This window comes from Musca vetustissima, unplaced genomic scaffold (genome assembly GCF_032173495.1).
Source record: "Musca vetustissima isolate MV318-11 ecotype Yass unplaced genomic scaffold, APGP_CSIRO_Mvet_v1 utg2693, whole genome shotgun sequence".
Lineage (NCBI taxonomy): Eukaryota > Metazoa > Arthropoda > Insecta > Diptera > Muscidae > Musca > Musca vetustissima.
This window is the reverse complement of record NW_026879596.1, coordinates 162,413-223,360: the sequence shown is the minus strand read 5'-3', so window position 1 is coordinate 223,360 and position 60,948 is coordinate 162,413. Positions and strand designations below refer to the sequence as shown.

Genomic DNA, 60,948 nt, shown 5'->3' with positions numbered 1-60,948 from the left:
AAAATAAACTACGACGCAAAAATGGCATTAGAATTGATTTATTACTTACCCCTACCCCTTCATTTCGCTCGACACTCACTCACACATGCAACCACCTCTAAGGGATGAATTCCAAAAAAAAAAAAAGAATTTTTCTACACATTTTTTTATTTTAACATCAAAACATATTTTTTATTATTATTATTTTTAGCATTTACTTACATTGCAAAAAAAAAAAGAAAAATAAAAATTAAAATTAAAACGCACACACACTCACATCATTATTATTGTATAAAAAAAAATGAAGGTAATTTTTAAAATTAATGGAAATTATTATTGGCAGTTAAATGGTTGATTGTTGTTGTTTCGTCTCGTCTATTTGTCACGAAATGTAAAAATGGCATCAAATCCGAACAGCACCCCATTCACAATGGCCAGTGAGGCTTTGATCAACGCTAAATCTCGTGTCCTCGTTCGGAAGGAATATTCCCATGCCTCAATGACGAAAACACCCGATGCTATGAACAGAGCACAGCCCATAATGCTAAAGAAAATATCAATGCGTCGATGAATGTGGGCACGCATCATGGCGCCTAAAAGTAGGCAATGCAATTTGAATTATTTTGATTAATAGATTTTCATTAAAGAAGAAATCAATAAATAATGAAAAAATTGAAAAGTGGATTTATATTAATTATTATTTAATGAATTAGCCAAAAATTTGGAATATTCCAAAAATTGTGCATTTGAATCTCATCATGTGACCTTTTTGGAAAAAAGTACTCACCTACAAATACACCAACTAAAACAATGATATAACCGCTAAAAGATCCTGTCGCCAATAGGGATGTGGCTATGTCACGATCATCGAAACTGTAGTAATGCAAAACTAAGCATGCTATGGCAAAGCCCTGGAAATACGGGACAACAAATAGACATATTAAAAATGTGAATTTTAAAAGAATATATTTTTCTGGGACCTGCAAATTTTGAAAGAATAAAGTGAAAACATGAGAGTTTTGTGTGGATCTATAAGAAGCCTGGATTTTTACATTTCCATGTGCATTTCCAAGGTGCAAAGTATATTAAATTTGGCGTTCAGTTTGCAACATCTCGAAATATTCACCGGAGACCCTCTTAATTTTTTATATAGTTTTGAACAGAATAAAATTATGTATAATCGAAATATTTAGGACAGACCTTTGAAAATGTTCACATAGCATATATTATATTGTAAGTTATATAGGTCCACTTTTTGGTATAGTCTATAAAGCGGTAACCTGTCCTCCTTTGGTATTTACACCCTTCATAAGTTTGTAACAGGCCAAAGGAAACGAAAGAGAGCCATGGCTCCTTTTGAGAATATGCACAGAATCAGTTTCCGAATTGATTTATGCATGTCGGTCCGCCCATCTCTCTGTCCATGTTAAATTTTAAACAAAGTACAGGTCGCATTTATGATCCGAATTGAATGAAATTTGGTATAGCTCATTTATTTGCCACAAGGACGAACCCTTTTGAAATTGGGAAAAATCGGTTCAGATTAAGATATAGCTCCCATATATATTTTCGTCCGATTTAAGGTAAATGGTGTAGCAAAGTCCCTATATATCTTTGGATTTGCACGAAATTTGGCATATCGTACTGAATTGAGTCTTGAATGACGTGTTATAAGTCTCGTGAAAATCAGCTCAGATTTAGATATATCTCTCATATATATATATTTTTGTCCGATTTTATGTAAATAGTTTACAGAAGTCCCTATATTTCTTTCGATTTGCACGAAATTTGGTATAGCATACTGAATTGAGTCTAGAATGATCTGTATTCAGTCTCGTAAAAATCAGCTCAGATTTTGATATAGCTTACATGTATATTTTCGTCCGCTTCTATGTTAATGGAGCATTAAAGTCCCTACAATTCATTCGATTTGCACGAAACTTGACATAGTGTACTGAATTGAGTCTAGAATGGTGTTTCCTAAGTCTCGTGAAAAGCCTCTGTATATCTTTCGATTTGCACGAAATTTGGTATAGAATACTGAATTAAGTATAGAATGATGTGTGTTAATTTTCATGCAAATCGGTTCAGATTTAGATATAGCTCCCATATATATTTTCATTCGAGTTTAAGCAAATGGTTCGCAAATGTCCCTATATATATTTTCGTTCGCAAATGTCCCTATATATATTTTCGATTTGCACGAAATTTGGCATAGTGTACTGAATTGAGATTAGAATTGTGTGGGTTAGGTTTCGTGAAAATCGGCACAGATTTAGATATAGCTCCCATAGTGTACCAAAGTTCCTATACATCTTTAGATTTGCACGAAATTTGACGCAGCGTACTGAATTAAGTCTAGAATGATGTCTGCTAAGTCTCATGAAAATCGGCTCAGATTTAAATATGTTAATGGTGCACCTATATTTAATTTAGTTCGATTGCATGTCGATGATCCTCTGAAGATAGTATGTCTGTTCTATGGGCAAGACATTTCATGCATGTGGTGAAGGATCGGCCCTGTCTGACTTTTAAACATTCCTTACTGGTTTTTAATTGATGCATTTTTTCACCGAAGTGTACTGTTTCGATTTCTTCAATCCTCGCTTCTGTATGTCACATTTTTACAGAAAATTTAAGAAATAGTTCCATGTTTTGAAATAGGCTCTATTGAAGGTATCACCCAAAATTTCCCAACGAAGTGGTTGAAATTAAGCCTTACGGATTCTTTGAGCGTAAAAACATTTTTACGTTTACATATTTTTTGACATAGCCGCCAAATAAAGGCCCAGCCTATTTTTGTTTTTTAAAAAAATTTAGGCGTATTTCCCGGCCGAATTGACGATATTCTTGGCTATTGGAATGTTAACAACATATTTACAACTTATTGTCTACATAGACAAGGTCAAGGTCTTGGATCCATTTTCGGTATTTTATTTTAAATATTTTTCTACAAAAATTGTTTCTCAGCCTCCAAGAACTCAGAATGTTGTTGTTTTTATAGGATTCTAAATCCCATATCTTTGTAGTCTATCATTTATGTTAGAACTTTTCAAAAAAAAATCGGGGTCCAAAACATACACCCATCAATGGATACACCCCATAATCTTTAAAATAATACCCACTGATCGAAAAAAAATCTGATCGTCACTAATGGCTATTGGGGTATGTATGATACGGTAAAAATGTGTCTTATCAAAATATTAGTTTTAGAACCCGTGTTTCATCGGACCAAATCTGTTTCAGACAATTTAGTGTCGATTAACAAATATCCGTCTATCTGTCTGGCTTATAAATCAAAAATTGAGCGAAATTAATGTCCGATTTGAGCCAAACTTTGTACAGCCTATTATCTTTACCAAGCCTAAATCAAGTTCGAAGGTGGGATCCATTAGTTCTCTACTTTTGGCAACTCCCGCAGAAATGGTCACTACTTCTGGTACCTCCCACACAAATGGTAAAAATTTTCAATAATCTGAAATCGCCAATATAAGGCGAATAAAATGTCAGTATGGGACTAAAATTTACAAAACATATTGCATCTGCCATAAATAGATTGAGTCAGAAGGTGGGACTCGTCGGAACAAACGGTCAATTCTTTTAAAATTTGCAAATAAAATTTTAAGCAAATTGAATAACCTAACATTAAATCCGAAACCTCTTTAATAAAAAAAAACTGTATATCATTCCGAAGATCTCTGCAAACCACAGGCTGAGGGTATACATCTGTCTGCAACACCGACAGACCCTTTTTTCCTTGTTTTTATATATTTTCTCAAGATATAATTAAAAAAACACACTTTAAAAAATATTAAAAAAAAAATCCGTAAAAAAAAGTTACCCCAGTTTTTCTTAAGAGTTTCTCGAGTTTTTAAGAAATCGCTGTTAAACCTAGAACATATACTCAGATCTCCAAAAAAAATTTTTTTTGGTCTCCAAAAATATACGTATTTTTGATTCGAACCTTCAGATAGTATGGTAAATATATATTTTACACGTTGTTTTTGGCCTCAACAATATTTTTTTTTTAAATTTCCACACCTATGGTGGTTTCTCAAAAAATATTCATAACCAGTGAGCGGAGCAGTATAGTCGGACGGGGCCGACCATATGATACCCTACACAACTTCCACGAAAATCTAACTTTCTGTGATACTAAATTCTGAGATTGGACAATATTTCGCGATATTTGCACCCTCTTGATCGACTAGAGGCCAACAAACACCTTTCACCAGGTGTTGTGTTGTGATGTTCGGCTTTCAATTATGGCCTATAGATCAACTCGAAAAAACAAAAAAATTAAGTTTTCGGTCCACTTCATCCCAAAATTATTATCTGATCATCACCGAAAATTATAGGCGTTGTATTTGCCCATAACTGGAACCTCATGGAACAATTCAAATCGATCAGCGCTATATTTCCGCCCTAATAATAATATATTAATACGTAAGCACCTGTAAATATTTACGTGTAACTCCCACATCCAGGTACATACAACAATATAATTGGTCTTAATTTAAAGGTCAACCACTCCTCGGGTATATGTTCTTCAGGGGTAAATATTTATGCCATAGAATACAAATTTTGTCATTTTTCACACAAAAGTCAGGGTCTATTTGACCCGCTAAAAATTGACCGATCTTTCTCCAAACAGGCATGCTTATTCTTTGGCCCGATCCGCTTCTCCATGCAAAATTTCACGATGTTCGGACCATTGTTGCGACCAGAAAAACCGACAAAAATTTAGTATTTGGTCCATTTCATCCCCTAAATATTAACCGATCTTTCCCAAAAACAATAGGGGTCTTCATTGGCCAGAACCCATCCTACATGCAAAATTTCGTGAAGATTGGTCCATAACTGTGGCCTGTATCGTGTTTACAAATTATAATGGACAAACGGACGGACGGACGGACACACATGTCTAGATCGACTCAGCTAGTCGAGATATGACGATCGGTATACTTAAAGGTGGGTCTAGGACCAATATTTCGCGGCGTTACAAACGTTTGGGGCTGCACAAAGCTATAATACTCTGACAACAAAGTTGTGTAGGGTATAAAAAAATTCACGCTTCTATTGGCGCCCAACATTTTTTTTTATTAAATCTTTGGTTGGTTCTTTAAAACACATGCCTTAATAAATCGACAATCCACGCTATCTCTAGTTCTCCAAAAATATTCTTTAAAAAATTAACGATTCCTCTAGCCCTCCAAAAAAAAATATTTATTAAAAAATCCTCTCTTCTCCTAGTCCTCCAAAAAATATTCTTTAATACATCCACACTTCGTCTAGTCCTTCATAAAAAAAAATCTTTACAAAATCTACGCTTCTACTGGTCCCTCAAAAATATTCCAAAAAAAAAAATCCACGCTTCTGCAGGTCTCTCTGAAAAATGTTCTTAAAAAATTCACATGTTTCTTCTAGTGCTCCAAAAACTATTATTGGAAAAATCCTCGCTTCTGTAGGTCATCCAAGAAATATTCTTTAAAAAATCCACGATTCTGCAGGTCCTTCTACAAATATTAAATAATACACGCTGACGATGGTCCTTCAAAAAATATTCTTTAAAATATTATTTTATAAATCCACGCTTGTGGGGCCTTAAAAACATTCTTTAAAAACTGCAGGCTTCTAAGGGACCCTCAAAATGCACTAAAACATCCTGTTGGTCTTTAAAAATCCACGCTTCTGTTGGTTCCACAAAATGCTTCTTTATGGTATATCTTGTAGTTTTTTTTTTATAAATTAACAAGTTTTTATTAAAAAAATTACCAATTCCAAAAATTTCACCACACCTATACGGCCACCGCGATCACCGTGTGACATTTTTTCAATAATGTTCTCAATTTGTTAATGTCCAATAAAAAATTATTAAAATTGATTTCAATTTTTTTAATTATTATTTTTATAAAATTTTTTATTGTTGAAATCACTTTATATCTTTAATATCCATATCCTTGTGTTTCCTGAATAAAGCTTCTCTTCATTATTATTTCACATTGTTTTTTTTCTATTATTTTTCGGTTATCCGGTTATTTCACTTTCACATTTACAACAAAAACTGAACTTCCGTTATCAACGTTTCGATCATCGTGATCGTTGAACCGTAACTGACAGCAGTCATTGAATTGCCGTGCGGAAAATGACCAAAATTATAATTTTGTTTTGTGTTTTGACATGAATTATGCAAATCTGTATGTAATTATGTATGTTATTTGTCCACAAAACAACAACAAGAACAACAACAACCAGATGCAATGACCACCGACCCACCCACCTATAATCGTTCTTGTCATATTATGAAATTATGAGAAGAGAAAAAAACAAAAAGCAATTAATTAATTACATGCAGAGCCAAAAGGAAATGATCGCTCATGACTGTGGCCAGGGGTCCGCAGACGACTTCTTGAGCCATGCTGTGTTTCAACTTGAATTTCAAATGAAAACCTATGCGGTTTGAAGATGAACTGATGGCCAGGCAGCATAAAATGTGCATATCAAAATATTGATCATACAAAAAAAAAAAACGGAGGAATGAAATGGAGAAAGAATGGGAAATATGATTTTTGCAGGGCCTTTCAGAGCTACTTGAAAAAAAAATATTCTTTAAAAAATCCACGCCTATGATGGTCATGGAAAAAATATTCTTTAAAAAATCCACGCCTATGATGGTCATGGAAAAAATATTCTTTAAAAAATCCACGCCTATGATGGTCATGGAAAAAATATTCTTTAAAAAATCCACGCATATGATGGTCATGGAAAAAATATTCTTTAAAAAATCCACGCCTATGATGGTCATGGAAAAACTATTCTTTAAAAAATCCACGCCTATGATGGTCATGGAAAAACTATTCTTTAAAAAATCCACGCCTATGATGGTCATGGAAAAAACATTCTTTAAAAAATCCACGCCTCTGTTGGTCGTTGCAAAAATATTCTTTAAAAAATCCACGCCTCTGTTGGTCGTTGCAAAAATATTCTTTAAAAAATCCACGCCTATGATGGTCATGGAAAAACTATTCTTTAAAAAATCCACGCCTATGATGGTCATGGAAAAAATATTCTTTAAAAAATCCACGCCTCTGTTGGTCGTAGCAAAAATATTCTTTAAAAAATCCACGCCTATAAATGGCCCTCAAAAAATATTCTTCTAAAAATTGTGTTCCTATTTTCGGCCCTTTTTATTGTTTTCGGAATATTTCTCTCTAAGTACAACCCTGCATTGTGTATCCCAACCTACACTAATGTAGATCAACAACCATAATAACAACAACTACAAAAAACATTATTAAAATTTTTACAAATTACGAACATAAATTCCATAATCCACTTTCCAGATGATTAAGTGGACAAAGGGAGGCCTTTTAAAGAGTTAATAGCAATAAGTGCTGCGCGATTACCCCTCCGCCCGCACTAGATTCCAAGAAAATTGTACAAAAAGTTGCCTACAGTTGGATGATAATCACTGCATAAATGCCAAAATATTATAATGAGATGATGATAATGGGGATGGGTATGGAAGCACATCGGACCCATTGACTCAGAAAAGTGTTGGGTGAGTAATGCAGTTTTAATTCATGGCGGGTAAAGGGTGTTGGGTGTTTGAGAATTTGTACTAAATTTCTAAGTAGATCTAGAGCACTAAAAAGGGGGGAAGAATAATTTGAAAATATTTGTTCTATTGTCAATTTCAGTGTGTTGGCATTCGTGTGTGTGACCGGCTTTTGAGTATCGACGTTGTAAACATAACCTAATTATTTTTGAAAATTATTAATAAACAAAACCACACGACAAGAAAACGATGTAAAAAACAATGATTTTTTTCGCAATTAAAGTGCGTTAGGAAAACTCATTGTCCAATTGTGGGTTTTAGGTCACGTTACAGTGGGTAGCATAGATTTAAAAATATGGACCAACAGAGCCGAGGATTTTTTGAAAAATATTTGTTGAGGGACCATCATATGCGTGGATTTATTAAAGAATATTTTTCGAAGGATCATCATATGCGTGGATTTCGTAAAGAAAAATTTTTGAGAGTCCGACAGAAGCGTGGATTTCGTAAAGAAAAATTTTTGAGGGTCCGACAGAAGCGTGGATTTCTTAAAGAATAATTTTTGAGGGTCCTACAGATGCGTGAATTACTTAATGAATATTTCTTGAGGGTCCCACAGAAGCGTGGATTTCTTAAAAAAATATTTTTTGAGGGACCATCATAGGCGTGGATTTCTGAAAAAATATTTCTTGAGCACCCACAGAAGCGTGGATTTCTTAAAGAATATTTTTTGAGGGTCCCAAAGAAGCGTGGAATTTTTAAGGAATATTTCTTGAGCACCGCACAGAAGTGTGGATTTCTAACAGAATATTTCTTAAGAACCCCACAGAAGTGTGGATTTCTAAAAGAATATTTCATGAGCACCTCACAGAAGCGTGGATCTCTTAAAGAATATTTCTTGAGCACCCCACAGAATATTTCTTGAGCACACCACAGGAGCGTGGATTTCTTAAAGAATATTTCTTGAGCACCCTACAGAAGCGTGGATTTCTTAAATAATATTTCTTGAGCACCCCCACAAAAGCGTGGATTTCTAGAAGTATATTTCATGAGCACCCCACAGAAGCGTGGATCTCTTAAAGAATATTTCTTGAGCACCCCACAGAAGCGTGGATCTCTTAAAGAATATTTCTTGAGCACCCCACAGAAGCGTGGATTTCTTAAAGAATATTTCTTGAGCACCCCACAGAAGCGTGGATTTCTTAAAGAATATTTCTTGAGCATCCCACGGAAGCGTGGATTTTTTAATCAATACTTCTTGAGCACTCCACAGAAGCGTTGATTTCTTAAAGAATATTTGAGGGTCCCGCAGAAGCGTGGATTTCTTAAAGAATATTTGAGGGTCCCGCAGAAGCGTAGATTTCTTAAAGAATATTTCTTGAGCATCCCACAGAGGCGTAGATTTCTTAAAGAATATTTCTTGAGGGTCCCACAGAAGTGTGGATTTCTTAAAGAATATTTCTTGAGCACCCCACAGAAGAGTGGATTTCTTAAAGAATATTTCTTGGGGGTCCCACAGAGGCGTAGATTTCCTAATGAATATTTCATGAGCACCCCACAGAAGCGTGGATTTCTTGAAGAATATTTCTTGAGTACCCCACAGAAGCGTGGATTTCTTAAAGAATATTTCTTGAGCATCCCACGGAAGCGTGGATTTTTTAATCAATACTTCTTGAGCACTCCACAGAAGCGTTGATTTCTTAAAGAATATTTGAGGGTCCCGCAGAAGCGTGGATTTCTTAAAGAATATTTGAGGGTCCCGCAGAAGCGTAGATTTCTTAAAGAATATTTCTTGAGCATCCCACAGAGGCGTAGATTTCTTAAAGAATATTTCTTGAGGGTCCCACAGAAGTGTGGATTTCTTAAAGAATATTTCTTGAGCACCCCACAGAAGCGTGGATTTCTTAAAGAATATTTCTTGAGTACCCCACAGAAGCGTGGATTTCTTAAAGAATAATTTTTCGAAGACCATCATAGGCGTGGATTTCTTAAAGAATATTTTTTCGAAGACCATCATAGGCGTGGATTTCTTAAAGAATATTTTTTCGAAGACCATCATAGGCGTGGATTTCTTAAATAATATTTTTTCGAAGACCATCATAGGCGTGGATTTCTTAAAGAATATTTTTTCGAAGACCATCATAGGCGTGGATTTCTTAAAGAATATTTTTTCGAAGACCATCATTGGCGTGGATTTCTTAAAGAATATTTTTTCGAAGACCATCATAGGCGTGGATTTCTTAAAGAATATTTTTTCGAAGACCATCATAGGCGTGGATTTCTTAAAGAATATTTTTCGAAGACCATCATAGGCGTGGATTTCTTAAAGAATATTTTTCGAAGACCATCATAGGCGTGGATTTCTTAAAGAATATTTTTTCGAAGACCATCATAGGCGTGGATTTCTTAAAGAATATTTTTTCGAAGACCATCATAGGCGTGGATTTCTTAAAGAATATTTTTTCGAAGACCATCATAGGCGTGGATTTCTTAAATAATATTTTTTCGAAGACCATCATAGGCGTGGATTTCTTAAAGAATATTTTTTCGAAGACCATCATAGGCGTGGATTTCTTAAAGAATATTTTTTCGAAGACCATCATTGGCGTGGATTTCTTAAAGAATATTTTTTCGAAGACCATCATAGGCGTGGATTTCTTAAAGAATATTTTTTCGAAGACCATCATAGGCGTGGATTTCTTAAAGAATATTTTTTCGAAGACCATCATAGGCGTGGATTTCTTAAATAATATTTTTTCGAAGACCATCATAGGCGTGGATTTCTTAAATAATATTTTTTAAAGAATATTTCTTAAAGAATATTTTTTGAGGGACCATCATAGGCGTGGATTTCTTAAAGAATATATTTTAAGGGACCATCATAGGCGTAGATTTCTTAAAGAATATATTTTGAGGGACCATCATAGGCGTGGATTTCTTAAAGAATATATTTTAAGGGACCGTAATAGGCGTGGATTTCTTAAAAAATATTTTTTGAGGGACCATCATAGGCGTGGATTTCTTAAAGAATATTTTTTGAGGGACCGTAATAGGCGTGGATTTCTTAAAGAATATTTTTTGAGGGACCGTAATAGGCGTGGATTTCTTAAAGAATATTTTTTGAGGGACCGTAATAGGCGTGGACTTCATAAAGAATATTTTTTGAGGGTTCCACAGAAGCGTGGATTTCTTAAAGAATATTTTTTTGAGGGACCATCATAGGCGTGGATTTCTTAAAGAATATTTTTTGAGGGACCGTAATATGCGTGGACTTCTTAAAGAATATTTTTTGAGAGACCATCATAGGCGTGGATTTCTTAAAGAATATTTTTTGAGGGTCCCACAGAATCATGGATTTCTTAAAAAATTTTTTTTAGGGTCCCACAGAATCATGGATTTCTTAAAAAAATTTTTTTAGGGTCCCACAGAAGCGTAGATTTTTTAAAGAATATTTCTTGAACACCCCACAGAAACGTGGATTTCTTGAAGAATATTTCTTGAGTACCCCACAGAAGCGTGGATTTCTTAAAGAATATTTCTTGAACACCCCACAGAGGCGTAGATTTCTTAAAGAATATTTCTTGGGCACCCCACAGAAGCGTGGATTTCTTAAAGAATATTTCTTGGACACAGAAGCGTGGATTTTTTAAAGAATATTTCTTGGACACAGAAGCGTGGATTTTTTAAAGAATATTTTCCTTTAGAATTCGCATATTCCCCTCGCTCTGTACCTTATGTCAATTGCCGATATTTATAGGAGATTGCTAATCCAATTTACCTGCTTACTTAATACTCTCTCTTAATTTTACATTGATCTATTCAGATTGTGAGCCAGACTTCCATTAATCTCTGACAATGGAATTTCTACAAATCAGAGAATCAAAAATATAATCAATTTCCGCAATGATGACTGTAACCAGTAGCAATTCACAAGTTCAATCGTTCGGATATACGCGTTAGCTAACATTTACAATATTCCACCCATAACGATGGCAAAAAATGCAACAGATTTATTGAATCTAGACAATGATGTGTTCCGGGCTTACATCTTTTGGTCGGGCATTTTGGTGTTGAAAATTTTGGCAATGGCCATATTGACCGGATTACAACGTTTCCGAACCGGGGTGAGTAAGGAAGGGAATTTTGAAAAAGAAAAATAAATAAATAAAAATTCTATATGGAGGACCTCAGATTTATAGAACCGAAAAATTATAAAATCGGAGTTAAAAAATGCCTGGATGTGAAGATGAATTTGTGTACTTCAAGTGTTTTCAAGAAATTTCGAATTTTATTCCTTCCTAACATTCCAAAGTTCAGATATAATAAATATGGATTGCATTGCAGGTTGCATTTCAATTAAATGATAGTTGTTTTTTATTTATTTTTTTCCATACTTCCTTGTCATTTAACTGCATCTAATTATTTTTAAACGCTCGATAATGATATGCATAAACTTATTGAATCACAACGTCATTTCAAGCTTGGCAGCAGGTATTTTCAGTTACTCTACGGAAAATGCATTCCAACCGGCATTATAACAAATTTACGCTCATAAAGAGAGAATCGAAGCTATAACAGTGGAACCTCAATTAAAAAAATATTTTCTTTTCTTTTTGGAAGGTCCAATGGTGATTTGGATTTTTAAGGTATATTTTTTGAGGAACCCATAGAGGCGTGAGAATATTTTTTGACCAACCCATAGAGGCGTGGATTTATAAAACGAACATTTTTTGACCAACCCATAGAGGCGTGGATTTATAAAACGAATATTTTTTGACCAACCCATAGAGGCGTGGATTTATAAAACGAATATTTTTTGACCAACTCATAGAGGCGTGGATTTATATAAATAATATTATTTAAAAATTTATGTATTTTATTCTCCCCTTTTCAGACTTTTGCCAATCCCGAAGATTGCCTATTCAAGCGAGACAAGGTCACCTATGACAATCCCTATGTGGAACGTGTACGCCGGTAAGTGTCTGGACAATATCTTTTATCTTTTTCGTTATTTTGAAAATAATATTTTTTTTCTTCTTTCCCAGATCCCATTTGAATGACCTGGAGAATATTCTACCCTTTTTCATTGCCGGCCTCCTGTACGTTCTTACCGATCCATCGGCAGTGGTGGCAATCAATTTATACCGTGCAATGGCCGCTGTTCGCATAATACACACATTGGTCTATGCTGTGGTTGTGGTGCCGCAACCTGCACGCTTTTTATCGTTCGGTGCAGGTTATCTGATCACCGGTTATATGGCATTTAAAATTTGTATCGAATTCCATTAGTTTTAGAATACTGAATACCATGTTAATTTTTTCATAAGATATAATAATTTGTGGGTGTGGATTTTGAACCCTTAAAGGGCTTTACTTCAATAAATAAGAAACATTTTTGAAAAATTTAATTAAAAATGGAATTTTAATTTTTTTTTTTTGGAATTTTGGAAAATTTTTTTATTTTTTTTTTTTTTTTTTGAATTTTATTTAAGGGAAATATTTAATAAGACGGCCCAGTCTATCATACCTATAACACCAAATGCTGCCCGAAACGTCATTCAGTTTGTCTCCCTCAAGAGGGTTAGAAAACTCGTATAACAGTATGCCGGTTTATATAACAGTTCGCTCTCTTTGCCAATTTTCCACAAAACAAAACAATTTGTTTTTGTTATCGCCTAGATCTGACATGCATATTCGCATATGTTCGGAAATTATGACAACAAATAAGCTATCAACACGTCACCATTGCCGGTATCAGAGGCGTTCCACCAAGAAGTGGTCACGAAATCTTGTCATTGGATTTTTTAGATATTATATTTGGATATTTTAATACATAATTTTGGAAATATTTTCCAAGCGTAGATTTTTTAAACCAGTGAGCGGAGCAGTATAGTCGGACGGGGCCGACCATACGATACCCTACACAACTACCACGGAATTCTAACTTTCTGCGGAAGTTTACTCCGATGTTTACTCGTGCTATTGCATCCTCTTGCCCGATTAGAGGTCAACAGAACCTTTTCCTTGCATTTTCGAATATTCAGTAAAGCCCTTCTAATTACTTGTCCAGATTCCCTTCACGGTGGGTTGTGTTGTGATGTTCGGATATTATTCGACTCGAAAACACGCAAAAAAATAAGTTTTCGGTCCATTTCATCTCAAAATTTTAATCTGATCATCACCGAAAATTAAAAGCGTTGTCCTTGACCACAACTGGAACTTCATGAAAAATTTCAAAGCGATCAGCGCTATATTCCCGTTCTCTAATCTGGTAATGGGTTACTAAATAATATCTGAATACGTAAGCACCTGTACATATTTGAGTGTAGCTCCCACATCCGAGTACATACGACAATATAATTGGTATCAATTTAAAGGTCAACCACTCCTCTTGGATATACTATCAACTTCTCGGCCCAATGTCCTTCAGAGGAAAATATATACGCTATAGAATACAAATTTTGTCATTTTTCACACAAAAGTCAGGGTCCATTTGACCCGCTAAATATTGACCGATCTTTATCAAAACTGGCATGATTATTCTTTGGCCCAATCCCCTTCTCCATGTAAAAATTGGAGATGTTTGGGCCATAATTGCGGCCTCTGGAGCGACCAGAAAACCCGACAAAAATTAAGTATTTGGTCCATTTCATCCCCTAAATATTAACCGATCTTTACCAAAAACAATAGGGGTCTTCATTGGCCAGAACCCATCCTACATGCAAAATTTCGTGAAGATTGGTCCATAGATGTGGCCTGTATCGTGTTTACAAATTATAATGGACAGACGGACCCAACCTACTATGAGAAAGCAAAGAAAAAGAAAGCCAAACCCCCCTAATGTTGACGAACCCCCACAAACGTATAAAGGACCACGATCTGCGAATCTTCACATGGAATGTGCGCACGTTGTACAGAACAGGCGCAGTTCTCGCTTTGGCGGTGATTGGCGGAGAAGAAGATACCCCAGAACCAATATGATATGATGGTATAGAGTGTATACCACCTAGCTAAGATGAAGTCATAAATGCAATTAATCGGCTCAAGAACAATAAGGCAGCAGGAGTCGTTGGGCTGCCAGCCGAACTATTCAAGACTAATGGTCAGATTTCTTTTGGAGAGATTAGTTTTTATTTGGAGACAATAATTTTTATACCCTCCACCATAGTATGGAGGGTATATTAATTTTGTCATTCCGTTTGTAACACATCGAAATATTCATTTCCGACCCTATAAAGTATATATATTCTTGATCAAGGTAAAATTCTAAGACGATCTAGCCATGTCCGTCAGTCTGTCCCTCCGTCCGTCCGTCTGTTGTAATCACGATATCTTCTGAAGGAATCTTAATTCCTTCAGAGCTGGGGAGCTGAAATTTTGCATAGAGTCGTCTTTTGTCTTGAGGCAGGTCAAGTTCGAAGATGGGATATATCGGTCCACGTTTAGGCATAGCTCCCATATAACAGTACCCCCCAATATTCGGTATTTTGGGGTTCTTGAGCACGTTTTTCAACCGAATACGCTGAAATTTTGTACATTGGGTTCCAAATGTCTCCACAAAAAATTATAAATATAGGTCCATTTTTCTGGTAGCACCCATATAACGGTACCTCCTAATTTTCAGTATTTTTGGGGTTTTGATCGTATTTTTCCACCGAATTGGCTGCAATTTAGTATTTAGAGTTCTTAATAGGTACCAAATCTCTCCACGAAAAATTATAAATATAGGTCCATTTTTTCGGATAGCCCTCATATAAGGGTACCCCCAAATTTTCGGTATTTTGGGGTTTTTGAGTGCGCTTTTCAACCGAATTCGCTGCAATTTGGTATTATGAAGTCGTATATGGTAACAAATCTCTCTACCAAAAATTTTAAATATTCGACCCTTTATGGGGTCGTCCCCATATAACCTCCTTTTTTATAGTAAAATAGTTATATGATTTTTTTAATTATTTTTGGAGAGATAACCAAAACGTAAACTGAAAAAAATGTTTTGAAAAAATTACCCATGGAATTTTTAACTAATTTTTTGAAGATATTACGGACTACAATATTACTTATATTAATTTTAAAAAATCATTTTTTTTGGAGACATAGTCTAACTGCGGATTTTTTATAAATTATTTTTGGAGAGATTATCATTGTAAGAATTTTTTAAAGATTATCCAAACATGAATTTAAAAAAATGGAAAACTTATTATTCCAGATTCAAAGCTTGCAATTTTTCAAAATTATTTTCGGATATTTTAAAAATAAGTGAATAATTTTATACCTAATTTATTATGGAATGCCTCATTTGCCCCCAAATTTCCATTGGTCTCCAAAGAATGAGAGCCCAACTAGAAACAACAAAATATACGTTACAATAATGAGAAGACCCCACGACACACATTCGGAAAAAAAGTGAGAGCGACGTTTCTCACTGAAATACTATTCATGTCATGCCATTGAGCGTTGAGAATATGCCGGTCCCGCCATTGAAAATAAAAAAACAGAGATAACGACAAACGACGACACAAAACGCACCAACAAAAGAATGCTGACCAAAAAAAAAATTTATAAAAATTTAGTGAAGACCTTAGTTTAGTTCACTACGAAGTGTCGGTTGAGCCGGTAGTCTTACGCAGTTTTCTTTTTGTTTTCTAATTAAATAAAAAAACAACAACAACAACAGCAAAATGTCCGCCTTGGATTTATTGACTTTCGATAATGCCGTCTTCAAAGCCTATATCTTCTGGAGTGCTGTTTTGGTGGTGAAAATGATGTTTATGTCGCTGTTGACTGCCATGCAACGTTTCAGGACTAAGGTAAGTGGTTTGGAAATAAAAAAAAAACAAAAAACCAAAATTGAAAAATTGAATGGAATTTGTTGTTGCTTTTCGATTTTATTTTTTTATTATCAGAGTGGAATAGTTCAAATGCCCAAATAGCTTGGCATTTAGAAAGAAATAAATATAAATATTACAGGTGCGACTATCATCGATTCTGGAATTATTTTCAAAACTGTTATCAATAGTTAAAAAAACTGATAAAGATGTGTATGTATGTTTGTATGTGTTTTTTCAGTAAACTATGAAAGTCAAAGTTCAATGAGTTATCTTTAGATTTCATTAATCCGAAAATAAAGCTCATGTCCGATCAGGTGTTGCCTTGGAAACGAGCAAACAAAAATTGGAAAAATATGAACACTAACAAATATTTAGGTACGAGATGACAAAGCAATTTTGAAAAAATTACCTGACTAACTGAAGAGGATTTCATAAGTTTGTTTTATTTTTATTGTATATATATAGCCAAATCAAATATTGAAAATATTCCAAAAGTGAACATGCTTAGAGAATTTCTGTTAATATCTATAAAAATAATGTTTTATAAAAAAACGGAAAATTAATTGGAGACTTTGAAAACTTCTCAAAAATTATGATAGGGGGTTGAGGATTTTTTTTTAGCCATTACAATTGTTGCTTCTAACATATATGTATGTAGACCTTTTCATCATCATTATTAAGGAACTACCGATGACCTACGATTTTAGCAAGACTCCAAGAATCCCATATTGGGTATATACGTAAGATGGGGCTGAATCAATGCTTGGTATATCAATAAGTTGCTATCAGTACTCAACAATCGGCGAAACTTCCGCAGAATACCAGATCAAACCCATCAAAATCCACATCAAATTTCTGCTCATGATTACACCATGATATTTAATAGACCTTAGTTGGAGACTTTTAAAACTTCTCAGAAATTGTGATATGTGGTCGAGGACTTTTAGCTATTACAATTATTACTTCTGACAAATATGCAAGTCGACTTTTCCATCATCATTAGCAAGTCTCCAATAATCCCAAATTGCCCGGTAGTGAGGCTGAATCATCGTGCCAACATGTTTCGTATTCAACTTGCACCTGTAGGCCTATTTTGTAAGTTTTAACAACATTCGATATTGTTTAAATTTATTTTGTTATTGTAAAAACAATAAAACAAACAAAATAAATTGTTGTAAAATAGACAATATCGAATGTTATTAAAAAGTTACAGAATACAGGGGCTGCAGTACTTTACCATCCCTGTGTTCTATAAAAGAGTCTCACATCACAATTTTTTTTAATAGAAAATTCTTAATAAGGCTCCAAGTATCCCAAACTGCACGGTAGATACGTGAGGTGGGGTGTTGAATTAATGCTTGATATATCAATAACTATCAGTACTCAACAATCGGTAAAACTTCCGTAGAATACCGCTTTCAGCGATGCCATATCAAAATTACTGCTCATAATTACACCCAGATATTAAGTGGAACTTGATTCTTTTCTGCCATTTATGTACCTCCACCCCAATGTTAAGTCGAATCCGAATAAATTGGGGTTTTTGGTTTTTTATTAACCTGACATAATGTGCCAATAAACATGCGCCGTATTCAACTTGAACCTGCAGTACTTTTTCATCCATATGTCCTATAAAAGAGGCTCACATCACAATTTTTTCTAAAAAATAACAAATTCTTAACAAGAATCCAAGAATCCCAAATTGCACGGTAGATACGTAAGTTGGGGTGTTGAATTTATGCTCGATATATCAATAACATGATATCAATACTCAACAATCGGTTAAACTTCCGTAGAATACCAGATTCCTTATCTAATTACTGCTTATAATTACACTCAGGTATTTAGTGGGCCTTATTGGTCAGAGATGGTCCGTCAGAAACAGTGACGTAAATGACATACATTATCGACGTATATTACATACGTCAGAAACGTCGGAAACCCACCCAAAACCATTAGGTTTTTGACAAAATACCTATTTCCATTAATGAATTTGGAAATTACGTATGCTTTACTGAAATCCATATAAAATTTCAAAAATTTGTTCTCCAAAAAGTTTAGAATTTTGTATTAGTTCTAGTAAGGAATAGTCAGATATATGTAAAAATAATATGTATTTTTGAAAATAACGGTATATGGTAATAATATTAAAATAAATGACGTTTTCTACATTTACTACATTTTATACAGGTATATGACGTTTTCGACGTTTACACCTTTTTGACAGTCGAAAACCTAAAAATTCGTCATACGGACCATCCCTGTTATTGGTTCCTGCCATTTATGTAAATACCTCCACCAATGTTACGTCGAAGCCGAATAAATAGGGATTTTGTTTTTTTTTTTTTACCCTGGCATAATCTGTCAATAAAACGTGAGTCGTATTCAATTTGCACCTGCAGTACTTTCTCACCCAAGTGCCTATAGAAGAGGCTCTCAACACCATATTTCTCCAAAAAATATCAAATTCTTGGTATCAACTTTCGCATACAAATGTTGAACTATACCTTTCTGGGGTTTTGTTTTTTTACCCAGCCATAAGTTCTTTGTATTAACTCTCGTATATAAATATTGAACTATAGGTTCCAATTTATTAATTAATATCCAATGATTTACGACCATCAACTTCTTTGTATCCCGAAATCAAGTCCATGGCAAATATTTTCTACAATATGAAATGCAACTGGTTCATCAGTAACCCAGGTCTTTATTAAATGTCTGTAACCTTCGATTTCTTTACGAACAACATCCCGAAATCAAGTTCATTGCAAATATTTTCTACAATATGCAATAAAGGTCCATAATTACCACAGACCATTCTATAATGTATGTAACCTTAGATTTCTTTACCAACAACATCCATGGCTGTATATTATCGAATCCGCAGCTTCATCACGGATTTAACGCCTCAATTTCTTTCAATAGACGAATTCAATCAACTGGACATAAGCAAATATTTTTCTCTGCAAAAATGTATCCGCTTCCATTAGTTTCCACTAGTTCATCCTCCAAGAACTCGGAATGCCTAATTACATCAGATCAACCCAAATCGATTTCTCTACCAACAACATCCATATTATTCGGAGCTTTATCTGAGATTTAACGCCTTTATTTTATTTAGTAGCTGAGTTCTGTCAATTGGCTGGCATAGACAATTGACCACTTTCCATTGCAGAATCCTATCGTCCTAAAATACCTGTTCACAGTTCCTTTTTGTGTAAAAATTTTAAATCCAATTGTCAAAACAATATATTGTAGTAGAATAATGACAAGCGCATATCGATAACGATATACAATAGAATGCAACTATGTTTAAGTAATCGATGTATGTATTTGAGTATTCGATGTGTATCTGATACATAAAATAAAGTATCGCGTCACTTAAAAGGTGACCCGCAAACTGAAAAGACGAATACCAGTGTACTACAATATCCAAATTGGTTCAAAACCAATTTGTCGTTCAGAAATTACCAGATTTTTCCTATGCCTCCTTTAGAGGGGCTACTATTATTTTTTTTTCACCAAAATGTTATCCGCTTTCATTAAATTCCAATATTACATCCACCATGAACACGGAATGTCTAATTACATCAGATCGACACAAATCGAAAATTTTCGCCCTATATAACCTCAGATTTCTTTAGCAACAACATCCATGGCTGTATATTATCGAATCCGTTGCTGCGCTCAGATTTAATGTCTGTCTTCGTGCTTTATCTTCATGTCTCGTCAAAACTGGGCATGTAATGACTGCAAGCTTCCTTTTAGTGTAAAGTTGGTATTTTCAGAATCCATAAAATCGAAAGTACTAGTGCTGTCTGTATCATAAATAATTGTTTCCTTAGCGAAATCACTCCACAGCCCTGTGAGTCCTCTCACTCATCCTCTGACTGATATTGGCAGATATTTTTCGCCAGCTCATCAAGTTCAGTCTCAGGAACACAACGGCCCGACGCCGATGAAGTTGCAACCTTCGGAAGGTTGCATTAGCTAAGATTCCAAAAAACTTCACACTGTGCTTTGCATCAGAAACATTCAGAAATGTTTGCATTAGGTCTTCTTCCTATGTATGGTTTGTATCCACTATGGTTTGTATCCTCATTTTTCTCTATGATAGGGCGCTTATTTTTAGTTTCGTCATACTGTGCATTGGAGTTTCTGAAAATTCGATTTGTAATGTCTTCAACCTTCCTTCAAGGCTAACATTGACATTTTACGTTATCTTCTGGGAAACATCTTTGTTGATTTGTTCGTGTGGTTCCTAAGAAACGATTTTCCTTCTTCAAATCTCCATCAGAATAGAATATTGATCACAAATCTATTTTTGGCATCTTCAGGACATCTTCTACTTTGTTAATGTGTGTTCGGTTTATTTAATCAACTGTGATACTAAGAAACGATTTTCTTTCTTCAATTCTTGTAAATCTAATTCTATACTAATTAATTTTAGAAAGTGTGACCATATTTCCATAAATGTGTGAAGAAACAAACATCATCGAATTTTTGTTTCATAATATACATGATGAAAGTTGAAGATCTTCATTTGGGTGCCATTATCAAAGGTCAATGTCTTTGGTGGTACTTTCTCTCTAACATTCGTTTTTTTTCTTAATGAAGAGAGAAAACTTCATTGGTAAAAAAAAACGGAACACAATAATACCGGTGAAATAATAGATCGAACCTCAGCAATTTGTTTTCATTCATCTTCATAAGCACGGGATTCGTTTAGGAATAAGCTAAATAAGCATGACTTGCAAATTGCAATTAATAATTAAGTCAATATTTCAGTAAAATTTATTGATTCACAAAAAAATCTTAAACTTTGTTAGACATGTTTTTTATGGGCTAAAAATAATGGAATATGTAATATATTTAATTTGCATATGCATGGAAAACAAACGAGTGTGCCACACTCCCTAATTTACTGAGAGCGAGAGAGATATAAACAAGCTGAAAACGAGAGAACGCATTGTTGTTGGCACATAACCATTTGTTTACAGTTATCTTAAAGCGAGCAAAAGTCGCCAACTTTTTAAATAGCAGCATGGGCATGACTTGCCATTAATGAATAGTATAACCGGTCTAAAGGCCAAATAGACTAACTAACATTTTTATATGTTTTTCTTAGTGATGTGAACTTGGAATTCGGTTGGGGTAAACTAGATTTATTGAGTGATCGTTGATCTAAAAAGTCTATTATTTTTCCTTATAAATTGTTTGAGGATATATAGATTGTTCTGATTCGCTTCGTTTAATGGGATTCAAAGTTCTCTTAGACTTTTTGAATATTTTAATGTAACAACACATAAAAAAAATTATACCCAAAATCAACCCATTGTAAGAGTGCTTAAAAAATTCAATTTTACAAATTTAGAATTATGTTTGGATTTTACTTATACTATAGATAAACTTAAAGAAATATTAGATTTATACAATAATTTATAATAATCTAGACTGTAAGGATTTATATTTTCATAGACTGAAATAAATAAATAGAGGAGAGAAAAATTAGGTCTCTTTGCAACTATAATGGCTTCAAACTTCCTTTAGAGCATCCTTAGTTATTTTTTTTTTTTCATAAGGAACGATTTTCTCTTTCAATTCTTGTATTTTGTCCCTAGCCGATCTTTAGCATATTTATCAGGAATAGCATCAGTTGTGCACCTTGGAATCTTCAGTTTTCTTCTGGACACCTTCTACTATTTTACTGTTTTCGTTTTATTTAATCAACTATGATCCTATGGCAAGATTTTCTTTCTTCAATTCTTGTAATTCTACTCTGTCGGATACTTACCTTGCTAAATCTTCTTTCAATCGAGCACATTAATTTTGCGAATATCTTACACTCTTTGTTCCTTCGTTGACATTGGCGACCATTGGCCTGGCCATCTCATCATCGGTTATGCCGCAGACGCTAAACCTTCAGAATGTTGCTTTAGCTAAACTTTCAAAGTCTGCAGAGTGTGGTTTTCATAAACCGTATTAATAAAAAAAAAATCCCAACAGAGTTTCGCATCCTCAGCATATTGGACTCAGCCCCTCTCGTCTTTGGACTGACCGTGGGGATCTTTTTTCGGTCAATTCATTACACTCGGGATCCATCCCAAGAAGCCAAACCATCCGAATAGTGACAGAACATTTGTTCCATAAGCCGAGCTTAAAACAGATTTCTAAACGCGTCAGTCTTGCGCGCAACTTTTCCAATTTGAAGGACCATATTTCGAAATGTTGTCTTCCTCTAAAACTTTGCATCTAATTCGTGGCCTTCCCCTTCTGCGTGAGCTGCAAAGAAAAATCGCTACTTCTACTAGTCTCAACCACTGATCCGTCCCATTGATCAGATCTGTGGTCATGCAAATAATGACCTGTATCATACAAAGATCTTCGATCCCGGCAACTCTCGCTTGATGTCTGTTTAGGAAAGCTGCGCTATGGTGGTTATAGTTCTTTTCGGCAGGTACTTCTCAGTTTCGGCGACCGCTGGTGGTTGACAATTAGGGTAATTTGATTTATATATCAATTATTGGTGTGATTTTCACTTTGCACATTAAAAAAACTCCCGCAGAGGGAAAATAGTCATTATATGTCCATTTTTGTTCTAAATTTTTGGTTAATATTGATTGGCCGCAATTCCACCTTAAATAGAATTTTGTCATTATATTAAATAATAATTTCTTATTTTTTCTGATCATTTTACAGACCTTCGCCAATCCCGAAGATTGCATGTCCAAGAAAGACAAGGTGACCTATGATAATCCCTACGTTGAACGTGTTCGCAGGTAAGTTAATTCACAGTAATATCTCCAGGTTCTAGAATTTATTTAACATGTTTTTGTTTCCTCCTCCTCTTCGTTTCCTTGCAGAGCCCACTTGAATGATATGGAAAACATTATCCCATTCTTTGCTGCCGGTTTCTTCTACGTCATGACCAATCCCAGCGCATTCTTGGCCATCAATTTGTTCCGTGCCGTTGCTATTGCCCGCATCGTCCACACCTTGGTCTATGCCGTTGTTGTTGTTCCACAACCTGCCCGTGCTATTTCCTTCTTTGTTGCCTTCTTGGCCACCGTCTATATGGCTGTGCAAGTTATTATCTATGCCTTGTAAGGAGATAACATTGTGATGTTGCACTAAATACTTGTTTTCGAAGTATTTACGCAGAGAAGGAAGTTTTTTTCAACTATTTATGTACATTCGATTGTAAAGTGTATAGGTTCATTTTCTACATATTTTAATAAAAAAACAAAGTAAAATAAGAAAAATGTGATCTGATGTTGATTTTTAATGCAAGTGGAGAATTAAAATTTCGAACTGAATAGGCTGCATTTTATCTCTTGACAACAAATCAAATTTTTAGTCGATTTTGCATTAATCGGTAAAAATCGAAAATCGATTAGCCAACTATGTAGGTATTACCAAAGTAGGTATTCTATGAAGAAGACCTTTCAGTTCTGTTATGAATAAGAAGAACTTCAGCTTTTCTATGAAAAAGGCCTTAAGCGCATCAAAGAAAATAAAGACTTTAAGTTATTCTAAGAAAAAGAATACCTTAAGCTCTTCTAAGAAAAAAAGACCTTAAGCTCCTTTTCCTATGGAGAAGACTTTAAACTCTTCTGGAAAAATAACTTCAGCTCTTCTATGAAGAAGACCATCTATGAAGAAGATCTTGAGTTAGACGAAGAAGAAACAATTGAGCTCTTCTATGACAAAGAAGACCTTCAACTCTTCCAAGACGAAGAAGACCTTCATCTCTTCCAAGACGAAGAAGATCTTCAGCTTTTCTATAAGGAAGAAGAAGACATCCAGCTCTTCTACGACGAAGAAGAAGACCTTCAGTTCTTCTATAAAGAAGAAGAAGAAGACCTTCAGCTCCTTTATGACGAAGAAGAAGACATCCAGCTCTTCTACGACGAAGAAGAAGATCTTCAGCTCTTCTATGACGAAGAAGAAGACCTTCAGCTCTTCTATGACGAAGAAGAAGAATACCTTCAGCTCTTCTATGACGAAGAAGAAGACCTTCAGCTCTTCTATGACGAAGAAGCAGACCTTCAGCTCTTCTATAACGAAGAAGAAGACCCTCAGCTCTTCTATGACGAAGAAAAAGAAGACCTTCAGCTCTTCTATAACGAAGAAAAAGAAGACCTTCAGCTCTTCTATGACGAAAAAGAAACCCTTCAGGTCTTCTATGACGAAGAAGAAGAAGACCTTCCGCTCTTCTATGACGAAGAAGAAAACCTTCAGGTCTTCTATGGCGAAGAAGAAGATCTTCAGCTCTTCTATGGCGAAGAAGAAGACCTTCAGCTCTTCTATGACGAAGAAGAAGAAGACCTTCCGCTCTTCTATGACGAAGAAGAAGAAGACCTTCCGCTCTTCTATGACGAAGAAGAAGAAGACCTTCAGCTCTTCTATGACAAAGAAGAAGACCTTCAGCTCTTCTATAACAAAGAAGAAGACCTTCAGAGCTCTTCTATGACAAAGAAGACCTTCAGAGCTCTTCTATGACAAAGAAGACCTTCAGAGTTCTTCTATGACAAAGAAGACCTTCAGCTCTTCTGTGACAAAGAAGTCTTTCAGCTCTTCTATGACGAAGAAGAAGACCTTCAGCTCTTCTATGATAAAGAAGAAGAAGACCTTCAGCTCTTCTACGACGAAGAAGAAGACCTTCAGCTCTTCTATGACAAAAAAGAAGAAGACCTTCAGCTCTTCTATGACAAAAAAGAAGAAGACCTTCAGCTCTTCTATGACGAAGAAGAAGACCTTCAGCTCTTCTATGACGAAGAAGAAGTCCTTCAGCCCTTCTATGACGAAGAAGAAGACCTTCAGCCCTTCTATGACGGACAAGAAGACATTCAGCTCTTCTATGACGAAGAAGAAGACCTTCAGCTCTTCTATGACGAAGAAGAAGACCTTCGGCTCTTCTATGACGAAGAAGAAGACCTTCAGCTCTTCTATGACGAAGAAAAAATATTCAGCTCTTCTATGACGAAGAAGAAGACCTTCAGCTCTTCTATGACGAAGAAGACCTTCAGCTCTTCTATGACGAAGAAGAAGACCTTCAGCTCTTCTATGACGAAGAAGCAGACCTTCAGCTCTTCTATAACGAAGAAGGAGACCCTCATCTCTTCTATGACGAAGAAGAAGACCTTCAGGTCTTCTATGACGAAGAAGAAGACCTTCAGGTCTTCTATGACGAAGAAGACCTTCAGCTCTTCTATGACGAAGAAGAAGACCTTCAGCTCTTCTATGACAAAGAAGAAGACCTTCAGCTCTTCTATGACAAAGAAGAAGACCTTCAGCTCTTCTATGACAAAGAAGAAGACCTTTAGCACTTCTATGACAAAGAAAAAGACATTCAGCTCCTCTATGACAAAGAAGAAGACCTTCAGCTCTTCTATGACAAAGAAGAAGACCTTCAGCTCTTCTATGACAAAGAAGAAGACCTTCAGCTCTTCTATGACAAAGAAGAAGACCTTCAGCTCTTCTATGACAAAGAAGAAGACCTTCAGCTCTTCTATGACAAAGAAGAAGACCTTCAGCTCTTCTATGACAAAGAAGAAGACCTTCAGCTCTTCTATGACAAAGAAGAAGACCTTCAGCTCTTCTATGACAAAGAAGAAGACCTTCAGCTCTTCTATGAAGAAGAAGATCTTCAGCTCGTCTATGAAGAATAAGAAGAACACCTTCAGCTCTTCTAAGAAGAAGAACACCTTCAGCTCATCTATGACGAAGAAGTAGGCCTTCAGCTCTTCTATGACGAAGAAGAAGGCCTTCAGCTCTTCTATGACGAAGAAGAAGGCCTTCAGCTCTTCTATGACGAAGAAGGCCTTCAGCTCTTCTATGACGAAGAAGGCCTTCAGCTCTTCTATGAAGAAGAAGGCCTTCAGCTCTTCTATGAAGAAGAAGACCTTCAGCTCGACTATGAAGAATAAGAAGAAGACCTTCAGCTCGTCTATGAAGAATAAGAAGAAGACCTTCAGCTCGTCTATGAAGAATAAGAAGAAGACCTTCAGCTCTTCTATGACGAAGAAGAAGACCTTCAGCTTTTCTATGAGGAAGAAGAAGACATCCAGCTCTTCTATGACGAAGAAGAAGATCTTCAGCTCTTCTATGACGAAGAAGAAGAATACCTTCAGCTCTTCTATGACGAAGAAAGAGAAGACCTTCAGCTCTTCTATGACGAAACAGAAACCCTTCAGGTCTTCTATGACGAAGAAGAAGACCTTCAGCTCTTCTATGACGAAGAAGAAGACCCTCAGCTCTTCTATGACGAAGAAGAAGACCTTCAGGTCTTCTATGACGAAGAAGAAGACCTTCAGCTCTTCTATGACGAAGAAGAAGACCTTCAGCTCTTCTATGACGAAGAAGAAGAAGAAGACCTTCAGCTCTTCTATGACGAAGAAGAAGAAGACCTTCAGCTCTTCTATGACAAAGAAGAAGACCTTCAGCTCTTCTATGACGAAGAAGAAGACCTTCAGCTCTTCTATGACGAAGAAGAAGACCTTCAGCTCTTCTATGACGAAGAAGAAGACCTTCAGCTCTTCTATGAAGAAGAAGACCTTCAGCTCTTCTATGAAGAAGAAAGAAGACCTTCAGCTCTTCTGACAAAGAAGAAGACCTTCAGCTCTTCTATGACCTTCAGCTCTTCTATGACGAAGAAGAAGACCTTCAGCTCTTCTATGACGAAGAAGAAGAAGAAGACCTTCAGCTCTTCTATGACGAAGAAGAAGACCTTCAGCTCTTCTATGAAGAAGAACAAGACCTTCAGCTCTTCTATGAAGAAGAACAAGACCTTAGGTCTTCTATGAAGAAGAATAAGACCTTCAGCTCTTCTATGACAAAGAAGAAGACCTTCAGCTCTTCTATGAAGAAGAAGACCTTCAGCTCGTCTATGAAGAATAAGAAGAACACCTTCAGCTCTTCTAAGAAGAAGAACACCTTCAGCTCTTCTATGACAAAGAAGAAGACCTTCAGCTCTTCTATGACGAAGAAGAAGGCCTTCAGCTCTTCTATGAAGAAGAAGGCCTTCAGCTCTTCTATGAAGAAGAAGGCCTTCAGCTCTTCTATGAAGAAGAAGGCCTTCAGCTCTTCTATGAAGAAGAAGACCTTCAGCTCGTCTATGAAGAATAAGAAGAAGACCTTTAGCTCTTCTATGACGAAGAAGAAGACCTTCAGCTCTTCTATGACGAAGAAGAAGACCTTCGGCTCTTCTATGACAAAGAAGAAGACCTTCAGCTCTTCTATGACGAAGAAGAAGAGCTTCAGCTCTTTTATGAAGAAGAATAAAACATTCAGCACTTCTATGACGAAGAAGAAGTCCTTCAGCTCTTTTATGAAGAAGACCTTCAGCTCTTCTATGACTAAGAATAAGACTTTCAGCTCTTCTACGACGAAGAAGAAGACCTTCAGCTCTTCTATGATGAAGAAGAAGAACTTCAGCTCTTTTATGAAGAAGACATTCAGCGCTTCTATGACGAAGAAGAAGATCTTCAGCTCTTATTGACAAAGAAGAAAACCTGCAGCTCTTCTATGACGAAGAAGAAGACGTTCAGCTCTTCTGTGACGAAGAAGCAGACCTTCAGCTCTTCTATGAAGAAGAACAAGACCTTCAGCTCTTCTATGAAGAAGAACAAGACCTTCAGCTCTTCTATGAAGAAGAACAAGACCTTAGGTCTTCTATGAAGAAGAATAAGACCTTCAGCTCTTCTATGAAGTTGAAGACGACATTAAGCTCTTCTATGACGAAGAAGACCTTCGGGTCTCTATGAAGAATAAGATCTTCAGATTTCATACTCCAGCTCTTCTAAGAACATAATCGTACCTTCTGTTCTTCTACAAGAAGAAGACCCTCCAGCCCTGCTAAAAGAAGTAGAGTCTCGGCTCTGTAAAAAAAGCTCTTCTATAGGGAAACCTTGAGCCCATTTATAAAAAGGCAATTTGTATAAATCATTATTCTCTCTGAACTTGGTTCCATATCCATCTATTGGCGCAATTTTTTTTAAAAAAATACATATGGAAATGGTGTAGACTCCGGTGTCAACAGGTTGTTTGATAACATTATAATTGGGGGGTTGTGTACAACACAAAAAAAACCAAAAACCGGCATCGATCATGCCGGGAGTGTAGATACAAGACAACATACATATATGCATGTATGTATGTACTACATATGTGTACGAGTGTACGCGTGTCTGTCTGTCTCATCACTATTAGAATGTTTATTTGGGCACCTTGATGAGGTTATAAATTCTGGAATAGGTTCGCGATGGCTACTAGTTGTCATAAAAACTCTGATTGAATTGGGGGTGCGTGTGGAGAAGTTTGTGTGAGTGTTTGAAGAGCAGTTTCCAAACCAAACGATTGGAAGTGATTTTAATTTACAACTTTAATTTGTGTGTTTTTTTTATCTAAAAAAGGAAAAATCGATTTTTTGTTAAGGTAATGACAACATCATTAGCATACAATTGACAGCAACAAAAACAAAAATAGTAAAAATAGTGTGAATATAGCAATACAATGGTAGATATGTCATGTGGTAACAGAGCAGTGTTGAACAGAACTAAATTGAGAGGTAGTATGTAAGAGCGTAACTGAGAGATAATCATCAAAAAATTACTGACAAAAGGAGAAACAAAAAAGAAAATACGTGTTTAGCCATCACCGCTATCGTACTATTTTGTGCAAGTGTGTAATAGAGCCACATCAGGCATATCCTCGCACGCATGCTCTCTTTGAGAATAATTTGTAAGTAAAAAGGCACAAATGAGGGACTCTTTGACCGAGTCTGTAATAGAGGGAACAATCTACGATAACTGAGTAAATTTCCAGATTTAGAGAGGATTTTTTTGTTACTGTTGTTGTTAAGTGTGCCATATAAATCACAGTGGATAGCGTAAAAAGAGAAATGTACAGAACAAAACATGTTTAAAAATAATGTGTGAATTGTTGTTGTTAGTAAAACAATTTTGATAGAGTTGCCAATTTATGCTGCAACAATTTGTTTAAAATAAAAATTATTAAAAGTGTCATAATTAGTTGTTATTTTAAATCTATTCCAAAAATAGTGTCAATTTTTCTTTCGTTTTTAAAAGGAGGCGTGTCATCTCTGTGTCAAAGCATGATTTTTCTATGAAAACAGATCAATAAGGAGAAATAATAGAGAGAGATAGCAGAGTTATGCTTTCATATTCAGTTACATATGCACATTGTTGTTGTTGTTGAATTGATTAACAATCAGTTGCAAATAAAACTTGTGTATTTTCTTGTCAAGACAACCTCTTTTAGAAAAAAAACAGTGAGCGGAGCAGTATAGTCGGACGGGGGCGACCATATACCCTACACAACTTCCACGAAAATCTAACTTTGTGTGGTTCTATATTCTGAACTTGGGCAATATTTCGCGATATTTTTACCCTCTTGACCGACTAGAGGTCAACAAATATTAGTAATATTCAGTACAGAACTTCTAATTACTTGTCCAGATTCCTTTGAGCGTGGGTTGTGTTGTGATGTTCGGCTTTCAATGTTGCCTAAAGATAGGCTCGAAAAAAACACAAAAAAATAAGTTTTCGGTCCACTTCATCCCAAAATTATTATCTGATCATCGCCGAAAATTATAGGCGTTGTACTTGACCACAACTGGAACCTCATGGAACATTTCAAAGCGATCAGCGCTATATTTCCGCCCTCTAGTGTGGTAATGGGTTACTAAATAATATCTCAGTACGTAAGCACCTGTAAATATTGAAGTGTAACTCACACATCCGAGTACATACGGCAATATAATTGGTATCAATTTAAAGGCCAACCATTCCTCTTGGATATACTATCAACTTCTCGGCTCTATGTCCTTCAGGAGTAAATATATACGCTATAGAATACGATTTTTTTTCATTTCTCACACAAAAGTCAGGGTCCATTTGACCCTCTAAATATTGACCGATCGTTTTGAAACAGGCATGCTTATTTCTTGGCCCAATCCCCTTCTCCATGTTAAAATTCGAGATGTTTGGGCAATAATTGCGGCCTCTGGAGTGACCAGAAAAACCGACAAAAAAACAATAGGGGTCTTCATTAGTCCGAACGCATCCTACATGCAAATTTCGTGAAGATTGGTCCATAACTGTGGCCTGTATCGTGTTTACAAATTATAATGGACAGACGGACGGTCGGACACACATGTCTAGATCGACTCAGCTAGTCGAGATATGACGATCGGTATACTTAAAGGTGGGTCTAGGACCAATATTTCGCGGTGTTACAAACTCTTGGGGCTGCACAAAGCTATACTACCCTGACAACATAGTTGTGTAGGGTATAAAAACGTTAAAATTTTCAAATTACTTTCTCATCAAACAAAAAATACTCATTGTTCTATTATTGCCATTCTCTCTTCCACAACTGACTACTAAATAAATTAACAACAACAATTCATGCTTGTACGCGCTTGTTGTCTATTACCTCCCATATGATATCTTCTTCTTCTACTACAACTGTCGGCTTTAGACAGCAGCAAAGCAATAAGAGATATGTAGTGGAAAAAAACTGGAAATTATTATTAATGTTGGAAAAATACAATGTGTTTCTTTTTGTTTTTATATTGTTTATCTATGTATACTTTCTTCAATTTAAATCAATTAATGAGTTTTTTTTAATCTTTTTTATAGATATGTAATTTTGTACACATGTGTCATATACAGGTTCATTATCGGACTATCATATTTGATCGATTGATAGATTTTGTTTAAATGAATTCAAAGCTTTGATTATTAAATAATTTGGAAACAATTTTTGACACGTGTTTTTTGTGATGTACATACATATATAAGCGCTTTTTATAAAAAAATATATTTTTTGATGATTATTTAAAGAAGGATTTGAAAAAAAATCAAGCTAGGATTTTCATTTTTTTTTCGATTATTATATCTAGCTTGTTTTTGACGATGAAGAAGAGCTCTATAAATAAGAAAACCTTCAGCTCTTATATGACAAAGAAGACCTTCAGTTCTTCTATGACGAGGAATACCTTCAGCTCTTCTATGACGAAGAAGACCTTCAGCTCTTCTATGACGAGGAATACCTTCAGCTCTTCTATGACGAAGAAGACCTTCAGCTCTTCTATGACGAAGAAGACCTTCAGCTCTTCTATGACGAAGAAGACCTTCAGCTCTTCTATGACGATGAAGACCTTCAGCTCTTCTATGAATAAGAAGACCTTCAGCTCTTCTATGACGAAGAAGACCTTCAGCTCTTCTATGACGAAGAAGACCATCAGCTTTTCTATGAAGAAAAATATCTTTAGTTCTTCTATGACAAAGAAGAAGACCTCCAGCTCTTCTATGACAAAGAAGACCTCCAGCTCTTCTATGACAAAGAAGACCTCCAGCTCTTCTATGACAAAGAAGACCTCCAGCTCTTCTATGACAAAGAAGACCTCCAGCTCTTCTATGACAAAGAAGACCTGCAAAGCTCTTCTATGACGAAGAAGACCTTCAGCTCTTCTATGACAAAGTAGAAGACCTTCAGCTCTTCTATGACAAAAAAGAAGACCTTCAGCTATTCTATGACAAAGAAGAAGACCTTCAGCGCTTCTATGACGAAGAAGACCTTCAGCTCTTCTATGACAAAGAAGAAGACCTTCAGCTCTTCTATGACGAAGAAGGTCTTCAGCTCTTCTATGAAAAAGAAAAGCTTTTAGGTCCTCTATGAATAAGAAGACCTTCAGCTCTTCTTTGAAAATGAAGAAATTCATCCTTTTAATGAAAAAAGGTCTCTATGAAGAAGGCCTTCATCTCTTCTATAAAGAGTATTTTTAGCTCAGCGAAGAAGACCTTAGAAAAGATTTCCAGGCGCGTCGGTCTTTTGCGCAGTTTTTCCAATTTGAAAGATCGTTTTCGGCAATGTTGTCTTCGACTTGATCTTTCCATTGTATTCGTGGCCTTCCCTTTCTGCGTGAAACATCAGCTGGTTCGCTTTTATATGCCTTCTGGGCTGGGACATCTGCATCCATTCTTCTCCATCCATGACCTAGCCAACATAGTCGCTGCAGCTCAATACGTCTAACAATGTCGATGTTCGAGAATAACGATCAACGGCGATATTCACCGTCAACGCAGATCGGCTCATAGATCTTTCAGAGAATTTGTCGCTCAAACACTCCAAGAGCTGCCTCATCTGCTTGCGTAAGTAACCATGCTTCAGATCCATATAACAGCACGGATAGTATCAGCGTCTTGTAGAGTGTGAGTTTGGTCCGGCGGGAGGTAGCCTTGTTTTTGAGTTGTTTTCTCAGACCATAGTAGCATCGGTTGGCCATCACTATTATTCTCCGAATTTCAAAACTCATGTAATTCGTATTATTTATGGCGGTACCAAGGTATATAAAATCTTTGACTACCTCGAAGCTGTAGTTCTCAAGTTCCACAGTTGGTCCGAGTATACTGGACGTCTTGCGCGTTAATACCATCAGCTTGGTCCTCTCGCCGTTTACTGCCAGACCCACTTTGGCAGACTCCTTCTCAATTTGTTCAAAGGTGGCTGTTACCGTTCTCAATGTTCGACCCATTATGTTCACTTTTGCCTATCGTATGACCTTTTCCAGCAGGATGTTAAAAAGGTCACAAGACAAACTATCACCTTGCCTGAATCCTCGTTCGGTATTAAAGTGCTCCGAGAGGTCCTTGTGCCTGTTAAAGTTATCCTGCATAGCCGAATTAATTTTGCAGGAATGCCAAACGCAGACAGGGCTTTATACATCTCTGAACGGATAGGGCTGTCGAATGCGGATATATAATCGACGAATAGGTGGAATGTGTCGATGTGTTTTTCGTGGGTTTTTTCAGGATTTGGTGCCGAGCGAAAATCTGGTCTGTGGTGGATTTGCCAGGTCTGAAGCCACATTGGTATGGTCCAATAATGTCATTGACCATTGGCTTCAGTCGTTCACACAGTGCGCTGGATAGCACTTTATATGCGATGGGAAGGAGACTTATTCCTCTATAGTTGGCACTTATCGTCTTGTCTCTTTTTTTTTTTTTTTTGCACAGGACATAGGATGCTAAGGTTCCAATCATTGGGCATGCATTCTTCTAGACAAATTGTACTAATCAGCTTGTGCATGCTCCTTACCAGCATCTGAACACCAGTCTTGAATAGTTCGCCTTGTAACCAATCGGCACCTGCTGCTTTATTATTCTTTAGCCGATTGATTGCTATTCTGACTTCATCTTGCCTAGATGGTATACACTCTATACCGTCATCTATTATTGGTTCTGGGGTATCCACGTCACTGCTACTATTCGATACCAGAAGTTTTTCAAAATGCTCCTTCTATGAAGAAGGAGACCCATCAGGACTTTTATAAAAAAGAAGAGCGTCGGCTATTCTATGAAGAAAGAGACCTTCAGGTCTCTATGGAGAATAAGACCTTCAGATCGTCTTCTCGTAGAAGATCAGATGGTCCGATTAGGCTTTTAGAGAAAATCTGGAGGTTCTATAAAAACCTAATCGGACCATCTGCTCTTCTACGAGAAGAGTCTACTGGTCACCTTTAAGAAGATTCTCTACATCTTCTATGAAGAAGTGGAGTCTCGGCTCTGTAAAATTCTCTTCTATAGGAAAACCTTCAGCGGAAACAGGTTTCACAAAATCGAAAGATCGAAAAGCGATTTTATAGTCAGAGGCAAAAATCGAAAAGTCTAAAAATCCACTTTTGGGTCACGCTGACGACATCGACATAATGAGTCGAACATTGCGGCAACAGCCACTTTTGAACAAATTGAGGAGTCTACCAAAGTGGAACTAGCAGTAAATGGCGAAAAGACCAAGCTAACGGTAGCAACGCACAAGACGTCCAGTAGACTCGGACCAACTGTGGAACTTTAGAACTACAGCTTCAAGGTAGTTAATGATTTTATATAACACTCTACAAGACGCTGATACTACCCATGCTGGTGTATGGATCTGAAGCATTGGTACTTGCGCAAACACATGAGACAGCTCTTGGAGGGTTTGAGAGAAAAATTCTAGGAAAGCTCTATAGGCCGATTTGCATCGACGGTGAATATCGCCATCGAATGAACCATGAGTTGTACCATCTATTCTCGGACATCGATATCGAGTCGGGCGCATGACGTCTGCAATGATAAAGTCACTTCAGATTAATTGCTTGCGTTAAGCCGCTGTTTGTTGTTAGTCTTACTCTGCTCAAGCTCACGAAGTTATCGCACAGAAACTTCTACGCGCACACAACACGAACAATAACAACAAACTCTCTTCTTCAATCACCAACAAAATTGATTAGAAGGGCGATAGGATGCCAACATAAAAACAATTAACATGCCGCATACAAAAACGGGTAGTAGTTCAGTTCTGCCACCGCGAGCAAACGCGGAAGTCGTCGATTTTTTGTTGGCTAGAATCTTGTGGATAATCAACATTTCTTCCTCCCTCCTTCTTTGCTTGCAGCCTAGAAACTTTTTAAGAAGAAATTAACAACAAAATGCCTGCCCCAAAACCCTATGAAAGACCAAAGGATTTTATTGATCCTGGAAAACCATCAAAATGTCCATGGAAATTGGGTACCAAAGAGAAGACACCACACACTCAACGGGGAATGTAAGTTGCGACTATTTTTTATCGATTTATTTAATTATTCCAATGTTACTCCATTTTTAATTCAGTGCCCATCGCCAGAAAATTAGCGCCAATATTTTAGAGACCATTGGCTGTACTCCTTTGGTAAAACTGAATAATATTCCCAAATCGGAGGGCATTAAATGTGAAATGTGTAAGTATGAATAATTTCTCAGAAGCTGAGAGTAGATTTTTTTTCTATAGAAAACAAAATTAGTCATAAGATGAGAACAGATTTTTTCTATAGAAGCATTTTGTCGTAAATGCTGAGGACAGATTTTTTTCAGAAAAAAATCTTCAGAATTTTAAGGCAGATTTTTTTCTGTAAAAAGAAATTCTGAAAGGAAGAAAAAATTGCTCTGAAGCTGAGCTCTGATTTTTTTCCTATCGAAAAAATTCCTAAAAAACTGAGCTCTGATTTTTTCCGATTAAAAAGTTCCTCAGAAGTTGAGCTCTGATTTTATCCTATAGAAAAAATCCCTTTGAAGATGAGCTCTGATTTTTTCCTATAGATAAAATTCCTCAGAAGCTGAGGTCAGATTTTTTTCTATAGAAAACAATCCTCAGAAGCTAAGCTCTGATTTTTTTCTATGGAAAAAATTGCTCAGAATCTGAAAACAATTTTTTTTTCATAAAAAAAAATCAGATACTAAGGACCTATTTTTTCCTATAAAAGAAGAAAATTAATTTCTCAGTTTTTTTATTCCAGACGCCAAATGTGAATTCTTAAATCCCGGTGGTTCGATCAAGGACCGCATTGGCTATCGTATGGTACAAGATGCCGAAGATAAGGGTCTACTTAAACCGGGCTGTACAATTATCGAACCAACCTCGGGTAACACCGGTATTGGTCTCGCCATGGCCTGTGCCATTAAGGGTTACAAATGTATGATTGTTATGCCCGAGAAGATGTCCAATGAAAAGGTGTACGCTTTGCACGCCTTGGGCGCCAAAGTTGTTCGAACACCCAACGAAGCACCGTACGATTCACCTGAAGGCCTGATTACTGTGGCCCAACGTTTGCAAAAGGAAATACCCAATTCCATTGTTATGGATCAATATCGCAATCCTGGCAATCCTTTGGCCCATTACGATGGTACTGCTGCGGAAATTCTCTGGCAATTGGACAATAAGGTCGATATGGTTGTGTGCGGTGCCGGTACGGGGGGTACCATAACGGGTGTCGCCCGCAAAATCAAAGAGGAATTGCCATCATGCCAAATTGTTGGCGTTGATCCTTTCGGTTCGGTTTTGGCCCGACCCGAAACATTGAACAAAACTGATATTCAATCCTATGAGGTGGAGGGTATTGGCTATGTTTTCACACCCACCGTCATGGATCATTCGGTAATCGATGTTTGGGCTAAAATCACTGATAAGGACTGTTTCCCCATGAGTCGTCGTTTGATTGCCGAGGAGGGTTTGTTGTGTGGCGGTTCATCGGGTGGTGCCATGGCTGCGGCTTTGAGATTTGCCAAGAACTTGAAGGAGGGACAACGATGTGTTGTCATCTTACCCGATGGCATTCGCAACTATATGACCAGGTTTGTTTCGGATAATTGGATGGAGGCACGTGACTTAAAGGAGGTCACCAATGAACATGAACATTGGTGGTGGAATGTACCTGTAAGCGAATTGAAACTCAGCAACCCCTTGACCATTAAATCGGATGTTAAATTTGCCGATGCCATTGAGCTGATGAAGAAAAATCATTTAGATCAAATAACCATTTTGGATGAGGAGGATGGGTGAGTTTGTCAATAGCAAAATAAAAGATCCAATCCAAAATTTCCAATTTATTCCAGTTCCATTTTGGGCACCGTCGGCCAGGAGACATTAATCAATCAAATTGTTACCATGAATCGTAAAACTGACGAAGTGGTCTTGAAAGCCGTTAACAAGCGTATCATTCGTATACCTTCCTCGGCAATATTGGGTAAATTGGCTCGTATTTTGGAAGTGGATCCATGCGTCCTGATTGTTGACAAAGAAGGTAAATTTAAATTTTTTAATTTGTTTCTGAATGTCTGAAAATTGATTTTGTTTTTGCAGATGGCAAAGATGTCCTCAAGGGTCTAGCCACTAAACTGGACGTGATGAGTTTTATTGCCAGCGGTAAACCAGCCCAAAATGGTGTTAACGGAACTCACTGATCTTCATTGTTTTTTTTTTAATATATAATTATACATTTTAAAAATTATTTTTTTCTTTTTTTTATAATAAAAAACATTGTTCATCTGTTGCTACCTCAAAAAATACTCTTTTAAAAAATCTAAGATCATATGGGCACCTCAAGTAAATATTCTATAAAAAATTGTAACATAAAATGGGCCTCAAAAAATATTCTTTAAAAAATCCACGCTTATAATGGCCCTCAGAAAATATTCGTTAAAAAATCCACGCTTATAATGATCTTCAAAAAAAATTTTGTTCTAAAATTTTAATTTTCGAAATATATAGTATATATATAGTCGGACTGGGCCGACTATATGATACCCTTCACCACTTTGGGTATATTGTTCTTATGTATCCTAACAATTGCATGTCTATGTTCCCTCTTTCTCCAACCTATCCTAACTTTAATTTCATTCGATCAGATTTAGAGCGTAACAGGGGGAAAATTTATGGAAAACGATTCATAGCAAAATTGATACACGCTCTTCGGTACGCCGCGTTGTTAAAAATATAATCTCTATGTGGCAGCTATATCTAAATCTGGACCGATTTTCACGAAAATTAACACACATCTCTCTAGACTTAATTCAGTACGCTATGCCAAATTTTGTGCAAATCGAAGGATATATATAGGGACCTTGGTGCACCATTTAAATAAAATCTGACGCAAATATATGTGGGAGATATGTCGAAATCTAAACCGATTTTCCCGAAACTCACCACTCATCATTCTAGACTCAATTCAGTACGCTATGCCAAATTTCGTGCTAATCGAAGGATATAAAGGGACTATGGTGCACTATTTACCGAAAATCAGACGAAAATATATATGGGAGCTATATCTATATCTGGACAGATTTTCAGGAAACTTGACACACATCATTCTAGACCTAATTCATTACCCTGTGCCAAATTTCGTGATAATCGAAGGGAATATAGGGACTATGGTACACCATTTACCTTAAATCGGACGAAAATATATATGGGAGCTATATCCAAATCTGAACCGATTTTCAGGAAACTTGACACACATCATTCTAGACCTAATTCATTACGCTGTGCCAAATTTCGTGCAAATCGAAAGATATATAGGGACTTTGGTACACCATTAACCTTAAATCGGACGAAAATATATATGGGAGCCATATCCAAATCTGAACCGATTTTCACGAAACTTAACACACATCATTCTAGACCTAATTCATTACGCTGTACCAATTTTCGAGCAAATCGAAAGTTATATAGGGACCGTTACATTAAATCGGACGAAAATGTATATGGGAGCTATATCTAAATCTGAACCGATTTTTCCCAATTTCAATAGGGTTCGTCCTTGGGCCAAATAAGTGACCTATGCCATCCAATTCGGATTATAAATGCGACCTGTACTATGTTTACAATTTAACATCAACAGACGGGGAGACGGACGGACATGCATAAATCGACTCAGAAAGCGATTCTATGCATATTCTCAAAAGGAACCATGTGTCTATCTCGTTTCCTTTTGCCTGTTACAAACATATGTACAAAGACATAATACCCTGTACCACAGAGTGGTGAAGGGTAAAATGAGTGGGTGGGACCTTTAAATATGGACATATCTTGAATATTTCCGTCAAAGAAGTTTGCATTCTCCAAAAAAACGGCGAATACTAAATAATATCCAATTAGCTTGAAACATAGAGTGGAACCTGTATATGGATCTACGTTAAAAAATATCCTATATTAAAAATTTTCTGGGAAATGTTTTATTACGACAAAGAATCCGTAATGTCTATATACCACACTTTCTATTCTATATACCATTTTGAAATGTGTGGATGTATTTTGACAACTTTCTTTGAATGTATTTTTTCACCCTGTAAGAACCCTGAATGCCGAATTACTGTCGCTTCGATTGAAAAATAAGGCGGATACATTACAACCACATTAGCCAAACCCGACATTTTCAACATTCAGAGCACCCTTACAGGATGCTGAACGATCTGATGTCACCGACATCATCATCCAACTGGTGATCAGACTAATCGCAGTCTCCTCCTCCTCGTTTGGGAGGCCAACTGCGTTCCTCTTGAAATGAGCCGTAGGAATTCTTTCGATTACAAAGTCTCTCGCAATGTCGTTCGCATAGTTCCGAGAGAACTTCCAAATGGATTAGAGCAGGCATGCTTACCCATATACGCTACCGTAACTGAGGGTCGATGAGTAAACACATTTTCTCTTTCTTTCTCCTTACGTCAGTCGTTTTTAATGGTGAATTCTCAGTTACGCTCGCACACACTTGCTCTCAATTTAATTTTGCCCAACACTGGATTAGAGGTTTCTCTTAATCAGAAAGAATTCCTTATCTATAAACCGATTGCAGAAATTAATTGATCTCCCATGGCATAATGAATAGGTAGTCCATTTAGCGCAGCTGATGTCTTGATTAACTGTCAAAGTGGGTAATTTCTACTTGAATTCGATGTGCAGTGTTGCCAACTATTTGAAATATAATATAGAAAATTTTGACAGATAATCGAGACAACAACAAAGGTTTTTGTTTTCATACATCACCTTATTATTGCATCATGTGCTCTCCTGTGAATCTTTTTAGGAATTCTTTCGATTAAGAATCTCTCGCAATGTCGTTCGCGTGGTTCCGAATGAATTTAAGTTTCCTCTTAATCAGAATGAATTCCTTATCGATAATAAAGTCTCTGTTCCGTTCGATAAACCAGTTGCAGAAATTAACCACACTTTTTTGCCAGAGATTTCTTTGGCACTGATGCGTCTGGTGTATCTTGTGCTGGCGATTCACCGATCGTTCTGATAGGAAGGTCATCAGCAGCAGTCTCTACTTTAATGGTCAATTGCCTACGAAGTCTCGAGCCTTTCAACACGCCTTTGAAATGGAGATGGAACTTTCACACACGCCAGTGATTGCATCCTTTCTCATCATCGTGGACGAATCACTTGATTCGGAGGAGTCATCGCCATCGTGTTACTCACAGTGGTATCCATAGCGTCTTCCTCGTCTCTCAAAGGTGAGTCATCCCAGAGATGAGTCGGGATACTATCCGGACTTAGCCAGTTTCCTCACTGATCTGGTCGAGGAGAAGGTCCGTCTACCTCTGCAGGCTTGCGTTGACAACGTCGAGAGAAATGGGGATTAAAAACTGAAGAATGATCCGGTACAATGGGAGTAGCCGCCATCGTTTGTGTATTTTGATTAGGATCTGAACTAGTAGAGTTCGAGACAGTTGTCGGAAAATTGGATTCCATGTTATTTTTATTCTTTGAAAAAGGCGGTGAGGGCTCAAAATCGACTCCATACAAAGTGTTTGAAGTGAGGACTTAAGGTTAGCAATAGCATAGCCTCTAACCATTGTAAAGACTCGGCAACTAAGACTGAAAAAAAACTTGCTGAGGCGCCTTGCTGAGGGACCCTGACCGTAGCACGAGGTCGCCTAACATCCCAGCGTTAGAAAGGCCATTTAGGAAGAAAGTGATCTATGGCCTGAGAATTGGATATTTAGGGCCGACATTATCGCCTCCTCGTTCCTGGGATCATAAGCACTCTTTCATTTCCTTCTAGACTTTTCCCCAGGACCCCTTGATTTCCCACTACTGTTTATTTAAATTCACAGTTATTCAATGAATAATATTAGGCTATCTGCAACCTGTGGAGGCGTCCGATAGCATTCAGCTCTGCTCCCCTTCATATAATACAAATACTTAAAGAGATTGCCGTTTATATTTCCAGCACATCCAGTGTGGCCAATTTAGCACTTTTAGAGCTAGATTTAGCCCTTTTCAAACTCGTTTAGCACCAAAAAAATGATATGGCACCTAGCATATTTTTTAGCATTTTTTTTATTTTTTCTGGAATTTTTTTAAAAATGTCGGTATGTTTGGTTTCATCCTAAATTTCTAAATGTTTCACGATGTGAGTTGGATTTTCCAATGTTAGAAAAGTGTCAGTAAATCTGAACAAGTAAAAAAAGCCCAACCGTTCAAACATTCTATACACTGCACATTGTGGAGTGCATTAAAATTCTCTTATGAATGGTCGGGAACTTCATATGGTGGCTGTGGTATTGTCTGTTTTAAAATTGCAGCCACTTCGATGGTAAAAAGGTTGTAAAACCTCAAAAGTACACAAATAGGGCCAAATTTTTTATGTGACGTATGTCCAAACATAACCTACGAAGGAAATTGTCTGCATAAATAGGTCCTACACTAAAATAACCTAAAACCTGCTAAAACCTTCAAAATACCGAAAATTTGGTGCTACTTTTATATGCAAACATTGACCAAGTTTGATAATTATCTGCATATATACCAGCCTCCAAAAGCCCACTTTGGTGTGAAAATGTGGTCATAACCTTCAAAATTGTTATAAGGTAGCTACCGGCATTAATCCATTAAAAGTATCAAATCATAGTCAATTCGGACGTTCCCATAATATCGAAAAATGTGGGGTACGGCTCTTTGGGAGCTACACCGAGCAAAACCTAACCTAATAACCAGTAAGGAAAGTAGTAAAGTCGGACTGGGCCGAATATATGATAGCCTTCACCACTTAGGGTATATTGTACATATTTATCCCTATCAAAATTGATACACGCTATTCGGTTAAAAATTTAATTTCAATCAGACACCCGTTTGAAATACGTATGGAAGCTATGGCTGCATCTGCACCAATTTCAACAAAACCCAACAACGTCATTAAAGTCTCAATTTGATACGTTGTGCAAATTTTCGTGCTAATCGGACAAACATTAACAGTTTGGTGCACCATTTATGTAAAATCGGACGAAAATATATATGGGAGCTATATCTAAATCTGAACGGATCTTCACGAAACTTAGCATACATCATTTTACCCTCTATTTAGTACTCTATGCTAATCGAAAAATATATTAGGACTTTGGTGCACCATTTACATTAAATCGGACGAAATATATAACGGGCTATATAAATCTGAACCGATTTTGAAGAAACTTAGCACACATTTTTTCGATTTACACGAAACATACATACCACACACCATTCTAGACTCAATTCATCATTCTAGGCTTAATTCAGTACACTGTGCCAAATTTCGTGCAAATAGATAGATTTTTAGGGACTTTGGTGCACCATTTACCTTAAATATGGCGAAATTATATGTGGGAGCTATATCTAAATCTGAGCCGATTTTCACAAAACATAGCACACATCATTTTAGGCTTAATTCAGTACGCTGTACAAATTTCGTGCAAATCGAAAGTTATTTAGGGATTTTGGTGCATCATTTACCTTAAATCGGACGAAAATATATATGGGAGCTGAACCGATTTTTCCCAACTTCAATAGGGTTCGTACTTAGGCCAAATAAATGAGCTGTGCAAAGTTTCATCCAATTCTAATCATAAATGCGACCTGTACTTTGTTTACAATTTAACATGGACAGACAGAAGGACGGACATGCATAAATCGACTTAGAAAGTGATTCTATACATATTCTTAAAAGGAACCATATGTCTATCACGTTTCCTGTTACAAACATATTATATTTGTAACAGCAAAAGGAAACGAGATAGACCCATAGTTCCGTAAGAGAATATGTATAGAATCAATACAAAAAAATGTGTATAAGTTATCCATTTTTAACCGATTTTTTTGATTTTTCTCATTTCCGAAAGCTTATTTAATTTTCTTCCCCGTAATATAATAACACTTATACAGCTTGATATCACAATTTAATCGTACAGTCCGAAGAAAAATAAATTTCTTCCTTTTTTCACATTTCAACCACAGCAACTCAGCCAATCCTCAACCGATTTACCAAATATATATCTTCTTTGGAAGGAAAAAAATTCTACTCTTCGATAGAAAAAAATAATAATATAAATCCGTTAGAAATAAAATAAGTTATTCGCGTTTCAAAATTATAATCTATGAGACCACGTTTTTTTCTACATTTACCGTTATAAAACTAATTTTCGAAGTGACCCAGGAAAACCAAATGTATTTTCGTGATCCAGGGACTCCAGCTAAACAGAATTGGTACATTAGAACCCCAGAATAATTTTCGTGCCGCACAGTGTTATAATCCAATTTCCTTCTATACATTTTTAGCACTTTTATCTGGCACTTTTTGAAATTTTTTACACTTTCTAGCATTTTTTTAAACAAAATCTAGCACTTTTTATCAACAAAGTTTTGACAACACTGGCTACATCCAAATTTTGATATAATCTTAAAATGCTCTCCTAAGTTCCCATTTGAAAATTTCTCTCAATCGGTTAGAAAATATTGTTTAAAACTTCAAGAGCGCCATCTATATTATTAACTGTGAAACTATGTATAGTCTTAACATAGACACAGTATATCAGCAGTAATATTCTTCTCTTATACTCGAAGAGAAATCTAACATATGTTCCGAACAATTGACACCATTTCCCAGAAGTAAATAAGATTGTGCCCTAAATCTTCTTGAGGGGTGGTGATTTTTTTAATGAAAGATCTTGACTTTTATAAAAAGAATCGCGTAGGCAGATACAGACTCCGTGTTGTCCTTCTGGAAGGAGCATTTTGAAAAGCTTCTGGCCGTGAAGAAGATACCTAGCCAAGATGAGATCAGAATAGCAATTGATCGGCTGAAGAACAAAAAACAAGCAGCAGGAGCCGATGGATTACCAGCCGAACTATTCAAAACTGGTGGTCAGATGCTAGTCAGGAGAATGCACCAGCTGAGTAGTACAAGTTGGCCAGAGGAATGCTTGACCAATGATTGGAACCTCAGCATCCTGTGTCCCGTGCACAAAAAAGGAGACATGACGATATGTGCCAACTATAGAGGAATTAGTCTTCCTCCCATTGCATATAAACTGTTATTCAGTGTGCTGTGTGAATGACTGATGCCAGTGGTCAATGAAATTATCATACCAATGAGGCTTCAGACCAGGCAAATCCACCATTGTCCAGATTTTCACTCTGCGCCAAATCCTGGAAAAGACCCACGAAAACCACATCGACACATTCCACCTATTCGTCGACTATAAAGCCGCTTTCGGCAGTCCTATCCGCTCAGAGGTGTTTAAAGTCATGTCTGTGTTCGGCATTCCTGCAAAATTAATACTACTATGCATGAAAACTTTAAGTGGCACAAGGTCAGCAGTTTAAAGGACCTATCGGACTCCTTCAATACCGAACGAGGATTCAGACAAGATGACAGTTTGTCTGGAAAAAGTCATACGAGACGCAAATGTGAACAGAAATGGCTCTCTGTACACATCGATATAATGGGTCGAACATTGCGAGCAGTAACAGCCACCTTTGAACAAATTGAGAAGAATTCTGCCAAAATGGGTCTTTCAGTAAATGGCGAGAACACCAAGCTGATGGTATCAACGCGCAAGACGTCCAGTTGACTTGAACCAACTGTGGAACTTGAGAACTACAGCTTCGTGGTAGTTAATGATTTTATATACCTTGGTACCACCATAAATATAACTAATGTCATCAGTTTTGATATTTGGAGAAGGATAGTGTTGGTCACCTCAGGACAAGACGCTGATACTACCCGTTCTATTATATGGATCTGAAGCATGGGTACTTGCTCAAGCAGATGAGACAGCTCTTCGGGTGTTTGAGTAAAAAATTCTCCGAAAGATCTACGGGCCGATCTGCGTCGACGGTGAATACCGGCGTCGAATGAACCACGAGCTTTACAATCTATACGCGGACATCGACATAGTCAGTCGTATTGAGCGACTGCAGCGACTACGGTGGTTAGGGCATGTTGTGTGAATAAATAAGAATGCCCCAGCTCAAAAAATGAGCCTACTGATGGTTCCCGTAGAAGGGGAAGGTCACGAATCAGATAGAAAGACCAAGTAGAAAACCACATCTTGGAACGTGGTCTTTCAAATTGGAGGAGATGCGCAAAAGGCCGACGCGCTTTGAAATCTTTTTTAAGCTCGGCTTATGGAACAACCGCTCTGTAACAAGCCAGCTAAGTAAGTAATGAAGGTATATAAAAAAGGAGCCTACTGATGGCTCACACAGAAGGGGAATGCCACAAATTAGATGGAAAGACCAAGTACAAGACAACATCTCGGAACATGGTCTTTTAAATTGAAGGAGATGTGCACCAGTCCGACGCGCTTGGAAATCTTTTTTAAGCTCGGCTTATGGAACAATCGTTCTGTAACAAGCCAGCTAAGAAGAAGAAGATTAAATAAAACTAATGTCATCAGTTTTGAAATTCGGAGAAAGATAGTGTTGGCCAACAGATGCTACAGTTTAGAAACAAGGCCTCCTCAAGACAAGACGCTAATACTACCCGTACAATTATATGGATCTGAAGCATCTGCTCAAGCAGATGAGGTAGCTCTTGATGTGTTCGAGAGAAAAATTCTCCGAAAGATCTACGGGCCGATCTGCGTTGACGGTGAATATCGGCGGCGAATGAACCACGAGCTTTACAATATATACGAGCTGCAGCGACTACGGTGGCTAGGCCATGTTGTGCGAATGATTGAGAATGTCCCAGCTCAAAAAAGCGAGCCTACTGATGGTTTACGCAGAAGGGAAAGGCCACGAATTAGGTGGAAAGACCAAGTAGAAGACAACATGTCGGAACATGGTGCTTGGAAATCTTTTTTAAGCACAGCTTTTGGAACAACCGTTCTGTAACAAGCCAGCTGATTAAGTAAGTAATGAAGGTATACATATAACATCTTTGACTGCCTCGGAGCTGTAGTTTTCAAGTTCCACAGTTGGCCTTCTCACCATTTTATTTTTTACTTAACCTTGCTGTACATATTATTATGATCATGGGTGTATATGGTACAATTTTTATACCCTACACAACTATGTTGTCAGGGTATTATAGCTTTGTGCAGCCCCAAAAGTTTGTAACGCCGCGAAATATTGGTCCTAGACCCACCTTTAAATATACCGATCGTCATATCTCGACTAGCTGAGTCGATCTAGACATGTGTGTCCGTCCGTCCGTCTGTCCATTATAATTTGTAAACACGATACAGGCCACAGTTTTGGACCAATCTCTACGAAATTTTGCATGTAGGATAGGTTCTGACCAATGAAGACCCCTATTTTTGGAAAAGATCGGTTAATATTTAGGGGACGAAATGGACCAAAAACTTTATTTTTGTCGGTTTTTCTGGTCGCTCCAGAGGCCGCAATTATGGCCCAAACACACGAATTTTTGCATGGAGAAGGGGATCAGTCCAAAGAATACGCATGCATGTTTTGATAAAGATCGGTCAATATTTAGCGGGTCAAATGGACCCTAACTTTTGTGTGAAAAATGACAAAATTTGTATTCTATAGCGTATATATTTACCACTGAAGGACATAAATCCGAGAAGTGGATAGTATATCCAAGAGGAGTGGTTGACCTTTAAATTGATAACAATTATATTGTCCTAGGTACTCGGATGCGGGAGTTACACTTAAATATTTACAGGTGCTTACGTATTCATATATTATTTAGTAACTTATTACCACACTGGAGGGCGGAAATATAGGGCTAATAGCTTTGAGATGTTCCATGAGGTTCCAGTTATGGTCAAGGACAGCGCCTAAAATGTTAGGTGATGATCAGATAATAATTTTTCGGATGAAGTGGACCGAAAACTTAATTATTTGTACTTTTCGAGTCGAAAGCCAAATATCACAACACAAGCCACGGTGAAGGGAATCTGGACAAGTAATTAGAGGGGCTGTACCGATTATTAGTAACATTTGCTGACCTCTAGCCAGTCAAAAGTGTGCAAATATCGCGAAATATTGCCCAATCTCAGAATATAGTACCACAGTATGGTACCATAGTATGGTCGGCCCCGTCCGACTATACTGCTCCGCTCACTGGTTTTTTATATTTTTTGTTTCCGTTTATTTGGGTTTTTCCTGTAAGGGCGATAATTATTTGAATGATTTTAAGTCAATTTTTTCTGATTCGAGTCATGTTAGTTCCCTCTCAAAATTCAGTTTTTCCCATGCCTCTGGATGCCCCAACCCAGTTTGCTAGTACATGTTCTGTCTCCGAATTTCCATATGGAAATGGTGCAGCTGACGATGCCAACACGTTGTTCTACGACAAACAAATGGGGGTCAACACAAAAAAAAACAACAGCAACAACAAAAACCGGCATTGAGAGATGAACATGCCGGGAGAGTGGATACCTCACAACATACATATGTACACTACATCTGTGAATAGGTATGTTTGTGCGTGTGTGTGTATGTATGTTTTCATTGACTGAGAATATTTACTTTGGGCACATTAATGAGGTTATAAATTCTTGGATAGGTTCGGTGGCTGTCAGTAGTCATAAAAACTCTGATTGAGCTGGGGGCGCGTGGTGTGATATCCTCCGTTGATTCGTGTGTTAAAAAAAAATTGTGTGAGTGTGTGTTCGTAGAGCAGCAGTTCCTCAAACAATTGGCAGTGATTTTAATTTACAATTTTTTATTTATTTGTTTTTGCTCTAAAAAACAAACACACAATATTATTAAGGTAAACAGCAATGACAACAGCAACAACAACAATTGTAAATTGTGTACATGGCATTACAATGGTAGAAATGACATGTGGTAACAATTAACAACAGAGAAAATTTTCCAATTCTAAAGAGGATGTTTTTTCTGCTGTTGTTTTGTGACTGAGTGTTCCATATACATATGTAAATTACAGTGGAGATAATGTGAGAGAGATGTACAGAACAAAACAAGTTTGATATTAGTGTAGTTGTTGTTAGTAAAACAATAATGATAGTGTTGCCAATTAATAACAATTGGTTTATAATTAAAATTGAAATTTGATAATTTGTTTTTATTTTTAATCTAAATATTACGAAAAGCATGCTAACTTTTGTTTCGTGTGTCAGTGAAAACATGTGTGTCTTATGAGAACACATAAGAATGGAGAAAAAGTGGAAGAGAAAGAGCAGAGTTATGTTAATTCAATGTTATGCTCTCATAACAGGTCAACAGTTACATTGTTGACACTTGACATCCTTTTTAATTGGTTACAAATAAAAAACAGTGTATTTGTTTGTGCTGTTGGTATTAAAATTACGTTTTGATTTAAAAACAAATTTTCAATTATTTTTTACACTCTACCATAACTGACTAAATATTTAACAACAACAACAAAGCATGCATGCTTGTGTGCGCATGTAGCTGCAGGGCTGCCAGATTTTTTTTTTTTTTTTTTTTTTTGGAAAAATCGTCAAAATGACGTTTTTTTATCAAAAATCTTCAAAAACGCACATTTAGATATATTTAAATATATTTTTTATTAAAATGAACATAAAAGAGGTATTCAATTTATTAAACACGTTTTTTAAAGCTAATCAAGAAATTCATTTATTTTATAAATAAATATTTGAATAGTCATTTCGACTTTAATAAAGTCATTCATTTTGAAAAGAAATATTTGTGTTAACCATTTTCAACATGTCGGTTTTAATTAACGTATCATAACAATTTGTTTCATCATTTTCACAAATGTTATCAAAATCAAACAACCTTAGTTCGCGAAATTCTGAATCCAATTTTTGTTTTTCATCTTCGTTCACAAAATGTGGAAATTCTTTAAGGATATCAAAAAAAGAATTATTCTTTTCATTACTAATATACGTGGGACTTATCATAGATACAATTTTAAAAATACTTTCAAATCGAATCTTTTTAAAATTGTAATAACTTTGTATAAATTGAAACTTAAATTTAATATAACAACGTTTCCGTTCACCAATTTTCTTCAATTTGCCCGTGTCAAAAAACAACAACCGTTTACTTTTATTTGTTTTGTTGCTGTCTACCCAGAGAACGGCACAGCTTATTGGTAGTTTTTCATCTATCTGGGTAAACGTAAACTGTTGTTGGCTTTGTAACAGTACAAAGTATACCTCACACACATATGCCAAATATTCAATTTCTTTTTACTTTTTCTTTCGCTTTATACATTTTTGATGTTGCCATAACAAAAAGAACCCAAATATTGCAATATTACTAAAATGACCAAAAATCGTCATTTTTTGGGCAAAAATCGTCAAATCGTCATTTTTTAATTTTTGGCCAAAAAATCGTCAAAATGTCGATAAATCGTCAAATCTGACAGCCCTGTGTAGCTGTTGTCTTTTACCTCCCATATGCCTAAATAATTATATATTCTTCTACTACTACTGCCGGCCTTTGACAGCAGCAGCAACGCAAAGAGATAGTCGTGAAATGACAGGAAATTGTTATTGGAAGAAGACACAGCGTGTTTCTTTTTGTTTTATCTATATTTTTTACATATGTTCAGAGATAGTGTTTTTCGTTCTATATACATATGTATGTATTGGACTATTAGATTTTTGTATTTTTTAAGATTTTTTAACCAACTATCAGCTAGTGGGTTTTTTTGAATAATTTTAAAAATTTGATTTTCTAACGAAAACCAAAAACCAAATAGTAGGGAATTTTTAATTATTTTTGATAACATTTAGGAACTACTTTAAATGAGGACATTTTAAAGATAATGTTTTCAGGGACTAATTTTGATTTTTCTAAGTTTATGTCGTGGATTTTTAAAAGAATATTTTATTCAAGGTCCATTTAGGTGTGGAGTTTTTAAAAAGTATGTTCCCCAAGGATTATTTTCAAAAAAAAAAATTTTCCAAAGATTATTTTAGCGTGTTTTTTTAAGATTTTTTTTTATAAAAACAACAAACTGGGATTCAGCCTAACTATTTTGCAAAAACGAAATATTTTTTCTAAAGACGTACAGTGGCGGCCATACAATTAGATACGATGACTTCAAATTTGCATTTCTATGCAGCACTTTCATATAAATTGTCTCTCTTTTGTAAGTCCCGTTATGTTCTTACTGCAGTTCAATATGTTGCAGTAAGTGTAAATATAAGTAAACGCGTGCATAGATAAGTTATTGTTATTGCAACACGTGTGTTTGAGGGTAGTTATATAATTAGAAACGCATTCATAATTTGTGAAAATTTTATTCACATTCAAAGTAAGTTTAGTTTTTTTCGTTTTTAAATAAAACTTAACTAATTTATGAAATCATTCAGTATAAATATGGGGAAGTAAGTCATGCACTCCAGCACTTCGGGAGTTGATTGTAGGCTGCTAATATGAATAAAATCAGTCGATGTCTGCCATCAGTTGCTGTTCAAAAAAAATGTTTTGAAAACCCTGAAAGAGTCCCCAAGCCAAGAAAAATTACTCAACACGATGATAGAGTTATTTGTAGAACCAGTAAAGCCAATCCATTTTTGACCTCTGCTGAAATAAATGCTATCGTAACTCCACAAATTACGCAGTATATTTCATCTATGTAAAACTAGATTAAAAGAAATTCTTTGAAGCGTCGAATCGAAGTTTAATTTGTTCGGATCAGATGGAAAATGTTATGTTAGACGGCCCCTTAACAAATCTTTGGATTCTAGATACACCGTCAAGACGATTAAACACGGCGGTGGAAATGTGATGGTATGGGGAGCATTTAGTTGGTATGGTGTTGGTCCCATACACCGCATAGACGGTCGAATGGACCAACATCAATATAAAACCAGTAAGGAAAGTAGTAAAGTCGGACGGGGCCGACTATATGATACCCTTCACCACTATGGGTATATTAAACAGGACTATTAACATGAAATTGGTTGAAATAAAATATGTGATATTTATCTAAATGTGAATCTTCCTAGATCTATTCATAAAGTATGTAAATCGACTTCAAACAAATATAAACATTTCATCCGTTGGGCTATGTCTGTACTTCTAGAAAACGCAAATACGTAATTCTATGCTCAATTTTGTAAGTTGTGCAAAAATGTATGTCAATCTGACTACATGAGGAGTTTGATGCCCAATTTACTTGAAATCTGGCGAAAATATATATGTAAGCTCTATCCAAATATTAAGCGATTTCAAACAAATATGTCACAGGTTAGGTTATAGTAATTTCAGAACGTTTTGTTCCTATCAAGCTATTGGTTCCTTGGTGCGTCAATTACTTAAAATCAATCTATAATAAAATAGAGCTATATCTATATCTGGACCGATTTTCACGAAACAAGGCAGACATCACTCTAGGCTCAATTCAGTACGTTATGCCAAATTTCGTGCAAATCGAAAGATATATTGCGACTTTGGGGCACCATATATTGCGACTTTGGGCACCATGCCAAATTTCGTGCAAATCGAAGGATACGTTAAATACTTAAAATCAATCTATAATAAAAGGGAGCTATATCTACATATATGTGGACCGATTTTCACGAAAGAAGGCAGACATCACTCTAGGCTCAATTCAGTACGTTATGCCAAATTTCGTGCAAATCGAAAGATATATTGCGACTTTGGGGCATCATTTACATGAAATCGGACGAAACTATATATGGGAGCTATATAGAAATCTAGACCGATTTTCTCGAAACTTGGCAGACATCTCTCTAGGCTCATTTCAGTACGTTATGCCAAATTTCGTGCAAATCGAAGGATATATAGGGACTTTGGTCCACCATTTACATGAAATTGGACGAAACTATATATGGGAGCTATATCTAAATCTGGACCGATTTTCTCGAAACTTGGCAGACATCTCTCTAGGCTCATTTCAGTACGTTATGCCAAATTTCGTGCAAATCGAAGGATATATAGGGACTTTGGTCCACCATTTACATGAAATCGGACGAAACTATATATGGGAGCTATATAGAAATCTGGACCGATTTTCTCGAAACTTGGCAGACATCACTCTAGGCTTAATTCATTACGTTATGCCAAATTTCGTGCAAATCGAAAGATATATTGGGACTTTGGGGCACCATTTACATGAAATCGGACGAAACTATATATGGGAGCTATATAGAATTCTGGACCGATTTTCTCAAAACTTGGCAGACATCTCTCTAGGCTCATTTCAGTACGTTATGCCAAATTTCGTGCAAATCGAAGGATATATAGGGACTTTGGTGCACCATATACATGAAATCGGACGAAACTATATATGGGAGCTATATCTAAATCTGAACCGATTTTCTCGAAACTTGGCACACATCATTCTGGACCTAATTCAGTACTCTGTGCAAAATTTCGTGCAAATCGAAGGATATAGAAGGACTTTGGTGCCCCATTTACCTTAAATCGGACGAACCTATATATGGGAGCTATATCTAAATCTGAACCGATTTTCTCGAAACTTGGCATACATCGTTCTGCACCTAATTCAGTACTCTATGCCAAATTTCATGCAAATTGAAAGATATAAAGGGACTTTGGTGCCCCATTTACCTTAAATCGGACGAAAATATATATGGGAGCTATATCTAAATCTGAACCGATTTTTATGAAATTTTACACACATCATTCTAGACCTAATTCATTACGCTGTGCCAAATTTCGTGCAAATCGAATGATATATAGGGACCGTTTACATTAAATCGGACGAAAATATATATGGGAGCTATATCTAAATCTGAACCGATTTTTCCCAATTTCAATAGGGTTCGTCCTTGGGCCAAATAAGTGACTTGTGCCAAATTTCATCCAAATCGGATCATAAATGCGACCTGTACTTTGTTTACAATTTAACATCTACAGACGGACGGACGGACGGACATGCATAAATCGACTCAGAAAGTGATTCCATGCATATTCTCAAAAGGAACCATGTGTCTATCTCGTTTCCTTTTGCCTGTTACAAACATATGCACAAAGACATAATACCCTGTACCACAGTGTGGTGAAGGGTATAAATATATTGGAGAATGTAATGGATCCGTACTCGTTCGAAAATATGTCCGTTGCGTACGTTTTTCAACATTCTTTCCGAGTTGTCGAGCAATGGTTTATGGATACGAATACCGCGGTTTTGTCTTGGCCACCACAAAGTCCGGAACTAAACCCAATCGAAAACCTATGGGGAAATGTCGAAAGAATGTTAAAACCGAAAACTTAAAAAAATAATGAAGAGCACTTTCGAAATATAAAAGAAGTTTGGGAGTCGATACCAACTTCACGTTGGGAGTCGTGGTGATATAAAAACCGATGTAAAAACAGCGTTTCTAATTGTATCACCACCACTGTAGATTTTTTAAAGAAAAAATTTTGTCAAGCATCATTAAGACGTGCATTTCTTTAAATAACATTTGTCTATAACAAAAAGAAGCGTGGATTTCTTAATGAATATTTTTTCTTTTTTGGATATTTTTTTTTAAATATTTTTCCAGTTGTAAGAACAATTTTTCAAAAACAGTGTACAAAGGTTTAAATTTTCAATTCAATTCCGCTTGCAAAAAATTGCTGGAACTAAAGACAACCTTGAGTTGAACAATTCCCTCGAACAAGAGAGAACTGCCAAGACCATATCCGAAATTTTCAAAATAACAAAATTTAGGGTGAGATTATATGACTTGACCATGGACGAGATATTCCCAAAATAATTAATATTGGGTGCTATCCTGCAACTTGTTCCCATATGAGAAGTCAAAATTACAGAAAATTACAGCCCAGTAGTCCCAAATATCAACATTTAGAAAATACCCTTACAGCCACTTAAGTATAAAAAATGTGTTCAATATCCCCAAAATATCGAAAATACCAGCAGTGGCGTCGAGTTTTTATTTGTTTCCATTTAACAAATATATGTATGTCTTAGGATGGAACGTCACGCCATTATCAAAAAGTCAGGTCAATAAGATAATGACAAACCCCAACTAGTCTGCAACAATAAACCATTCCTATTTAAGCGGCTATTTTCTTAATAACAAAATAGAGGCGTTGTCCCATTCGATCCCCCTATTGTTCACATTCTTTAATCTTCACACATGGCAAAGCGTGAAATTATACGCAAATCTCCACAATTCATTATCAGTTGCGACTAATTGCTTGCGTTAAGCTGCTGTTTGTCGTCTTACTCAGCTCACGAAGTCGAGCTATCGCACAGAAATTTCTACAGCGGTACAAAAAAAAAACACCAGCACAAACAAGAAAAAAAAAAACAATTAACCACAACCGCAATTTATTAGATTAAAAGGTTCACCAACAAAGGTGATTAGAATAGCGATAGGAGGATCCCAAAATAAAAATATAATCACATTCGGACGAACGCGGACAGTTCAGTTGCCATCACGAGCAAACGCGGAAGTCTAAATTTATTTCCTCTCTTGCAGCCCCGAAAACTCATTAAGAAGATAACAGCAAAATGTCTGCCCCAAAACCCTATGAAAGACCAAAGGATTTCATTGATCCTGGTAAACCCTCAAAATGTGCCTGGAAATTGGGCACCAAAGAGAAGACACCACACACTCAACGAGGAATGTAAGTTTTTGTTTGAACATCATAGCTTCACACCCCATTTTTAATGTTGTTTCGTTTTATTTCAGTGCCCATCGTCAGAAGATTACACCCAACATTTTGGAGGCAATTGGCTGCACTCCTTTGGTGAAACTGAACAATATTCCCAAATCGGAGGGTATTAAATGTGAAATGTGTAAGTATGAAAGGACAGGGGAACTGAAGGCAAACTCCTTTACAGCCTTAGGTCCGAAAATCTTCAAGACAGAAGACAGTTTTTTTCTGTAGAAAACAATCCTGAGAATCTGAAGACATACACTTCCCTATTGAAAAATCCTCAGAAGCTGACGACCTATTCTTTATAGAAAAAAATATGTCCTCTTCTAAAGACTTTTCTATTAAAAATAATCTTTAAAAGCTGATGACAATTTTTTCAATAGAAAAGCAAAGCACAGAAGTTGAGGACAGATCATTTTTTCTATATGAAGGAAACTGTCCCTTGAAAAAAGTCCTCAGAATCTGTCCTCAAATTCTGAGGACTTTTTTCAGATTCTGAGGACTTTTTCCTTCATATAGAAAAAAATGATATGTCCTCAGCTTCTTTGCTTTGCTTTTCTATTGAAAAATAAGCAAAGCAAAGAAGCTGAGGACAGATACTTTTTTTCTATATGAAAAAATTCCTCAGAATCTGAGTTTTTTTTTATGGAAAAAAGTCCTCAGAATCTGAAGACAGTTTTTTTCTGAAAAAAAATCCTCAGTATCTGTGGAGAGATTTTTTTCTATAGAAAAAAAAAATATCCACAGAATCAGAGGACAGATTTTTTTCTATAGAAAAAAGTCCTAAGGATCTGAGGACAGATTTTGTCTATAAAAAAATATTCACAGAATCTGAGGACCGATTTTTTTTCTAAAGAATAAAGTCCTCATAATCTGAGAACAGATTATTTAAGTCCTTCGTAAATTTTATCAAAGAAAATATGTGTTCATCTTCTGACATCATCCAACAGAAAAATCTTCAGAAACTGAAGACAGGTTTTTCTTAAAAATAAATTCTCAGATTCTGTGCCTTTTTTCCAATAGAAAAAAATATTCTCCCCTTTTGAATACCTTAATTCAAACCCCCTTCTTTTTATTTCAGACGCCAAATGTGAATTCCTGAATCCCGGTGGTTCGGTCAAGGATCGCATTGGCTATCGTATGGTACAAGATGCCGAAGACAAGGGTCTACTTAAACCGGGCTGCACAATTATTGAACCAACCTCGGGTAACACCGGCATTGGTCTCGCCATGGCCTGTGCCGTAAAGGGTTACAAATGTCTGATTGTTATGCCCGAGAAAATGTCCAACGAAAAGGTGTACGCTTTGCGTGCCCTGGGTGCTAAAATTATTCGCACACCCACCGAAGCGGCCTACGATTCACCTGAAGGTTTGATTTGTGTTGCCCAACGTTTGCAAAAGGAAATACCCAATTCCATTGTTTTGGATCAGTATCGCAATCCGGGTAATCCTTTGGCACATTATGATGGTACCGGTGCTGAAATTCTCTGGCAATTGGACAATAAAGTCGATATGGTTGTGTGCAGTGCCGGTACAGCGGGTACCATAACGGGTATTGCCCGCAAAATCAAGGAGGAACTGCCCTCATGCCAAATTGTTGGCGTTGATCCTTTCGGTTCGGTTTTGGCTCGTCCCGAAACATTGAACGAATCCGATGTTCAATTCTACGAAGTTGAAGGTATTGGCTATGATTTCATACCCACCGTAATGGATCACTCGGTAATCGATGTTTGGACTAAAATCGGTGATAAGGACTGCTTCCCCATGAGTCGTCGTTTGAATGCTGAGGAGGGTTTGTTGTGCGGCGGTTCATCGGGTGGTGCCATGGCTGCTGCTTTGAGATTTGCCAAGAATCTGAAGGAGGGACAACGTTGTGTTGTCATCTTACCCGATGGCATTCGCAACTATATGACTAAATTTGTTTCGGATAATTGGATGGAGGCACGTGACTTTAAGGAGGTTAACAATGAACATCAACATTGGTGGTGGAATGTACCTGTAAGCGAATTGAAACTCAACACCCCCTTGACCATTAAGTCAGATGTTAAATTTGCCGATGCCATTGAGCTGATGAAGAAGAATAATTTAAATCAATTAACAATGCTGGATGAGGAGGATGGGTGAGTTAGTGTAGCAATCGAAGAATTGATCCAATAAATCGTTTAATTGATTACATAATTTCCAATTTATTACAGTTCCGTTTTGGGCACAGTCGGCCAGGAGACTTTGATTAATCAAATTGTTAGCATGAATCGTAAAACTGACGAATTGGCCCTGAAAGCCATCAACAAGCGTGTCATTCGCATACCCTCCTCGGCAATTTTGGGTAAATTGGCTCGTGTTTTGGAAGTGGATCCCTGCGTTCTGATTGTTGACAAAGAAGGTAAATTTTTAATTTTTACATTTATTTTTGAATGTCTGAAAATTAAATTGATTTGTTTTTTTGCAGATGGCAAAGATGTCCTCAAGGGTCTAGCCACTAAAATAGACGTAATGAGTTTTATTGCCAGCGGTAAACCAGCCCAAAATGGTGTAAATGGAACTCACTGAACTTAATTTTTATAAATATATAATTATACATTATATGTATGTAGTTTACATTAAAAAAAACAGATCCTTTTTTGGAAATAATACAATTTTATTATGACTTAACACAAATTCTAAATTGCTTTTTTCTATTAAAAAAATAGGGCTTGAGATACTCTTTAGAAGTTATTTAAAAAAGTCTTAAAGAAATCCAAGATTTAGGTAGTCATTAAAAAATTCTTAAAAATGCATGCTTGAGGTCATTAAAAAATCAAGATTGAGGTAGTCTTCGAGAACATTTCTTTAAAAAATCTACGCCTATGTTGGTCGTTAAAAAAATCTATACTAATAAAAGAGTAGAGTGATTGACTGACTGGCTGATTTAACGATTCATCACACCCAGAAGAAACGGCTGAAGCTAGAATCTTGAAATTTTGGGTAAGGGTCACTCTTGGTCTAAATGTGATAGATAAGGCTGCGGTTTTGGAAATTCGTACTAGAACGGTACGAAAAGTACTAAATATGACACCATTTGTATTTGGCGAACCGGTACAGCTAGAACTCTTAAATTTTATACGAGGGACACTGATGGAGTGTAGAATACATATAGCAAAGGGTTTTTTGGACATTCGAACTATAAGTGTGCGAAAAGTACTAAAATGTACTAATTTTGGTACAAATTCGGTAGCATGTGAATGGATAGAGCTAACAACTTGAAAATTGGAATACGAATTAGAGTGGAGATGTAGGGTCTATTTAAGGAGATGGTTTTGAAAGCGTCTATTCATGTGTACGAAAAGTACTATATGATACTATATTTGGTACAAATTTAATATGGAGATACAAATCGAGCTAGAACCCTGATGTTTAAAATTAACATTATCGTCGGAGTGTAGGATTGGAATATGTAGGTAGTTTTGGAAATTTGTTACTTACGTGTACGAAAAGTAGTAAATCGTACTATAATTGGTACAATTTAGATTTGGGTGAACCGATAGAGCGGGAACAATGAAATTTGGAGTCAGGATCACTGTATGGGTGTAGCATTGGGGTCAGGATTCAGTTTAAGAAATTTATACTTATGGGTACTAAATTTGGTACAATTTGAATTTTAGGTAAATCATGAAATTTGGAGTCAGGTTAACTGCTGAGGTGTAAGATTGAAATATGTAGGAAGTTTTAGAAATGTGTACTAATGTGTACTAAATTTGGTACAATTTGAATTGTGAGTGAACCGATAGATTTGGAATCTTGAAACTTGGATTTGGGATAACTGTGGGGGTGAAGGGTTGGGGTATGTAGAATGTTTTAGAAATTTGTACTAATGTGTACTAAATTTGGTACAATTTGAATTGTGGGTGAACCGATTGAGTTGAAATCCTGAAACTTGGATTTAGGATCACTGTGGGACGAAGGATTGGGTTAAGTAGGAAGTTTTGTAAATTCGTACTACTGTGTACTTTACTTGGTACAACTTGAATTGTGGGTGAACCAATTTGAAATCCTAAAATTTTAATTTGGAATCATTATGGGGGTGAAGGCTTAGTTAAGTAGGATGTTGTGGAAATTTGTACTACTGTGTACTAAATTTGGTACCATTTGAATTGTGAGTAAACCGATAGAGTTGGAATCCTGAAACTTGGGTTTAGAATCACTATGGGGGTGTAGGCTTGAGGTAAGAAGGTTTTAGAAATTCGTACTACTCTGTACTAAATTTTGTACAAATTAAATTGTGGGTGAACCGATAGAGTTGGAATCCTGAAACTTGGATTTAGGATCACTGTGGGACGAAGGATTGGGTTAAGTAGGAAGTTGTGGAAATTCGTACTACTGTGTTCTAAATTTGGTACAATTTGAATTGTGTGTGAACCGATGGAGTTGGAAACCTGAAACTTCGATTTAGGATCAGTGTGGGGGGTAGGATTGGGGTATGTAGAATATTTTGGAAATTGTACTACTGTGTACTAAATTTGGTACAATTTAAGTTATGAGTGAACCGATAGAGTTGGAATCCTGAAACTTGGATTAAGGACCACTATGGGCGTATATGTTTGTGGTAACGAGGTTTTAGAAATTCGTACTACTATGTACTAAATTTGGTACGCCTCTGTTGGTCGTTGAAAAAATAATCTTTAAAAATCCACACTTCTTCTGTTACGCTTTGAAAAACTATTCTTTAAAATATCCTAGCCTTCTCTTTGAAAATACCCTTTAAAAAATTCACATCTTAAAAATTCCAGACCTCTATTCAAATAAGAGGACAGGAAACAGCCTCTGTCACTTCTACACAAAATGAAAGTCCATTACAATTTAATTTTTTTATAAAATATATATTTTATTATAGAAAACCTGCATGTGTCATGGATGGGTGTATGCATTTGGGGATACAATTTGTTGTCTTAATTTATACGAGAGAAGGAGCATTTAGGTTGTGCTATCCATAAATGGTTAATACTTTTTTGTTTGCAATTTTTATTTTGTTAACTAATTTTTAGCTTTAATTTCGTATTCGATGCAATAGATCAGTTAAGTTTCAAAAATAAAGAGATTCATGAATTAATTTATAGAAGAATCTTCTTAAATACTGTGTTTTTCTAAATAGAAATAAAAAAGAATTGATCAACAATGTTTCATCAGGATACAGAAAAGAATTCGATGATGGCAAAAAACGGTAGTCTCCTTTTTAAACACCACGATTACTTAAATCCTTAACTTTGTAGATTCGCACCAACCAATGTTCCGTTGTATATGCCTCTTCCAACACATCCAATTCAAAATCTTTATTGCCAATTTCTGCAGCCCGAACACGATCATAACCTGGTGGTTTGCCGCCCTCGGTATATACTTGTCCAAAACGATAGTAGCACATTTTGTACATCAAACAGTTGAGTAGGGTTGGCGAACCTTCTTTATCGACACGGAATTCACCATTGGCAGCGTAGTAATCCTTCTCTTTAATATGAGCACCACGATCTGTACTGCCACCAATACGCACCATCCATAGGAACTTGTTAATGTCATCGGAAGAATAGCCCGTAAGGCCGCCGAATATCACCAAGACATAATCAACGTCAAGTTCACGCATTATTTCATAGGCTTTCTCCTCCGAAGAGGCCATGGCTTGGCCAACACGTGATATGTGTGTATTATTCCAGGTATTGTTATCCACGAGTATGGTACGATTTGCCATGGCTGTTATTTGATAACCATAATCCCACCAGGACATTATGCGGGCATCCTATAAAAGAAGAGAGGAAAAAAAATTGGCATTTTCAATTAATTTCAAATGAAAATATAAAGATTTAAAATATTGTTTAAATAATTATATTCAGCTTAGTTGTAGTACTCATTATGTGTCATACTCTTCCTATCAAGAATTACAAGTGTTCATCATATTGAAAATCTTCAAAATAGGGTCAAACATTTGAGGAGTGATGTTGTAAACTTACCTCAGGTGTATTCATTTGCAGCCAATAGTAGGCCTCACGAAAATCATCAAAAATTATACGACCGCCATCATGTGAACGGGCACTCAAAACAATGCTGGGCGAAGAATAGGCTTCCGAAGTCACCCATGTACAATGGAATGTGTAGACAATTAACATCATTGTTACAATGCCCACAAACGTGATGGCCACTTCCTTTTTAATGCCACCACTTTGTTGTTCCATCTTTTTATATTGACGTTTACTTTCAACTGGCTTCTTCTCTGCGGCCGATGCCACCTCTATCGATTGTATATATTTTGCCAATAAATGTGATACAGCAATGCCGGAGAGGACACACATAACCGGGGCCAAGACCAACATTAAACGTACCATAACACCAGCAAAATAAATACTAGTGACACCGTAGAGTATAATGAAGATATTGGCATCGGTTAGTTTG

At 36.3% G+C, this 60,948-nt stretch overlaps 6 protein-coding genes and 1 non-coding gene across 7 annotated transcripts in view; 4 read left to right on the top strand and 3 right to left on the bottom strand.

Annotated features, from left to right (window-relative positions):
- Positions 1-354: 354 nt before the first annotated feature.
- Positions 355-6,397, bottom strand: LOC133324584 (uncharacterized). The gene is made up of 3 exons (XM_061533424.1): positions 6,329-6,397; positions 767-890; positions 355-572 (listed from the first exon to the last, which is right to left on the bottom strand). Exons 1-3 carry the CDS (start codon positions 6,395-6,397, stop codon positions 355-357), a joined length of 411 nt encoding a protein of 136 aa, XP_061389408.1.
- Positions 6,398-11,526: 5,129 nt separating this feature from the next.
- LOC133324578 (microsomal glutathione S-transferase 1-like) lies at positions 11,527-12,826 on the top strand. Its single transcript, XM_061533418.1, has 3 exons — positions 11,527-11,661; positions 12,432-12,511; positions 12,583-12,826. Exons 1-3 carry the CDS (start codon positions 11,527-11,529, stop codon positions 12,824-12,826), a joined length of 459 nt encoding a protein of 152 aa, XP_061389402.1.
- Positions 12,827-16,189: 3,363 nt separating this feature from the next.
- On the top strand, positions 16,190-23,472 carry LOC133324571 (microsomal glutathione S-transferase 1). Its single transcript, XM_061533411.1, has 3 exons — positions 16,190-16,344; positions 23,065-23,144; positions 23,229-23,472. Exons 1-3 carry the CDS (start codon positions 16,216-16,218, stop codon positions 23,470-23,472), a joined length of 453 nt encoding a protein of 150 aa, XP_061389395.1. The 5' UTR covers positions 16,190-16,215.
- An 11,364-nt stretch (positions 23,473-34,836) lies between these two features.
- LOC133324583 (cystathionine beta-synthase-like) lies at positions 34,837-37,148 on the top strand. Its single transcript, XM_061533423.1, has 5 exons — positions 34,837-34,977; positions 35,043-35,149; positions 35,705-36,743; positions 36,801-36,988; positions 37,048-37,148. Exons 1-5 carry the CDS (start codon positions 34,862-34,864, stop codon positions 37,146-37,148), a joined length of 1,551 nt encoding a protein of 516 aa, XP_061389407.1. The 5' UTR covers positions 34,837-34,861.
- A 17,225-nt stretch (positions 37,149-54,373) lies between these two features.
- LOC133324582 (cystathionine beta-synthase-like) lies at positions 54,374-57,084 on the top strand. The gene is made up of 5 exons (XM_061533422.1): positions 54,374-54,501; positions 54,567-54,673; positions 55,616-56,654; positions 56,730-56,917; positions 56,984-57,084. Exons 1-5 carry the CDS (start codon positions 54,386-54,388, stop codon positions 57,082-57,084), a joined length of 1,551 nt encoding a protein of 516 aa, XP_061389406.1. The 5' UTR covers positions 54,374-54,385.
- A 2,659-nt stretch (positions 57,085-59,743) lies between these two features.
- The window catches only part of LOC133324566 (dolichyl-diphosphooligosaccharide--protein glycosyltransferase subunit STT3A), an 8,108-nt gene continuing 6,903 nt past the window's right edge, over positions 59,744-60,948 (bottom strand). The window contains exons 5-6 of the mRNA XM_061533407.1: positions 60,510-60,948; positions 59,744-60,298 (exon numbers count right to left, since the gene is read on the bottom strand). The exon at positions 60,510-60,948 is cut by the window's right edge and continues 44 nt beyond it. Of these exons, the coding sequence (XP_061389391.1) occupies positions 59,744-60,298; positions 60,510-60,948 (994 nt within the window). The remainder of the gene's footprint in view (positions 60,299-60,509) is intronic.
- LOC133324586 (small nucleolar RNA Me28S-U3344) lies at positions 60,382-60,461 on the bottom strand. Its single transcript, XR_009754127.1, has one exon. It is a non-coding gene; the product is annotated as a small nucleolar RNA Me28S-U3344 (small nucleolar RNA).

Coding starts and splice junctions, on each gene's coding strand:
- LOC133324584 (XM_061533424.1), bottom strand. CDS start 6,397: ATGGCTCAAGAAGTCGTCTGCGGACCCCTGGCCACAGTCATGAGCGAT. Junction 891..6,328: donor ATTTCCTTTTGGCTCTGCAT/GTAATTAATTAA, acceptor CCGTATTTCCAG/GGCTTTGCCATAGCATGCTT. Junction 573..766: donor TTTAGTTGGTGTATTTGTAG/GTGAGTACTTTT, acceptor GCCTACTTTTAG/GCGCCATGATGCGTGCCCAC.
- LOC133324578 (XM_061533418.1), top strand. CDS start 11,527: ATGGCAAAAAATGCAACAGATTTATTGAATCTAGACAATGATGTGTTC. Junction 11,662..12,431: donor TACAACGTTTCCGAACCGGG/GTGAGTAAGGAA, acceptor TCCCCTTTTCAG/ACTTTTGCCAATCCCGAAGA. Junction 12,512..12,582: donor TATGTGGAACGTGTACGCCG/GTAAGTGTCTGG, acceptor CTTCTTTCCCAG/ATCCCATTTGAATGACCTGG.
- LOC133324571 (XM_061533411.1), top strand. CDS start 16,216: ATGTCCGCCTTGGATTTATTGACTTTCGATAATGCCGTCTTCAAAGCC. Junction 16,345..23,064: donor TGCAACGTTTCAGGACTAAG/GTAAGTGGTTTG, acceptor ATCATTTTACAG/ACCTTCGCCAATCCCGAAGA. Junction 23,145..23,228: donor TACGTTGAACGTGTTCGCAG/GTAAGTTAATTC, acceptor GTTTCCTTGCAG/AGCCCACTTGAATGATATGG.
- LOC133324583 (XM_061533423.1), top strand. CDS start 34,862: ATGCCTGCCCCAAAACCCTATGAAAGACCAAAGGATTTTATTGATCCT. Junction 34,978..35,042: donor CCACACACTCAACGGGGAAT/GTAAGTTGCGAC, acceptor TTTTTAATTCAG/TGCCCATCGCCAGAAAATTA. Junction 35,150..35,704: donor GGGCATTAAATGTGAAATGT/GTAAGTATGAAT, acceptor TTTTTATTCCAG/ACGCCAAATGTGAATTCTTA.
- LOC133324582 (XM_061533422.1), top strand. CDS start 54,386: ATGTCTGCCCCAAAACCCTATGAAAGACCAAAGGATTTCATTGATCCT. Junction 54,502..54,566: donor CCACACACTCAACGAGGAAT/GTAAGTTTTTGT, acceptor GTTTTATTTCAG/TGCCCATCGTCAGAAGATTA. Junction 56,918..56,983: donor TCTGATTGTTGACAAAGAAG/GTAAATTTTTAA, acceptor GTTTTTTTGCAG/ATGGCAAAGATGTCCTCAAG.